Source organism: Oncorhynchus mykiss, chromosome 22, assembly GCF_013265735.2.
Source record: "Oncorhynchus mykiss isolate Arlee chromosome 22, USDA_OmykA_1.1, whole genome shotgun sequence".
NCBI lineage: Eukaryota > Metazoa > Chordata > Actinopteri > Salmoniformes > Salmonidae > Oncorhynchus > Oncorhynchus mykiss.
In genome coordinates this window covers 30368095-30429515 of record NC_048586.1, presented here as the reverse complement: position 1 = coordinate 30429515, position 61421 = coordinate 30368095, and the positions used below count along the sequence as shown (strand labels likewise).

The window sequence follows — 61421 nt, the reverse complement described above, 5'->3', positions numbered from 1 at the left end:
GTCCCTCTGTCCCGAGCAGCTGCTTCACCTCTGTCCCGAGCTGCCCCTCTGTCCCGAGCAGCCCCTCTGTCCAGTGGGGTCATTGAGAGGGGTGGCCATGGTGAGTAAGCCAGGGAGGCGGACAATAAGGCGGACTAAGACAATGGTGAAGTGGGGTCCGCGTCCTGTGCCAGAGCCGCCACCGCGGACAGACGCCCACCCAGACCCTCCCCTATAGGTCAAGGTTTTGCGGCCGGAGTCCGCACCTTTGGGGGGGGGTACTGTCACGTTCTGACCTCTATTTCTGTTGTTTTGTATTTATTTAGTATGGTCAGGGCGTGAGTTGGGTGGGCAGTCTATGTTTGTTTTTCTATGTTTTGGGGCATTTCTATGTTTTCGGCCTAGTATGGTTCTCAATCAGAGGCAGGTGTCATTAGTTGTCTCTGATTGAGAATCATACTTAGGTAGCCTGGGTTTCACTGTGTGTTTGTGGGTGATTGTTCCTGTCACTGTGTTTGTTGTCACAGGATAGGACTGTTTTGCGTTTTCACATTTCTTGTTTTTGTTAGTTTGTTCATGTGTAGTGATTTATTAAAACATGAATAACCACCACGCTGCGCTTTGGTCCGCTTCTCTTCCTCCTACAGACGAACGCCCTTACAGAGAGGGGTTTGACTTTTTTGCTTTGGCTATCTGCTTGTGCAGAATGAAAGCATTTACTGTAGAAATGTCCACAAAGTGGTACAAAAAAGGTCTTCTACCACATCCTGGTCTAGTGGAGGACCTGGTGGTAGCCTATCAGAGCAACAGATAGGTTGACACCCTCCATGCTGGAATTGTAGTCATTCACAGAAACAGGGGCATTCTTCCTCACCCATGCCCCGTTATTGAATGCCTTATGCTGTGTGGGGAGCTTGGTTACTTCCCTAGTGTCCTTCCATTTCACAAAAAGCAGCGTGTTAGTCCTGATCCAACGTGCGGTCCCCTTCTCCACTGTCTTTGCCATGTCGTTTACCTTGGTCTTGGGGAAACCTATTCTGTTAGGACAAATGGTGCCACAAGCCCCCATTTTCTTTTTCAAGAGGTCTATGAAAAGCATGGGACGAGTATAAAAATGGTCCACAAAGAGCTTGTACCCACTGCCAAGTAAGGTGAAGTCCATCAGCTGCATGACAGAGTCATAACTAAGGCCCTTCCCAGTGGGTGTGATCACCTTGCCTTCATAGATGAAAAGTTCCACGTGTAGGCATAGGCTGAATCGGCTAGCACAAAGAGCTTGTAGCCCCATTTGGTCTGCTTATTTTTCATATATTGCGTCAAGACAATTCAAGCCTTTAAGGCAACCATGCGCTCATCTATAGATTCATTTTGAGCAGGCTGGAAGTACGTTTTGCATGCCCACCATGACTTTTGCAATACAATCATACCCTGCAGTGCCCTTCTTCTGGTCATTCTCCTGATCCTTTTGTGGATCACTCATGTGAAGAGTATGGTTGATGGCCAATAATCGGTTTTCACTAATGATGGAGGTGGGGAACTGGCACCGATAGTGGGGACTTGCTCCAGTTGTCAACTAGTCTTGATACCTTTACCAGTCCCATGTAAATCACCAAGGAAATGTAGTTGAGCATGACAACCATGGTGACAGGTTTCTAGGACATCTTCCTTCCCCCCTGCTGCAACTGTGGGCATTCCGGTCTTTTGGGTTTAAACCTAAATTGTTCTGGCTCCTCATCATCCTCAAGGACCGTATGTCACCGGTCCTCAGTTTCTTCTCCCTCTTGTGCTGCTTCCACTGCCTCTCCTTTGTTGAGGCCTAGATCTCCTCCCTGCCCTGCACCTCCAGATGAACTTGCAGTGGGAAGTGGTGCCAGGGCCTGCAGTGGGGGGGTTGAAGAGGAGTGGGGTCTTTGTCGAGTGGTGGTTGTAGAACCATCAGACGGGTGATTGACATTGCAGTGGGGGGTGAAGACCTTGACTGGTGGCAGCACTTGCTGGGGAGGGGTCTCTCCCTAACGTCATCATCCAAATCCTCTGCATCCTCCACTCTGTGGTGAATAAAATAATGGGATATTGTTGTAAGTCACAGAATTACAGCTAACTAAATATACAAAATGACATTACTGTAAAGTAAAAACACCAAGCATAAACTTCACCTGTACAGTGACTCACATAGAAGGTGAAGGACACACAATGCAAACAGTAACACTTTGGAGACAAAGGCAGAGGTGAGAACCACAAATAAACAATGGCCATGAGAGAGTAGTGGCCTCTACAAAGTTACAATAATGGAACTTAGAACAGGAAACAGTGTAGTAATATGGAACATAGCCAATAACTACTTTGGAATTATATAACATTAAAATGACTTGTTACATAGGCTTATGTAAACTAAATCCAAAGAACAGAAAGCAGACAACTTATAAAAAACTAAATACATATAGTAAATTAGCTATATAATGTCATTAAAATAAGTGTGGATCGCCACTTTTATTAGAAAGCAATCTTCGTCGGCCGAGTCAAAATCCTCATTGTCCAAATCGCTCCCCTGATCCGAGTCCAACTCTAGGTTTTTATTCAAAACTCCTATGTCGGTATACTTATTCATAGCTGCCTTCTTTTAAGGGGCCTGTTCAATATTCTTAGTTTTTAACTTCTCCCATTTGAGAAGCCATCTTTCATGCTAAAGCAATTCAATTAAAGAGATTAAATCTGTTTACAACGTAAACAATGTATGTCAATGTAGTGTGCTCAGTGCGTCTCGTCTCTGAGACAGGTAGCAATAGTTCGCATTACGAATAAAGATGTTTGCTGTTTGGTGAAAATGTTGTGTAAAATAAACATTTTCATTCTCGGGGCTGGTGATCAAGGTCACAGGCAGACAAATAAGATATCCTCATGATCTGTGGAGTCCCGGCTTTCAGTGTGTATCAACGTATTTCGTGTTTATTTCGTTTGTTCTTCACAACGCTAACCTGAATGTAGTTAGCAACCATCTTGAAACGAGGTCATTGGTTCGGCCTGCCTTTATACAGTTGTATGCCCATATATGGTAGTAAGTCACACCAAAGATTTGAAAGCACCGATCAATAGCCAAGATACTCAGCTTTCCGCAGACACCCTGCTTTTGCAGATAGGGGTTACCGTTCTCATACCAGACTGAATTGAATAAAACAAATACAATCAAATAAGGTATTTTATATTTAAGAGGTTACAACCTTCCTTACATTTAAGAGGTTAAAACCTTCCTCCTAGACTACACCATAAAGCAAGACTTGGCCACAGACATCCTAAACCCGCTTATCAGAGACCAATCTTCCACAACTCCCACAGCTTCTTGCATCTTCCTCATTGCATACTTCCCTTCCCACCTCTCTCCCATATATCCCCATCATGACATTCAAGGCCACACCCACTCCCTGTTCCACCTCCTTAAATATGTAATATATCATCAGGGAGAACATAATCAGACTAACCACACTTCCCTGAGGAGTAACGTTGTCCACTTCAAACCCCATTGACAATTCTGACCCCATCCTCACCAGTATGACTAGATCAAACAGGATTTCCATGATCCAGTTATACAGACGACCCTTAGTGCCCAATGCACTCAACTTGATCTACAATCCTTCCCTCCACATGGTATAGTAAGCTTTCTCAATGTAGAAGAAAAATACCATACTCATTACCTCTTTTATTTTCAGGGCCTTGGCGATCTCTGTACTAACTGTCACCAGGGCATCCATGGCAGACCTCCCTCTCCTGAACCCACTCTGTGCTACGCTCATCAAGCCCCTGACTTCCAAGAGATACATCATCCTACTCACTATAATCTTTTCCATCAATTTATACATGTTCGATGTCAGCGCTATAGGCCTATAGCTGCCCACCCTAGCGGGATCTTTACCTGGTTTAACAAACGGCAACACAACTGCACGTTTCCACCCAGAAGGTATCAATTCAATTCAAGGGGGTTTATTGGCATGGGACACATATGTTACATTGCTAAAAAAAAAGTTAAATAAACAATAAAAAGTTAACAGTAAATATTACATTCACACTAGTTCCAAAAGAATAAAGACATTTCAAATATCATATTATGTCTATATACAGTGTTGTAACGATGTGCAAATAGTTTAAGTACAAAAGGGAAAATAAATAAACATAAATATGGGTTGTATTTACAATGGTGTTTGTTCTTCACTGGTTGCCCTTTTCTTGTGGCAACAGGTCACAAATCTTGCTGCTGTGATTGCACACTGTGGTATTTCACCCAATAGATATGGGAGTTTATCAAAATTGGATTTGTTTAGAATTCTTTGTGGATCTGTAATCTGAGGGAAATATGTGTTTCTATTATGGTCAAACATTTGGCAGGAGGTTAGGAAGTGCAGCTCAGTTTACACCTCATTTTGTGGGCAGTGTGCACATAGCCTGTCTTCTCTTGAGAGCCAGGTCTGCCTACAGCGACCTTTCTCAATAGCAAGGCTATGCTCACTGAGTCTGTACATAGTCAAAGGTTTCCTTAATTTTGGGTCAGTGACGGTGGTCAGGTATTCTGCCACTGTGTACGCTCTGTATAGGGCCAAGTAGCATTACAGTTTGCTCAGTTTTTTTGTTAATTCTTTCCAATGTGTCAAGTAATTCTCTTTTTGTTTTCTCATGATGTGGTTAAGTCTAATTGTGTTGCTGTCCTGGGGCTGTGTGTGTATCATCACCCTAGTCCTCCACATCCTTTTATACAACCCTAACACTGCTTCCATCACACTGTCCGGTGCATGCTTAAACATCACATAACACACTATCTTCTCCGGGAGCAGTACGCCCGCAGCGTTACAACGCCCTTGTCATCTCAAACATATAGAACGACCACTGAGTTATTGAACGTGGCAATAGATATGTGCGGAAGAAAAACTAGTATGGCGAAGCTGCTGGAAGTTGTCCTCCGGTAGTAATTGGCAAAACCTAAGAACCGCTGCACCTCCTTTACCGTGGTCGGGGTCGGCCAATTACGCACAGCCTTGACGCGGTCACACTCCATCACCACCCCCGAGGTGGAAATGCGATAACCCAGGAAAGAAACGGCTCGTTTGGAAAACTCACATTTCTCCGCCTTCACGTACAGGTCATGCTCCAGCAGTCGCCCAAGAACCTTGCGCACCAGAGACACATGCGCGGTGCGTGTGGCGGAGTAGATCAAGATATCTTCAATATACACCACCACACCCTGTCCGTGCAGGTCCCTGAGAATCTCATCGACGAAGGATTGAAAGATGGCTGGAGCATTCTTTAACCCGTACGGCATGACGAGGTACTCATAATGGCCAGATGTGGTACTAAACGCGGTTTTCCACTCATCTCCCTCCCGAATACGCACCAGATTATACGCGCTCCTGAGGTCCAGTTTCGTGAAGAACTGCGCCCTGTGACATGATTCCACCGCTGTAGCGATGAGAGGTAGTGGGTAACTAAGACCTCGATAATCAATGCACAGATGCAAACCACCCTCCTTTTTCTTCATAAAAAAGAAACTCGAGGAGACGGGTGACATGGAGGGCCGAATGTACCCCTGTCCCAGAGCTTCCGTGACATATGTCTCCATAGCCAACATCTCCTCCTGGGACAAAGGATACACGTGACTCCTGGGCAGTGCAGCATTTACCTGGAGGTTTATCACGCAATCCCCCTGTCGATGGGATGGTAATTGGGTCGCCTTCTTTTTACTGAAGGCGATAGCCAAATCGGCATACTCAGCTGGAATGCGCACGGTGGAAACCTGGTCTGGACTCTCCCCCGTCGTCGCACCGATGGAAACTCCTACACACCTGCCTGAACACTAATCAGACCACCCCTGGAGAGCTCCCTGTCTCCACGAAATCCTAGGATTGTGAATAGCCAGCCAGGGGATCCCCACCACCACTGGAAACGCAGGGGAATCGATAAGGAACAGACTAATCCGCTCCTTATGACCCCCCCTAATCATTACCAGAGGAACCCTGGCCTCCCTGACCAGCCCTGACCCTAATGGTCGACTATCTAAGGAGTGCACGGGGAAGGGGGGTCTACCTGTACTGAAGGAATCCTCAACCTCTGGGCGAGTCCGTGATCTATAAAGTTCCCAGCTGCACCCGAATCGACTAGCGCCTTATGCTGGAGAGAAGGAGAAAACTTAAGGAAGCAAATTAATAAAAACATGTGACCAACAGTAAGCTCTGGGTGAGTGTGGTGCTGACTCACCTGGGGTGACCGAGAAGTGTTCTGCCTGCCCTCTCGACTCCCAGATGGACTCCTCCAGCACCGACCGGAAGTGTGCCCTCTCCGGCCACAGCTGGTGCAGGAGGAGCCTCCTCCTCCGGTCTCCCTAGATGCAGCCCCCCCTAGCTCCATAGGTATGGGAGCGGGAGGGCCAGGAGGTGGAACAGACAGGACCCTTTCAGAACGTCCGCGAGCAGCCAGCAGATTGTCTAGACGGATTGACAGGTCTATGAGCTCGTCCAGGGTGAGTGTAGTGTCCTGACAAGCCAGCTCCCTGCGGACGTCCTCTCTCAGGCTACACCTGTAATGGTCTATCAGGGCCCTGTCGTTCCACCACGCTCCAGCAGCCAAGGTCCGGAACTCCAGCTCGAAGTCCTGCGCGCTCCTCGTCCCCTGCCTGAGATGGAACAATCTCTCACCCGCCGCTCGGTCTTCCGGAGGGGGATCGAACACGGACCGAAAACGGCAGGTGAACTCCGGGTAGTGACCCCTCGCCGAGTCAGGCCCGTTCCAGACGGCATTGGCCCACTCCAGGGCTCTACCCGTCAAGCAAGAGACGAGGACACTCATGCTCTCCTCGTCCGAGGGAGCCGGCCGAACGGTGGCCAGGTAAAGCTTGAGTTGGAGCAGGAATCCCTGGCACCCCGCCGCCGCTCCATCGTACTCCCCCAACTGCAATACGCAGGGCGCTGGTACCGGATACCGCTGGAGGAGATGGTAGTGTTGCAGGTGGGAGGGTTGGAGGGGAAGTAGGGAGACCACTCCTCTCCCAGCGGTCCATCCTCTCCATCATGGAGGTGTGAGGGAGAGGGGTGGTCGCTGCTCCTGCTGACTCAGTACTTTTGTTGGTGCGGGCTTCTGTAATGCTGGAAGAGTGATGGGTGTGGAGTAAGGTGCAGAGAGCAGAGGATTTGGGAAAAAAGCTTTAATGTCCAACAGAAAAATTTACAAAAAAAAAATGTTCAGCATATGCTCACCGGACAGCGGAAAAACCCAACAATCATCAATAACACCTCTTGACATAAACGGTAACAAGCCTGCACAAACACAGGCGGGCTAACCAAACTTAAATAACCCCAACCCCAAAACCCCAACAAGGAACAGGTGAAACCAATTAGACAAAACCAAACGAAAAGGGAAAAAAGGGATCGGTGGCAGCTAGTAGACCAGCAACGATGACCACCAAGCGCCACCCGGGAAGGGGAGCCAACTTCGGTGATATTCGTGACAATGGGCCTAATCATAGAATTACAAATAGAATCCCTATGAATTCAATAGGATCTCTGTAGGCCTAGTCAAGTAACTGTATTCAATCAATCAAATGTATTTATAAAGCCCTTTTTACATTAGCAGATTACCTTTTATTGTTGCATGAACACAAATAGTTATGTTTTCATCAGCTTGTCAAACAATCACTTCAGAGGGCTCCTTTAATAAGGTACCTGTGCACATTCATCCACTTGCAACATATTTCCAGCTTCCAAACCTTGGTGAATGGAAAGTGACATCTGTTACACAAGACACCAAAAAGTGTAATGACATTTGGCGATTGTCATTAGGGCAGAATTTATGCGTCCACTGCAGTTTGTGTGTCTCTGTGTAGGCCACTCATCTCTGCCACTCATCTCTGCCTTGTCAAAATGTCAGTGTTGAACCACATCGCATTTTTTAGTGTAGGCTGTACCACCCGTTTCCAAGTCCATTTGCTAATTTTTCATGCTTCTGACATGCGGTAATGATAGAAAGTGGTGTAATAGTTGAAAGTTTTCTTGACATTTTGTTTTAATTATTGTGAGAGGCTCATGTTTTACCGGACCATACCGCCTAACTTTGACCTGATTATTTGTAGTCAGTCAGTCACAATTTACTCATGATACATTACAGTTTTGATCCTCTTGAACACAGCCAATGACTGCATAAACTTGACATAAATCATGTGATCAAGGGTCATGAAGTTTTGACTGCAGTTGACTGCAAGTGTCATGTATTGTCACATTATGTCTTGTTCCTGTTCTTTCTCTTCACTCCGTCTCCCTCTGCTGGTCGTATTAGGTTACCTTCTCTCCCTCTCCTTCCCCCAGCTGCTCCTCATCTTCTCTAACTACCTCGTTCACCCTTTTCCCACTTGTTCCCTTTTTTCCCTCTGATTAGGTCTCCATTTCTCTCTCTGTTCCTGCTTCTGTCTTTGTCAGATTCTCGTTTGAGTTTCTCATGCCAGAACCAAACTATCGTCGTGTTTGCTTCAACCTTGTCCTGTCCTGTCGGAATCTGCCTGTTCATCTGAGGCTACGTGTGATCAGGTACCTCTGTCCTCTACAACCCAGCTAATCTCCTCTGCTGCTAGAAGGGGAACTCTTCTGTGATTTCAGAAGGACTTTATGTTTCATTTGTCGCCCTCTCTGCGGGTTGTTTGTTTTGACATTAAAGGACTCTGTTTTTGTTAAACCGCTTTTGGGTCCTCACTCACGTGCATAACAGCAAGTTTCTGCAGTTGCTCTTCACCAGCTTAATCCTGCATCCATTGCCTGCATTGTGGGAGCAGTATTGTCAACCAATCATTAAGGTGTTTTTGTTTGACCCACGCGAATGTGACCAAAGACATGACTGAAACAGCAACCAACTTTGCCGTGATTCATGCATACAATGGATAAATAAAAATTCATGTGATATTTTAGGCTCTTTCTCTCACTCTCTCAATTGATTATATAATGTACACAGGTACAGATTAATACATCATAGGCCCTGGGTCCGGAGAATAATGGCCTTTTAACTGCCAAAAGGAAACACTTGAGTAAATGAGGGATATAAATAATATGTTATGGGGTGGGTGCATTTTCCTGCCATGGTTTAGGTCCACTTGTAGAATCTTGGCCAAGGCGCATTGAAGCTGTTCTGGCAGCTTGTGGTGGCCAAACACCATTTTAAGACACTAAATTGGTGTTTCCTTTATTTTGACAGTTACCTGTATGCGCTTGTGATCCAATTTAATCCACAGTAATGTAGAAACAATGGATCCTCTGTGGCCAAATATTACTCTCTGGTGTATTTTGAACATTGAAAGCGGGCTCCTGTTGTTGGATAAAAAAAAATCTATAATAATGAATTTAAAAAACATACATCCTACCTCCTCTCCTCCTCCCCCCATCTGATGACTAGCAGAGAGGCAGTAGGCTGTCTACACTCATTGTGGGCTCCTGAATCCTCCTGTGGTTGGCAGTTGCAGTAAAAATATATAACATATATATTACATATATATACATAATATATTCTGTATATATTTTGTTTTATTTATACATTTTTTGCTTCCTCTTGGGCCTCCCACAGGCCTGGGCCCAGTGGCTTCAGCCCTGGTAAGCCTCTGCATTAATCTGGCCCTGAATGTAAACACACATATGATTTCAGTGTGTGGTATGGGGTTGGAGACATGTTTGTTTTGACATTATAAAGAAAAACTTTCATAAACAATGGCAATACTGCCATGTTGATCTGAACCTTGGTGTTGGAAAACCACTTTAGACTTTCGGTTGTCGCAGATGCGGCTCCCCAGACTTCACTCCTCTACTTTTGGCTACAGTTGGTCGCTTAGCCTTGGCACTCAAACAAGTACATTATCATCTTCTTCTTCATGTAATTCTCCACCAGACTAGACGCTTTGTTGCGTATTGCTGCCTTTCACAGTTCAGAAAGTGCATTGCAAATTTGTTCACAAAAATGGGAAAAGGGAAATTGGGGAAAATAAGAAATTGCACCACCACCTACACTGAGTGTACCAAACATTAGGAACACCTTCCTAATATTGAGTTGCCCCCCATCCTTTTGCCCTCGGAACAGCCTCAATTTGTAGGGGCATGGACTTTACAAGGTGTCGAAAGAGTTCCACAGTGATGCTGGCCCATGTTGACTCCAATACTTTCCACGGTTGTGTTAAGTTGGTTGGATGTCCTTTAGGTGGTGGACCATTCTTGATGCACACAGGAAAATAGTGAGTGTGAAAATACACTAAGTGTACAAAACATTAAGAACACCTGCTCTTTCCATGACAGACTGACCAGGTGAAAGCTATGATCCCTTATTGGTGTCACTTGTTAAAATCCACTTCAATCAGCGTAGATGAAGGGGAGGAGACAGGTAAAATAATGATTTTCAAGCCTTGAGACATGGATTGTGTATTAGTTTCATTCAGAGGGTGAATGGGCAAGACAAAATATTTAAGTGCCTTTGAACGGGGTATAATAGTAGGTGCCAGGCGCACTGGTTTGTGTTAAGAACTGCAATACTGCTGAGTTTTTCGTGCTCAACAGTTTCCCCTGTGTATCAAGAATGGTCCACCGCCAAAAGGGCATTAAGCCAACTTGACACAACTGTGTGAACCATTGGAGTCAAAACGGGCCAGCATCCCTGTGAAATGCTTTGAGGTATTCCTAATATTTGGTATACTCAGTGTATATACCCTTGCAAATATCCAGCAAACACTCTGCACCAAAACTCCAAAGGAGAGACAGGGTATCCTCAGTCTGTTGCAACATTATTGTGGAAATGATCATAAATAAGCGCTTGTTATTCAAAGGTTTTGTCAAGAAGAGCTTTTGTCAAAATTGACTTTTCGTAGTAGGTTTAGGAGAACTTACGCAGCAGGTTAGGATAATTAGCGTAGCAGGTTAATTAGGTTTAGGTTAGAAAAAGGTTTTGGTTAGCTAAAATGCAAAAACACATTTGATGTCAATTTGACAAAAGCTGTATCCCATCTAGGCATTATTATAGGGTAAGAATTAAAATAAGCAGCCTCAACATTTGCAGCCATGGGTGATAATATCTTTCTAGAAGCTGGTCCGTCATCCGTATTGTGGAATAATTCTACTGTTAAGGTAAGATTTGAATGGAGAAAGCTGATCCGAGAGCACTTTCTTTCGATCCTATCAGTATTTACACATGCCTCAACAACGCACTTAGCTCAGCGTGGTGTTTTGGGAAACATTACATCTTTTGGCCATTGTAGAAAAGATGCATTGTTAAAACACTCATAAACCTAAGTTCCATCGCTATCGGAAACTGAGCCCATGCCAATTTATTTGTATTAGCCAAATTCTTATAAACAAATGTGGATTTTTGAAGACTACCCACTTATTATTGCTTTTTGAAAGAGAGCTTCATATTTTTTGTGCAGTCATTAAGATTTGTTAAAAACGAACATGCCCTGAAACTCATTGCTGCCTTTGAAACATACAACCTATTATACCATGGCATTGTTGAATACTCATTTCTGACTGGCTTGAAGGGCATTCTAGAGCTGTGCATTATTTCACTATAATGCATGGTTTATTGTACAGTAGAATTCAATGGCTATAGAATTCTATGATGAAATCAAAAGAACACAAAAAAAATGTTGATTTTAAAGAAAAATATAGCTAACAGTAGCTGGTACGGTGGAGGATTTTGATATATCTTTTGATTTATTTTGCGAGGATGATGATCAACATTTAACCAAGAGACATTAAACTGTCAGTGACCAGGAAGTTGATGAGATAGAGGATTGAAGACATGAAAACAACACAACGAACAATACAACATGGGCAATCGGTGCTCTAAAAGACTGGCTGCAGAAGAATCAACAAAACGGCACTTTGCCTGCTCAAGATGAACAGCAATCAGATTCCCTGTGCATTTTGGCAAATGTCCAGTCACTCGAGAATAGATGGATGAGCTTGTTGAAAAGCTGCTATATTATATGCCTTGAAGAGGATGTGGCTGGATGACTGTCTACAGTATGTAGAACTCAGTGGTTTCTCCATGCAGCGGTACAATCTAACGAAAGCGGCCCCGGGCAATTCCAAGGGGGAGGAGTGTGCAACTTCATGAACAACAACTGGTGCGCTGCTTCCAATGTGATGGAAATCTCTAGCTTTTGCTCACCTGATATAGAACACCTAATGGAAAGCTGCACATCCTTTTATCTACCAAGAGTTATCATCTGTAATTATCACGGCTGTCTACATCCCTCCACAAACCAACACCACTTTAGCACTCAACAAACTGAATGGGGCCATAAACAAACAAAGGCAGCGTTTTACCAACACAATTGTTTGACGACAGTGCCCCACATCAAATAGTTTTCCACCGGCACAGGTTTCATAAATTCACAAATAGCGATTAAATATTCACTTACTTTTTGAAAATCTTCCTCTGATTTGTCATCCACAAGGTCCCAGCTATAACATGAAGTTTCGTTCTGTTAGATAAAATCCTTCTTTATATCCCAAAAAGTCAGTTTAGTTGGCGCCATCGATTTGAGTAATCCACTCGTTCAAGATGCAGAGTAAGGAATCCGGAAATCTACCGCTAAACTGTATTAAAACAAGTCAAAACACATTTCTATTGACTCCTCAGACTCCTTCTATTGACCCCTAAAATGTAATCAAGCGATAATATTTCATACGGAAAGAAGTATGTTCAAAAGGAAACCGATATTAGAAAGTGCGTCGATCTTCATCGCGCACCCAAACACGAATTTCCAACAGTTTGTCCCAGTACTAAAACTCATATTTCTTAGTCGTTTTGGAAAAAACAAGCCTGAAATCTTTAACATAAACTTCTGACACCCTGTGGAAACCATAGGAATTGCATCCTGGGAGCTAGATTTCATTATTTCCCTATACTTTCCATTGTAAGAGCATGGGCTTTCTCAAACAAAAGTTCTGGTTGGTTTTTCTTTGGATTTTCTCCTACCATATATGTTGTGTTATAGTCTCCTCCATTATTTTAACATTTCTACAAACTTCAAAACGTTTTATTTCAAGTGGTACCAATTCTATGCATGTCTTGGCTTCAGGGCCTGAGCAACAGGCAGTTTACTTTGGGCATGTCAGTCAGGAATTGAGAAAAAACGACCCTAGCCTTCTGAAGTTAAACAATTTAAAGGCAATGCTACCAAATACTAATTGAGTGTATATAAACTTCTGACCCACTGGGAATGTGACAAAAGAAATAAAAGCTTAAATAAATCATTCTCTCTACTATTATTCTGATATTTCATATTCTTAAAATAAAGTGGTGAGCCTAACTGACCTAAGAGGGAGTTTTTTACAAGGATTAAATGTCAGGAATTGTGAAAAACTGAGTTTAAATGTATTTGGCTAAGGTGTATGTAAACTTCAGACTTCAACTGTATGTTTTGGAATATTTTTTATTGTGTACAGGCTTCCTTCTTTTCACTCAATCAATTAGGTTAGTATTGTGGAGAAACGACAATGTTGTTTATCGATCCTCAGTTTTCTCCTATCACAGCCATTTACTCTATGACTGTTTTAGTCACCACTGGCCTCATTTTTTATTTTATTTGTATTATTATTATTTTGTTTACCTTTATTTAACTAGGCAAGTCAGTTAAGAACAAATTCTTATTTTCAATGACGGCCTAGGAACAGTGGGTTAACTGCCTGTTCAGGGGCAGAACGACAGATTTGTACCTTGTCAGCTCTGGGATTTGAACTGGTGAAATCCCTGAGCAGTTTCACAGTTAGGAAGGACACCTTTATCTTTGGTGACTGGGTGTATTAGGTGTATTTATACACCTTTCAAAGTGTAATTAATAACTTCACCATGCTCAAAGGGATATTCAATGTCTGCTTTTTAAATGTTTACCCATCCACCAAAAGGTGCCCTTCTTTGCGAGGCATTGGTCTTTGTGATTGAATCTGTGTTTGAAATTCATTGCTCGACTGAGGGACCTTACAGATAATTAATTATATGTGTGGGGAGATGAGGTAGTCCTTTAAAAATCATGTTTGAGTCAATGCAACTAATTTTGGGAATTTTTACTCCTGAACTCCTGAATTTAGGCTTACCATAACAAAGGGGTTGAACATTTATTGTCTCACTGGGTGAGGCAGTGGTCTAAGGCACTGCATCTCAGCGCTAGAGGTGTCACTGCAGTCCCTGGTTCAAATCCAACCTGCATCATACCTGGCTGTGTTTGGGAGTCCCAATTGGCCCAGTGTTGGCTCTCATTATAAATAAGAATTGGTTCTTAAACTTGCCTAGTTTTAAAAAAAAAACACACATTTCAGCTGTGCTTTTTTAAATCAATTTGTAAAACATTCTGAAAACCTGATTCCACTTTGACATTATGCAGTATTGTGTGTAGGCCAGTGACAACAAAACTCGATTTAATCTATTTTAAATTCACGCTGTAGCACAACAAAATGTGGAAAAAGTCAAGGGGTGTGAATTCTTTCTGAAGGCACTATATGTTTTGTTTTTAGGAGGTCTGTGTTGCACCACCTGCTGCTGGCTTTTTACCCCACCCCTTCCATTGCCTCCAACCAATGTTGCAGTCAAGAAAAAACCTTACTTTCATTCAAAGCCAAAGGGGGGTGGAATACTCAGTAGGGTCTCTGCTCTACTAACCAAATATTTTGTTTTTGACGGGAACTGTATCGCACGACCTGCGGCATGTCTTTTTACTCTGCCCCCTGCTCCAATGCAATAGAGAGCAATAGTTATGCCATCTTTTTGTAGGCACTAACTGGTTCGTTGGACAAAGCCTATACGGGGAAAGTAATGGATTTTTTTGTAGGGTTTTTGGATAAACGCAGAAAATAAGGTCTGTAGTAAACAAGGGCATAGGAGATCTTATACGTTTTGTTATATGAGAAAATCTCATCAGCTAACATCACTTTTTGTGAAATTTGAAGAATTTATGTCATTTAAAAAAACACGTAAAGGCTTTATTTTTCATAAAGTTCACTTTAACTGACTGATATTATCTCATAGAACAAACCGTATAAGATCTCCTCAACCTAAATTAACCTCAGAGTTTATACTCAGCATTTATTCCAAAACTCTATTATTTTTCCATTAATTTTCCTACTAGGAATGGCTGAATGAACCAGAGGTAACAAATTTATGTTGGGTCCTTGCTATCAGAGCTCCTTGGAACCCGACCCCATTTAAGTTGAAATGTAAAATGGTTACATAAGTGTTAAGGTTCGGGTATGGGTTAAGTCTTGGGTTAGCGTTTAGGGTAGGAACGTCCCAAGCCCAAGGATATGTGATAGCACTAACCCTAAAAAAAAAAACCTTACTACTTGTCTCAAGCTAAAGTGTAAAGGTCAAGTTTATATTTCTATGGCCCCTGTTTTCTATGCCTCTGATATAAAAACATAAAGAAGATTAAGTAGTAGATTTGTATGTTAAATGCAGAGGGCTTGTCACCTCTGAGTTGTCATGGAGATAATTTCCGCTCGCAATTTGCCGCCCAGCAGGGCATTCTGGGATTACGGGGTCCCCCAAACTGTCATGGCGTCCTAGGAAGATGGCGACTGCCATACAACAGGCTTTCCTGGAGTATCTAATTATTTAAATTCAAGGCATTGGAGACATAGCTAGGTAAGAAAACGGTGTAAATGTGTGTTATACAACAACTATCGGTTGTCTATAGATATTTTTTTCAGATGAATCAAGACAAATAATCTATAGACGGCTAGCAATCTGGCTAACGTTTGTCGAGTGAGGCCGGGTGCTGATTACGGCGTGTCTTTGTTAGCTAACCTGAAGTGGCTAGCCAGATTGCATTTTAATTTTCACACAATTATTAAAAGTAGTTAAGCTAAAGCTAGCTAACTTGTTGTTGGACCCTCGTTGATAACTAGATAAAGCATTAGCGAGCTACGCTAGCCCATATGAAGTTAACTTGATAGCACTAGCGAGCTGACGTTACTTAACTACTTTGGTTGCTATGTAGTTAGCTAAGCTAAATCGTAGCCAGTGATCTGCCTGGTTAACTATCAAGTGTTATTGCCAGTTGAGATGGGCGATTACAAAACGGTTGCCTGGCTCTGTAAGTGGGTCATTGGTTATGTAATGCTGCAGCAGAGAGTGTGTTTTTATTTTTGTTGTGTACCTATACTTAATGTAACCCTGTGGACACTCATAGCATTTTTTTAAACGGTAACGTTAGTATTTCATGTAATTAATCTGTATTGTCTTGACATTCGGGAAACGAACTGTTGAGTGCCCTGGAGTAACTGCTTTGTTTTTCCCAATAGTGACAGAGGGCCAAGAGAACGGTGGACTGACTGCCAGGGGCCAGCGATTTTTAGGCCATCAATCACCCCCACAGAGCTGATAAAATGGAGTGTGCAGTTGACACACAGCCAGGTTTGTGATCATGTTTTGCAGAAATATCCCTGTAATGTGAGGGATAGTTATTCTCACGTAGATGGTTATACCTAAATTTGGGAAATTCATGGACTGAGACATTTTCAGCTGACCTTTACTTGGCGATACTTAATTAATTATCATTTGGAAGGTACCAGTGAATTATAAAATGATGTTTGTGGTTGCTGGTGGAACTCTGAAAAACAAGGAAATATTCAGAAAGATATTAAGAAGATATCCTCTTTCTGTGGAGTCAATATTTTCCTGAGTATTCTTGACAATTAGCATACTTCCAAATTAAGAATTAAGGAAGAATGTGCAAGTAAAGGTTTGTTGGAGGTTTCTTTACCATCCTTTCAATAGACCATCGGCTCAACCGCAAACATAAACTAGCTATGATGCTGGAAGTTCATGCTGGATTGGCTAGATCATGATATGCCAATGACACACACACCAGAGATTGCCATGCCTCTGCCTGGCCACCCTTTCATTAGGAATTGCTTTCACACGTTGTCCATGTGAACTCCCCATATTCAGAATCTAGCATAACAAAGAAATGTGATTGGTTAATCTGTGACTAAAGAATGTGGTTGGCTAATCTTTAAATGAGGAATGTAATTGATTAATCTGTGCAGGCGGGGACGAGGCTGCAGAGCAAGAACACACTCTGGAGGAAACATCTGCAAAGGAAGGAAGTGAGACGCCGCAGAAGAAGAACAAGAAGCACAAAAAACACAAGAGCAAGAAGAAGAAGAAGAAACGTGGCAAGGGAGAGCGAGAGACGAGCTCAGAGTCGGCCCCAGAGTCCGACGTAGAAAAGCCGCCAATCAGAACCAGAGCAGGGTGAGGCTCCTCCCATTAGAACCAGAACTTGGTTTGACTCATCCCATGAGAACCATAACTCTGCTAGATTATGCCCATTACAACCAGACCAGTGCTGCGTTCAGTTTGCGTGAACATTTGCTACTTTGCGGAAAGGCTTGTACTGAACGACACATTTCCCCAAAAACTTGTATGTTCTTGAACAGGCTCTGTGATACGTTTGCTCCATTTGGTGGGTGTGCCGGGGTGTGGCTTGGAGCAATGATTTATGTATTTGAAGGGAAAGGTGAATTTTGAAGCTACAGCCCAGCCCATCCCTGTTTTTTAACTGACTTCAGTACAGCATCGTTTCTGTTCAATTAAACATTCTATTACGTTTTTATGTACTGAATGCAGCCAAGTGCTAGGCAGAACAGGGTGTTGCCTGGTCACCTCTAGATGGTTTCCACACTGGAATATAGGAGGTAAAGCAGCAGAAATGTAAATCCAACAGGCTCTTGTTTGTTTGGCTCTAAACCATTGGGACATTTGTGATTATGGTATTCATTATATTTGCGACTATAATCAATATATTTTCTGTTTTTAGTTTGAGGAGTGCTGGCCCAGTGGCCTCCGATACAGGAGTAGACACGAAAGAGGAGGCAACAAAGGACTTGATCACAGGTAAGGAGTTTGGGCCAGGTGTCGGAAACAAACCGATGCGAAGTGATTTTTTAAAAAACTGATTCTTGTGTACCTGTCCACACAGCTATACCTGAGGTAGAAGGTGACGCTAAAGCCAGAAAACACAAAAGGCATGCTGGGAAAAAGAAGAGAAAAAGGAGGAGAAAAGGGGAAGAAAAGCAGGAGAAGAACTCTTCTTCACACTCCCTATCAGAGAGCGAATCTATGTCAGGAACAGATTCTGAGTCTGAGGGGAAGCCAGCTGGCATGGTAGTGCAGGCTGTTCCCATGCAGTCTAAGGCCAGGCAAGAGGAGCGAGTTCCCTCCCTATGCATCACTTTGGCCCAAAAAGAGGAATCTCTGAAAGTGATGTGTCAACCCTCAGATAATGAGTCTGTGGATGCAGGAGGAAAGACAGAAGAGAAGGTTTCCCCTGCTAACAGGGAGAACCAAACCATCTCTGTCACAAAGCTGGAAGATCCACGGAGCGACGGGAGCTTCAGCCACACCCAGGAGCTTCCTGACATCATCCCCAAGCAGGATGGCCAGAAGGAGGAAACCAACCCAGAGCAGAGGTCAAAGGTGAAGAACCAGGCTCCCTCCAGGTCAAGGTCAGGGTCGCTGACAGACACTAAGATGGCTAGATCGAGTCTTAGTCGTTCGCCAAGCCCTAAGCGGTCCAGATCAAGTCGCAGTCGTTCACGAAGCCCCGCGGGATTGTCTAGTCAGCCTGTGTCTGTCAGGGGCAGGTCTCGATCTGGCTCAAAAAGCATGACTCCCAAGAGGAAGCAGTCCATGTCCCCCAAAAGGACAAGACGCAAGTCCCCATCTCTGTCCCCCAGGACAAGACGCAAGTCCCCATCTCTGTCCCCCAGGAGAGGACGCAAGTCCCCATCTCTGTCCCCTAGGAGAGGACGCAAGTCCCCATCTCTGTCCCCTAGGAGAGGACGCAAGTCCCCATCTCTGTCCCCCAGGAGAGGACGCAAGTCCCCATCTCTGTCCCCCAGGAGAGGACGCATGTCTCCCAAGAGGGGACGCAAGTCCCCTTCTCTGTCCCCCAAGAGACGACGTATGTCTCCTCTGTCCCCCAGGAGAGGACGCAAGTCATCTCCTCTGTCACCCTGGAGAGGACGCAAGTCTCCTTCTCTGTCCCCTAGACGGGGGCGCAAGTTGTCTCCTCTGTCCCCTAGACGGGGGCGCAAGTTGTCTCCTCTGTCCCCTAGACGGGGGCGCAAGTTGTCTCCTCTGTCCCCTAGACGAGGGCGCAAGTTGTCTCCTCTGTCTCCTAGACGAGGGCGCAAGTTGTCTCCTCTGTCCCCTAGACGAGGGCGCAAGTTGTCTCCTCTGTCCCCTAGACGAGGGCGCAAGATGTCTCCTCTGTCCCCTAGACGAGGGCGCAAGATGTCTCCTCTGTCCCCTAGACGAGGGCGCAAGTTGTCTCCTCTGTCCCCTAGACGAGGGCGCAAGTTGTCCCCTTCTCTGTCCCCTAGGAGAGGGCGCAAGTTGTCCCCTTCTCTGTCCCCTAGGAGAGGGCGCAAGTTGTCCCCTTCTCTGTCCCCTAGGAGAGGGCGCAAGTCCTCTCCTTTGTCCCCTAGAAGAGGACGCAAGTCTCTGTCTAAATCCCCTAGGAGAGGACGCAAACTGTCTCCATCTCCCAGACGAGGGCGGCGGTCTGAGTCCAGGTCACATGGCTGTGTCAGAAGGTCGAGGACCAGAACCCCCCCCCCTCGTCGAGGTAGACGTCTGTGGTCCCGCTCGCCTGTGAGGCAGACTCGCCGTTCACGCTCCAGATCTAGACGGCTCCATCGCTCCCGGTCAATGAGGAGAGGACGGCATTCCCAGAGCAGCTCCCCGTCTCGCAGAAAGAGGTCCCCCCCAAGGACACGACGGTCCCGGTCTCCGGTCAGGAGAGGTAGGCGGACTCGTTCCCGCTCCGTCGTGATCCTGAAGAGGAACAGGAAAGGTTCACGGTCCAAATCCCCACGGGGCAAGGACAACAAGTCCCGCTCCCGGAGCCGCAGGATATCCAGGTCACCAGTTAAGAAAATATGTTCTAGATCACCGAAGCGGAGCAGGACAAAGTCCAGATCCCCAGGACGCAGTAAACCATCAACATCACGATCACTATCGCCACGTAACCAGTCCAAGTCTCATACTCCTAAATCCAAATCCCAGAAAATAAACAAGCGTTCAATGTCAAAATCACCCACCAGCGACAAATCCAAGTCTGTCTCAAGCGACAGGCAATCTGAGAGCGTATCCCCAGAACGCTCAAGATCCAGGTCTACTGCCAAGGACCTAAAGTCTCCAAAAATGGCTGAGAAGCATACTGCAGACACGACTGTGAATAATGAAGCGTCTACTAAGCCTGTTGGGGAAGCTGTAGCTGCAGCAGAGCCCTGGAAGCCCCTCGCTTTGGCTGCTGCCTCCAGATCTACCACACAGGGCAAGCCAATGGCTGGGCATGCTGAAGAGAGCACCTCTGAGATTCCATCTGAAGACCATGACTCTGCAGAAGAAGAGCCAAAGGTGGCAAGAAGCCCAACAAGCTCCTCTGACGAAGAACCGGATGAGCATGCTACGTCCAGGTCTGTTTCACCAGAGACTGTTCCTGCTGATCGCCGCTCCAGGTCCTCACCTTCTAAATCTCCCATTAAGAAGACATTTTCAAAACAACGGCAGTCCTCAACTTCAGCGTCTCCTAGTAGGAAGTCCCGATCACCTGCTGGTAGGAAGATGTCCACCTCTCCCTCATGGAGGTGCTCCCGGTCCAAGTCCATCTCTCCCTCTCAGTCCAAGTCTGCCTCCAGAAGGAGACGTTCCAAGTCCCCAGCCAGGAAAAGGAAGTCTGTCTCTCCGCCTACCAGACGGAAGAAGAGGTCTAAGTCCAGAAGTCCGGCCCGGCGCAGGAGATCACGGTCTAAGTCACCGGTACGGCGCAGGAAGTCACGTTCCAAGTCCAGAGTCAGGACCAAGCGCTCTAAATCCCGCTCCCCAGCCAGAAGGAAGAGGTCCAAGTCTGCAGACAGGAGCAAACGCTCCAAGTCTCGTTCTCCAGGCCGGAGGAGAAGGTCCCGCTCCGGGTCGCGGCGGCGTCGGCCCGTCATGCGGAATCGCTCGTTTGACCGACGCGACCGATGGAAACGGGAACCAAGCCACTCGCCAATCCTCATCCTCCGCAAGCGCCGTTCCACATCTCGAGGCCGCCGCAGTGCCAGCAAGACCCCTCCTCGTCTCACTGAGCTGGGTAAGACTACACCTATATATAATCAGGGTTGGGCGGATTAATTGAAACATGTAATCGGTTAGTGATTAGTTGCATGAAAAATAAAGTAATCGGTAAGGTAATCCTTTGATTACTCAAAATAGTAACAATCGATTTACATTGATTACTTTTGGTTTACTTTAACTTCTAACACTTAGGGCCCTATAAAATTGTTTTTATTTTTTTGCCTGATTTTTTTTGTATTTTTTTGCCCGATTTTGTTTCAGGATTTTCCAAAATTCAGTATTCTTCCTTTTGTTTTTCTCAGATTTGTTTTGTAAAAAAAATATAATTATCGAAATTGTATGTTCTAAGTTCACAACAATGCTTAAACCACATCAGGAGATTAGATTTTTATTTATTTATTAATATATTTTAAAAACGTTATGGTTATTCTTTTAAAGTGTTTTCCTTACCAGTCAAGTTAACAGATCACCGACCATTTTGAATCCCACCGTACCTTCTCCGCTATGCAATCTGGTTCCGAGCTGGTCATGGGTGTACCTCAGCCACGCTCAAGGTCCAAATAGATATCATAACCGCCATCGATGAAAGACCGTCTGTGCTGGCGTCTTCATCGACCTGGCCAAGGCTTTCGACTCTGTCAATCACTACATTCTTATCGGCAGAGTCAATATCCCTGGTTTCTCAAATGACCGCCTCGCCTGTTTCAACTACCTCTCAGACCGGTCAGTGTGTCAAATCGGAGGGCCTGTTGTTCCGACCTCTGGCAGTCTCTATGGGGGTGCTACAGGGTTCTATTCTCAGGCTGACTTTTTTCTCTGTATATATCAATGTCGCTCTTGCTGCTGGTGATCCTCTAATCCACCTCTACGCAGACGACAACATTCTGTATATATCTGGCTCTTCAATGCCACACAGCACTCCTTCCGTGGCCTCCAACTGCATTTAAATGCTAGTAAAACGAAATGCATGCTCTTCAACCGACGGCTTCCCGCAGCTGCCCGTCTAGCGTCACTACTCTGGACGGTTCCGACTTAGAGTATGTGGACATCTACAAATACCTAGGTGTCTGGTTAGACTGTGAACTTTCCTTCCAGGCTCACATTAAGCATCTCCAATTCAAAATTAGGTTGAGAATCGGCTTCATATTTCTTAACAAAGCCTCCTTCACTCATGCTGCCAAACATACCTTTGTAAAACTGACTATCCTAGCGACGTCATTTACAAAATAGCCTCCAACACTCTACTCAGCAAATTGGGTGCAGTCTCACAGTGCCATCCGTTTTGTCACCAAAGCCCAATATACTACCCACCAATGTGACCCGTATGCTCTCTTTGGCTGGCCCTCGCTACATATTCGTTGCCAAACCCACTGGCTCCAGGTCATCTATAAGTCTTTGCTAGGTAAAACCCTGCCTTATCTCAGCTCACTGGTCACCATAGCAACCCCTACCTGTAGCACGTGCTCCAGCAGGTATATTTCACTGGTCATCCTCAAAGCCAACACTGTACCTGTACACAACCCATCTGTAAATAGCCCACCCAACTACCACATTCCCATATTGTTATTTATCTTGCTCTTTTGCACCCCAGTATCTCTACTTGCACATCATCATCTGCACATCTGTCACGCCAGTGTTAATGCTAAATTGTAATTATTTTGCCTCTATGGCCTATTTATTGCCATACCGCCCTAATCTTCTACATTTGCACACACTGTATACAGATTTTTCTATTGTGTTATTGACTACGTTTGTTTATGTGTAACTCGTGTGTTTGCTTTATATTGGCCAGGTCACAGTTGTATATGAGAACTTGTTCTCAACTGGCCTACCTGGTTAAATAAAGGTGAAATAAAATAATATGCAGTGCCTTAAGAAATGTACACTCCTTGACTGTTTCCACATTTTGTTGTTACAGCCTAAATTTAAAATGGATTCAATTTAGATTCTTAGTCACTGCCCTACACACAAATGCCACCTAATGTCAAAGTGGAATTACCACATGCTTTTAGAATTTTTTACTTAAAAAAATAATACAAGCTGAAATGTCTTGAGTCAATAAGTATTCAACCTAAATACGTTCAGGAGGAAAAATGTTGTTCTCTAGTTGCATGGACTCCGTCTGTGTGCAATAGTGTGTAACATGATTTTTGATTGACTACCTCATTTTTATCCCACTCATACAATTATCTGTAAGGTCCCTGAGTTGAGCAGTAAATTTCAAACAAAGATTCAACCACAAAGACCACAGAGGTTTTCCAATGCTTTGCAAAGATGTTCATATGGGTTAAATGGACTGTTTACAACCCAGGTGTGCAAAACTCTTAGACTTTCCCAGAAAGACTCACAGCTTTAATCTATGCCAAAGGTGATTCTAAAATGTATTGACACAGGCGGTTACTTACCTAATAAAGAAATATTAGTGTTTTATTTTTCATTCATTTTAGTTTATTTTTTACAAATGTTCTGTGTATTTTGTGTAGATTGTTGACAAATTGACAATTAAATCCATTTTAATCGTACTTTGTAACACAACAAAATGTGGAGAAAGTTGAGTTGTATATCCTTTCTGAAGGCACTATATAACAGTACATTTGATGTATAGGTTTATGCACCCACCTTGAATGTGCTAGAGCAAAAACCAAAACGTGCCCCCAGGGGGGGGTTTGGGAAACGGGTCCAGATGAGTGTGATTGACCAGTGGGCCAGTTGTAAATGTTTTGGAAGCCTTATCTATTAATTCAATCACAAAAGAAGCTGTCCAACCTTGATGGTCGATCAGTAGAATCTCTGAGAGCATGTGAGAAGTCTTGATGGTGTGCTAAATGACAGCGGCGAGTTTTAATCAAATTTTCCTCTTGATATTAGAACATAATCCCAAAAGTAATCAGCCGTATACGCTTTTCAAAATTAATCAGTTGCTCAATTACTTCATTTTATCAGATTACGTAATCCCAGTTACATGTAATTCATTACTACCCAACCCTGGGCATATTATCCAATGTACTGTTATTGTTTAGTACCCTCAGTTTAATGGTGGCTGTTCTAGAAACCTTTAGAACAGATTAGGTAGTCTGAAATTCCGCTGTTGACAGATGTCTGTTCCCTCCTCTCTCTTTCCTCTCCCCTTTCTCTATTCACAGACAAAGACCAGCTCCTGGAGATAGCGAAGGCCAATGCAGCAGCCATGTGTGCTAAAGCAGGTGTGCCCATCCCAGAGAGTCTGAGACCCAAGGCCATCCTCCAGCTGCCCCTGCCCAACCCAGCCCCAACTCCCCTGAATCTGCCTCTTCCCCTGCCGTTGCCTCTCAACATGCCCGGCATGGGCATGCCCAATATGCCCAACATGAACATGCACATGCCCAACATGCACATGCCCAACATGCACATGCCCAACATGCACATGCCCAACATGCACATGCCCAACATGCCCAACATGAACATGCCCAACATGAACATGCCCAACATGAACATGCCCAACATGAATATGAGTATGCCCAATATGAATATGCCTAATATGGGCAATATGTCCAATATGGCCATGAGTGCTGCCATGGCCAGTATGACCGCTGCCACCATGACTGCAGCCCTCACCAACATGGCCCAGATGTCAAACATGCCCCAGATGGCCCCCCTCCCCACTATCACCAACAAGCCCCAGATGGCCCCCCTCCCCACCATCACCAACAAGCCCCCTCCTAGCCAGGTTCCCCAAACAACCCTTCCCCCCCTTAACCTGGACCACATAGAGGAGGTGAAGAGGAAGGTGACTCAGCAGGCCAACATATACAGCATCAAGGAGCTCACTGAGGTAAGACTTATAAGAGGCTTCACTTGCAATGTATGTTTTAACAAAGATCTACTTAATGCATTGTCTATGTAGACTCCCCATATGGATTACAGCAAGCATTAAACTTTAGTTCAGACTCCTAGTCTTTGGTTTATGTAGTTGGGTATTTGAGGTTAGAAACAGAAGACTAGACTGTTTTTGGGGGGGGGGTTCTTTTGTACTACTGACTGTTCACATCACAATGATTTGTTTTTGTTTTTAAAATCAATCTGTGTGTATATGTGTTTAGAAATGTAAGATGATAGCGGCGAGTAAAGAGGAGATGGCCATAGCGAAGCCACACGTGTCTGATGACGAAGATGAGGACAGGAAGCCACGCGGCAAGAGCTTCCTCAGTGTAAGAACTCCCATCCTTCATCCTAACATTCATCCAACATTCACACATATTAGATGCATAATGAGCAGAGTGATGACATTTTAACTTAGACTTTTCTCTTTATTCCGCAGTAACTTTTATTTGGGGCGGATCACATGAGGCGAAAGGCTCCCCATGGAAACATCACCGGGCGGACAGAAGTGCGGGTTGTGGTTACAGAGAAGGAACAGTGTCCGATACTGCCAGCCCCTTTTCCCTGGACAATCATTCCCTCCCCCAGCACCTCCCATCATGCTCTAGTTGTCTGGGTTTCCACATGCTTCCAAAGCCACGGTTGGATTCCAAAGCTACAAAGTAAAAATTGGCTACAAAAATTAGCTTTTTGGTCTTCATTTAGGATTAGGCATAAAGTTAGGAGTATGTTTCAAATCAAATTTGAAGAAGAAATTGTACAAATGCGTGGGGTTTAGCCATAATTATGACTTCGTGGCTATGGAAGCTAGTGACGACCCATTGGACAGATTGGAGTGTACAGTGTGGTTACTCCTAGCTTCTACACATTGGTCAGACAGCTGTCTGGACAATGACTGAAGATAAATGAAAGAAGGAACACACTTTCAAATTTTGTCGACTCTTTCTAATGTTAAACTTTTTGTGTTTAGTTTTTGTGTTCAGTGATTAAATTACCAGCTCACGGTTCCTTTAGTGACATTTTAACCTGTGAGTGAACTGCTAGGACTGCCCTCGGTGCGCGCACCCACAGATGTCAGTAATATGATGGTCAGTTGTTTCTGTAGTGATGGGCAGACTGACCAGGTGTCTCCATTGAGAAGACAAACTGATCAGGGCTTTGGAGGATCCACTCTTAATGTTTTGTCACTTCTAGTATTTCTCTATGGTGTTTTTCTGTTAAATACCTGATGTAATCTTTAGCTATTTTAATGACTTAAAATACATTTTAGGATTTCCTTGGTCAGTAGGGTATTATTTGGCTGGCTTTGTACATAATGTATTGATGATTATTAAAGGAAACCAGAAAATTACCTTTCTTGTGTTCTTTATGTAGGAGCTATTAAGGTCAGAAGTACTGATGTATATTATTTCATTCTAATCGGAGATTGGTTCAGACCTGGGACACCAGGTGAGACTTCTCTCTGACCTCTTACAGATAAATGGCTAACTATGAGCCATGTGACTAAGTTTTTAAGCCCCCTCCAATTCATTCCACATGGACAGAACCCTATTGACCTCAGCCAGAGTTCTACTGGGTCCTGAGGCACTGGAGCTCCGGCCTGGCACTTTGCTGGGTCCTAAAGATCCCACTGTTGATTATTACTTACACTTATTTGGGCTTTTCAGACTGCACGTTCAGAGCTGTGCCTGCTATGATCATGTTGTTTGGACCATGGTGGCCCAAAGGCTCATTGAAGCTCTTTAGCATCGGAAATCAATGATGGGAGATCGATGGTGGAATGTTTTTGACAGCCGGACCATAGTGCTAGGAAAAGGGGTCATGCAATCGTTAGTCTGTCTGGTGAATTCTGGTGGAGAGATCAGAGCTGAACTGGTTTCAGTTGAAAAGTTGGAGGGGAGAAAATGCCAGACTTTTCTGAGGAAGGGCTGGACCACTACCTACTGAATCAAGTGAGGATCATATGCTGCTACGTAGTGTGTGGGTGTTGTGGTTATCCTGTGTGTTGATTATCGTGTATGTGTGTAATTGTGGTTCTGTGTGTGAGGTGGACCTGCGGCACCGTACAGTCAGCAGGCGTGTTGAGGAGGTTCTGACGGTGCTCAGAGATCTGACCACTGAGGTCAGCAAGAAAGACGGACGCTTCCAGTCCATCGCCCACGCTGGAGTCAACAACGAGAACATCAAGGCAACACAACGACTTTAATATCTTACATAGATGGGCATTCAGTATATCTGTCAATCTACAGAATTATGGGATCCCATCTCAGTGTGTGTGTGTGTGTGTACAGGACCAGCCTGCCATGGTGTCTAAATGGGCAGCCCTCCTGAGAGGCAGATGTTCCTTCAACCCAGCCATCCAGGTAAGGCCCACTATGCTCTGTGTATTAATATTCTGTGTGTGTCTGTGAGGGATCTAATGATTGTGTGTGTGTGTAGGTCCTGACTTCCAGCCTAGTTTTGGTCAGTGTTCCGGTGAGGGGGTTGATTGGATATCATCAGCATGTGGCTCGTCAGTGGAGGTACTATTCTCTGACTGGCTCCATTCTCCCCACTCCTGTCCGCGAGCCAGAGAAACTCCACCAATGGCTGGAGCTGGAGAGCTTCACAAGCCCCGCCCAGGACTGGCAGGTGGGATATCATAGAGCAGTGAATATAGTTAGCCAGTTAAATGTCCTAAATATTCTTAAATAACACTATTTGGTGTGTATGTCTTTTACAGCAGTGGTCATTAGTCGATTTTCAAACATTTCTGTCGCCAACGACACAAACTTGCACTCCTATTTATATACAACTATTTATTGCGCAATTGGCAGTAGGTGCACTTTATTCAGAAGCCCTGCGTACTGGGTAGGCAGAGTGTTCCCATTTTGAACCGTTTAATTTGTCAAACTCCGCCTACCTTAATCACCAGGAGAGCTGTGGCTAAGTCAAGTACTCCTACTGCGCCGGCCAATCGAATAGCTTGAATCACAGTGCTGACCGCTTCCCCCTACCCCACAGCAAAGTTTGATACCGGCCTATGTGAGATTTGGTAACTTTTAGAAACCATGACCAGAGAGACTGTCGAAGAATACAGAAAAGAGCTGCTGTTTGAGTGAGTTCATGTTTTAAGTTTTTATTCAGCACTGTCAACATTGTTTTTATTCAACACTTACAAAACATAAAATCTGCTTCCCTCGACATCCACTCACACTGCAGCTGCAATGAATGAGGAGCCAAGTGTATCGATAGGCCTGCATTTTTATTATTAGCAGCTCATCATGTCTATTTTAATATTGAGGATTTTTTTTTCTTTTTCTGGTCATATAAACAACATTAATTTGTACATAAGCAGTGTGACTCGAGTTTCCCCATCAGGTGACTGTGTTCCCCTCTCTCTGTTCAGTCTCACTGGAGGAAAGGAGAGAGCAGGGACCTTAAGAGGCAGACCCTGCTCTCTCCCTCCCTCTGCTGAGACTGACCATCAGACGCAGGTATCATCAGTCCAATCAAATAAAGAAGCTAATTATTAACATTTATGCTCAGTAGTTCCTCCCAAGTTCTACACCAACTGATCTATTTTGTTATCAAAGGTTGCATTTCGAAACATAATATGGTCTGAGAAGAAAGCAATTGTCAGGCCAAGCATATAGCCAACATGCTGTGCTGTATTAGGCCTACTGCGCAAACCTCATTCTTACAAAACTGTTTTTATTAGGGTAATGTTGTATAGGCTTGTTTAAAGTCATGTTTTTGACTGCGAACGTGATCTTCACTCCAAAGGTTGGTGACCACTGTTTTACAGGATGCCAAAGTGTGTGTTGAGGGAGACATTGTACCGGCCAAGGTGGTCAGTCTCTTCAGAGAACAACTAGAGACCGCCATACTGACCTGCAGCTTCAGTGGTGAGTGTGTGGCAGGGCAGGACAGGCCGTGGATTTGACTGATCAGATCTCCCACACACTGGAAAAGCTTTCTGTCACATTGAATACCTCTACAAGCAACATACACACACCCACACACTGGCCACAGTGTTGATAGGTGTTGGGCCAGAGTAAAATCTATAAACTGACCGGGCCAAAGGCTTCCCTCGTAGCAAAGGTGCAAACACGCACACATTCTAACCTGATCGTGTGTGTGTGTGTGTGTGTGTGCGCGTGTGTGTGCGCGTGTGTGTGTGTGTGTGTGTGTGTGTGTGTGTGTGTGTGTGTGTGTGAGAGAGTGTGAGCGAACGCAGGTAAGGTCAGCATCTTGGAGTCTGTGGGTTCGGTAGTGCGTGTTGCCATAGAGACGGTGGAGGGTGTGATGGAGGCAGAACTTGTTCCCACTGTGGAGCTGATCAACTATTGGCCGAAGAAGGCCCGCTGGCCCCGCCTTCTGCAGCGCTGGCCAACCACAGAGAGAGCTCGCTGCATCAAGGTCTCAGCTGGGAAACATGCTTTCTAACCCTTCTAACCTTCTACACCCTAACTTACTTTCTCTCTATCTCTCCCTCTCTCCAGTCGTTTGGGTTTAACCTCATGGCAACGTCTAATTACCACTGGCTGTTGTCGTTCTCACGGGCGGAGCAGGCATTGCTAGTGGCCGTTGATGAGGACGGTGGTTGCCGTAGGAAGTGTTACCGTGTTGTCAGACAGCTGAAGGAGGACACCTGGTGTCCCGGCACCAAGCCTGTCATCACAGCCTTCCACCTGCAGGTACCCAATCACAACGCAATGTCCCTGCCCAATGACTGCCCCCTTATCATACATCCTCAGTTAACCAATCAACTCTCACCCTTTCAGATGTTCAAGGTTATATTATATATTTCTGGTGTACATAGTCATCTCTCTCTGCGTTTATCCTTCTCGCTCTCTCTGCAGACTCTGTTGTTCTGGTGCTGTGAGAAGTTTCCATGTGGGCGTGACTGGCGCTGTGTAAAGGAGTGTGTGCTGCGTGTAGCCAGGAAGCTGTTGAAGTGTGTGAGCCAGCGCTACCTGAGACACTACTTTGTCCGCTCCTACAACCTGCTGAAATACAGTAACACCACAGAGTTAGACCACACAGCCCAGAAGATCAATGACTTTATAGCCAACCCCAGCCTATATGTCCACTAAACACTGATTATTAACACCAATTCTAGCATGATGTTTTTATTGCTACTATTCTTGTCTATCCTAATGTTGCAAACACAAAATGAATACAAGGTTGTGTTCAGTAGGGCACAGCCTACCAAAACATTTGTAGCAGTAGCTTTTTACTTAGTCAAATTCCTGTACATGCAAATGTCTTTGGTGAATAAAGATGATTCTGATTCACAGCATAGCAAAACATTTTACATCAGGTAATGAACATCCTTATTGAACAAGTCAAAAGTTTTTTATTCTGTACCTAAATAAAGTAGTTTTCTTATATTGCATGCATTGTTGCTTCTGTTGAAATTGTGGTTTCCAAAAAAACACCGTTAGAACTGTCTCTACGTTTATGATCCAGCAGAGGGCAGCATAGCTCCACTACCTGTGTGTGTTTGTGTGTCCTGCAGATGAGACGAGGGTTACTAAAAAGACCACAGGAGAGAGCTAGTCCTCACATTGCTTCACAGGTATGGTTGCAAAGGGAGGGTTTATTACTGTGAACTTTTTACATTTACCAGTAAACTACCAGAATTTTGGTCACTTATGTTTTTTTTTGGCGGGGGGGGGGGGGGGGGGGGGGCTTTATCACGTGACATCTAGTGGCCTTTTTTGGTTACTTCAGATTATCACAGGTGTCTAATTATTGCTGGCCCTCTGTGTGGCCTTATCACATGTAAAATATATATATTTTTAAGAACTTTTGGACAATATGGGCACAGATATGAAAAATGAATACTATATGAATACTTTTTAAATAACTTACCAAAGTTGCCATAGATTAACTGTTAATTAACAAAATTACTAAATTCTGGTAATTTACCGGTAGCGTTGCAGCCCTACTCCCAGAAGACACCTGATGCAGGCTTTATATTGGAAGACATGCAGTATCTGACTGAATGGCAAGGGCGGCATGGTCCTCCTAGGCACCCGTTTTATGGATGTTATTAACTTGCCCTCATGCACTGAACTGTATTGGGCTGATGTATACATACCCAGTTTGTTTTGTTTTCCTGAGAGAATGGATACAACATCTGAAGGAAAATAAACGTCTGTAGCCGCCAGTTGATGTGATGAATGACTGCTGAGTAGAGGTCTTCATTGGTCCAATAACTGAATAACCGGGACTCGAGCGGGTCCTGTTTGATTGTCATCGGTTTTCGGGTCTATGTAACTACAGCTGATAGACCCGAATGGACCCCGCCACGGCTCTGAATAGCCTACAGCATATTTATTTTACGCTCATAAGGAATTTATTGACCTTTAGAAAGCTTAGCCAACACATTTTGTGTTTTATTAGGATCCCCATTAGCTATTGCAAAAGCAGCAGCTACTCTTCTTGGGGTCCACATGAAACATTACATAGTACAGAACATTAATAGACATGAACGGCTCAGTTTTTAAAAAAGGCAAACTTAGCCTACATATCAATACATACACACAAACTAACTAGGTCAAATACAGGGGAGGCGTTGTGTCGTTGCTTTATCTGTTTTTTTGAAACCTGTGGAAACAAATGCTGTTCATTTGAGCAATATGAGATGGAACAGTGTTCCATGCAATAATAGCCCTATGTAATACTGTACGCTTTCTTGAAGTTGTTCTGGATTTGGGGACTGTGAAAAGACCCCTGATGGCATGTCTGGTGGGGTAAGTGTGTGTGTGAGAGCTGTGTGTATGTTGACTATGCAAACAATTTGGAGTTTTCAACACAATATTTCATAAAAAGAAGTGATGCAGTCAGTCTCTCCAACTCTTAGCAGAGAGAGATCGGCATGCATAGAATTTATATCAGCCCTCTGATGACAAAGAGTAAGACATGCCGCTCTGTTCTGGGCCAGCTGCAGCTTAACTAGGTCTTTCCTTACAGCACTGGACCACACGACTGGACAATAATCAACAGAAGATAAAACTAGAGCCTGCAGGACTTGAATTTTGGAGTGTGGTGTCAAAAAAGCAGAGCATCTCTTTATTACGGACAGACCTCTCCCCATGTTCACCATGACAGTTTACAATCTAAGGTAACGCCAAGTAATTTAGTCTCCTCAACTTGTTCAACAGCCACACCATTCATTACCAGACTCAGCTGAGGTATTTGTATTTATTATGGATCCCCATTAGCTTCCTGGGGTATGACAAAATGAAGGCAGTTATACGATTTTAAAAACATAACAATACATTCATTACAGAATTCTCAACACACTGTGTGCTCTCAGGCCCATACTCTACTACCACAAAATCCATGTGTACAGTTAAAGTTTACATACACCTTAACCAAATACATTTAAACTCAGTTGCTCAATTCCTGACATTTAATCCGAGTAAGGATTCCCTGTTTTAGGTAAGTTAGGATCACCACTTTATTTTAAGATGGTGAAATGCCAGAATAATAGTAGAGATAATGATTTATTTCAGCTTTTATTTATTTTATCACATTCCCAGTGGGTCAGACGTTTACATACACTCAATTATTATTTGGTAGCATTGCCTTTAAATTGTTTAACTTGGGTCAATGTTTCAGGTAGCCTACCACAAGCTTCCCACAATAAGTTGGGTGAATGTTGGCCCATTCCTCCTGACAGAGCTGGTGTAACTGAATCAGGTTTGTAGGCCTCCTTGTTCGCACACACTTTTTCAGTTCTGCCCTCAAATTTTTTATAGGATTGAGCCTTGTGATGGCCACTCCAATACCTTGACTTTGTTGTTCTTAAGCCAATTTGCCACAACTTTGGAAGTGTGCTTGGGGTCATTGTCCATTTGGAAGACCATTTGTGACCAAGCTTTAACTTCCTGACTGATGTCTTGAGATGTTGCTACAATATATCCACATAATGTTTCTCTGATGCTTATCTATTTTGTGAAGTGCACCAGTCCCTTCTGCAGTAAAGCACCCCCACAACATGATGCTGCCATCCCCGTGCTTCACGGTTGGGATGGTGTTCTTCAGCTTGCAAGCTGCCCCCTTTTTCCTCCAAACATTACGATGGTCACTATGGCCAAACAGTTCTATTTTAGTTTTTATCAGACCAGAGGACATTTCTCCAAAAAGTACGATCTTTGTCCCCATGTGCAGTTGCAAACCATACTCTGGCTTTTTTATGGTGGTTTTGAAGCAGTGGCTTCTTCCTTGCTGAGCGGCCTTTCAGGTTATGTCGATATAGGACTCAGTTTACTGTGGATATGGATACTTTTGTACCTGTTTCCTCCAGCGTCCTCACAAGGTCCTTTTCAGTTGTTCTGGGATGGATTTGCACTTTTCGCACCAAAGTACGTTCATCTCTAGGAGACAGAATGCGTCTCCTTCCTGAGCGGTATGACGGCTGCATGGTCCCATGGTGTTTATTCTTGCGTACTATTGTTTTTACAGATGAACATGGTACCTTCGGGCATTTGGAAAGGATGAACCAGACTTGTGGAGGTCTACAATTGTTTTTCTGAGGTCTTGGCTTATTTCTTTTGATTTTCCCATGATGTCAAGCAAAGAGGCACTGAGTTTGAAGGTAGGCCTTGAAATACATCCACAGGTACACCTCCAATTGACTCAAATGATGTCAATTAGCCTATCAGAAGCTTCTAAAGCCATCAAATTATTTTCTGGAATTTTACAAGCTGTTTAAAGGCACAGTCAACTTAGTGTATGTAAACTTCTGACACACTGGAATTGTGATACAGTGAATTCTCAGTGAAATAATCTGTAAACAATTGTTGGAAAAATGACTTGATGTCATGCACAAAGTAGGTGTCCTAACTGACTTGACAAATCTATAGTTGTTCACAAGAGATTTGTAGAGTGGTTGAAAAACAAGTTTTAATGACTCCAACCTCAGTGTATGTAAACTTCCGACTTCAACTGTACATGGCTATGTTATCATGTGTGTGTATGCATGTGTCTGTGCCTATGTTCGTGTTGCTTCACAGTCCCCACTGTTCCATAAGGTCTATTTTTAGTATTCATGGCTCTATGTAGTACTGTACGCCTCCCATAGTCTATTCTGGATTTGGGGACTGTGAAGAAACCTCTGGTGGCATGTCTTGTGGGGTATGTATGGGTGTTTGAGCTGCAAACAAGAAGTGATGAAGTCAATCTCTCCTCTACTTTGAGCCAGCAGAGATTGACATGCGTATTATTGTTTGCTCTCTGTGTACATCCAAGGGCCAGCCATGCAGTCCTGTTCTGAGCCAATTGCAATTTTCCTAAGTCCCTCTTTGTGGCATCTGACCACATGACTGAACAGTAGTCCAAGTGCAACAAAACTAGAGCCTGTAGGACCTGCCTTATTGATAGTGCTGTTAAGAAGGTAGAGCAGCGCTTTATTATGGACATACTTCTCCCTATTTTAGCTACTGTTGTATCAATATGTTTTCACCATGACAGTTTACAATCCAGGGTTACTCCAAGCAGTTTAGGCACCTCAACTTGCTCAATTTCCATATTATTTATTACAATATTTAGTTGAGGTTTAGGGTGTAATGAATAATTTGTCCCAAATACAAAGCTTTTAGTGTTTGAAATATTTAGGACTAACTTATTCCTTGCCACCCATTCTGAATCTAACTGCAGCTCTTTGTTAAGTGTTGCAGTCATTTCAGTTGCTGTAGTAGCTGACATGTATAGTGTTGAGTCATCCACATACATAGACACACCGGCTTTATTCAAAGCCAGTGGCGTGCCGTTAGTAAAGATTGAAAAAAGTAAAGGGCCTAGACAGCTGCCCTGAGGAATACCTGATTCTACCTGGATTATGTTGGAACGGCTTCCATTAAAGAACACCCTCTGTGTTCTGTTAGACAGAACTCTTTATCCACAATATAGCAGGGGGTGTAACAAAACAGCCGCCACAATCTTTTTATCATACATTTCTCTCAGCCAATCATCAGTCATTTGAGTAAGTTCTGTGCATGTTGCATGTCCTTCACTATAAGCATGCTGAAATGTCAACTTGTTTATTGTAAAATAGCATTGTATCTGATCAAACCCATTTTTTTCCAAAACTTTACTAAGGGTTGGTAACAAGCTGATTGGTCGGCTATTTGAGCCAGTAAAGAGGGCTTTACTATTCTTAGGTAGCGGAATGACTTTTGCTTCCCTCCAGGCCTGAGGTCACACACATTCTAGTAGGCTTAAATTTCAGATATGGCAAACAGAAGTGGCGCTATTATCCTCAGTAATTTTCCATCCAAGTTGTCAGACCCCGTTGGCTTGTCATTGTTGATAGACAACAATAATTTTTTCACCTCTTCCACACTCACTTTACGGAATTCAAAATTACTATTCTTGTCTTTCATTATTTGGTCAGATATACTTGGATGTGTAGTGTCAGTGTTTGTTGCTGGCACGTTTGTTGCTGGCACGTCATTAAAGCACTTGGCAATATCAGTCGGTTTTGTAATGAATGATTCAATGAATGATGTAGCTGAGTTTGCCTTTTTCCCCAGAATTTCATTGAAGGTGCTCCAATGCTTTTTACTATGAATATTTATGTCATATCTTTGTTTCATAGTGTAGTTTCTTCATGTTTTTCTTCAGTTTAATCACATGATTTCTCAATTTGCAGTACGTTTGCCAGTCGGTTGTGCAGCCAGACTTATTTGCCATTCCTTTTGCCTCATACCTCTCAACCATACACTTTTTCAATTCCTCATCAGTCCACAGGGATTGAATAGTTTTTAAAGTCATTTTCTTAAAGGGTGCATGCTTATTAGTAACTGGGATAAGCAATTTCATAAATGTGTCAAGTTCAACATCTGTTCGCTCCTCATGACACACCAACACATTTTATTTACATCAACAACATAGGAATCACTACAAAACTTATTGTATGACCTCTTATACATTATCAAGCATTACACACATGTTATCCAGATACTGACTGTTAGCACTTGGTGGTCTATAGCAGCTTCCCACAAGAATAGGCTTTAGGTGATGCAGATTAACCTGTAGCCATATTACTTCAATAGTATTTAACATTTTTACAGGAATGTGGTTCTGAATATAAACAGCAACACCTCCACCACTGGCATTTCTATATTTTCTGTAAATGTTAAAACCTTGTATTGCTACCACTGTATCATCAAAGGTATTGTCTAAGTGAGTTTCATACATATTCAGAATATGAATGTCTTCTGTTACAAGCAAGTTATTAATTTCATGAACCTTGTTTCTTAAGCTACATATGTTAACGTGGGCTATTTTGAGCACTTTTCTTGGATGCTTGCTTGTTTTCATTGCTTTACTGGGAAGCTTAGCAGAAGTAGATATTATCATGTTATTTTAGTGCAGGGTGAGCTGCACACAGGGAACATCCTACTAGGACACACCGCCTCAGTGCTAACAGCATAAATCTGGTTCGTAGACACATAATTGCTGCATAGAATAGATGTAGGATCAGCAGAGGCATTTAGGGCAGTTAGAGGGTGACTTAAATTGTGTCTACCACTGCCCCTGGTATAATGTACATTTGCTAAAGCATTATGATGACTCAGCGACACAATGGTAGGGATTAACTGAGCTGGGGTCATTGATAAATCAGGTCTAGAACTTAGGGAATGATTTGTACCAAATACAGTGCTCTTAGTTTTAGAGATGTTCAGAACCAGTTTCTTACTGGCCACCCATTCCAAAATAGACTGCAACTTGATTAGCTGTGGTTTCTGGTGCGAATATGGTTGAATCATCACAATACATGGACACACATGCTTTGTTTAATGCCAGTGGCAGGTCATTGGTAAAAATAGTAAAGAGTAGAGGGCCTAGAGAGCTGCCCTGCGGTACACCATACTTACATTTGACATTACAGAAACTTCCATTAAAGAAAACCCTTTGAGTTCTATTAGATAGATAGCTCTGAATCCACAATATAGCAGAGGTTGAAAAGCCATAACACATACGTTTTTTCAACAACACGTTATGGTCAATAATATCAAAGGCTGCAGTGACATCTAACAGTACAGCTCCCACAATCTTATTATAAATTTATTTCAACCAATCATCAGTTATTTGTGTCAATGCAGTGCATGTTGAGTGCCCTTCTCTATAAGCATGCTGAAAGTCTGTTAATTTGTTTACAGAGAAATAGCATTGTATTTGGTCAAACACAATTTTTTCCAACTGTTTCCAATGAGCTTGTAGCAAGCTAATATGTCTGCTGTTTGAAACAGTAAAGGCCTCTTTACCACTCTTGGGTAGCGGAATTACTTTAGCTTCCCTCCAGGCCTGAGGACAAAGACTTTCCTCTAGGCTCAGATTAAAGATATGCCAGATAGGAGTAGGTATAGTCAGCTACCATCCTCAGTAGCTTTCTAAGTTATCAATGCCAGGAGGTTTGTCATTATTGATCGATAACAAAAATAATCCACCTCTCTCACACTAACTTTATAAAATTCAAACTTGCAATGCTTTTTTCATTTGTTTTTTGTATGCATGAATATGATGGCTCACTGTTCATTGTTGGCATTTCCTGCCTTATTTTGCAAATTAAGTAATCAATAAAATTGGCAACATCAAATGGTTGTGTGATGAATAAGCCATCTGATTCGATGAAATATGGAGTTGAATTTGTCTTTCTGCCCATCATTTCATTTAAAGTACTCCAAAGTCTTTATCAGTGATCTTGGCTTTATACAGTTTCTACTAATTTTTGTTGAGTTTAGACACATAATTTCTACATTTGCAGTAAGTCAGCTGCGTAGCCAGACTTAGTCACTCCTTTTGTCCCATCTCTTTCAACCATACAGTTTTTCAACTCCTCGTCAATCCATGGAGCCTTAACAGTCCGTTTAACAGGTGCATGTTTATCAATAATTGGAAGAAGCAATTTCATAAATAAATCAAGTGCAGCATCTGGATGCTCCTTATTAATCACATCAGACCAACAAATACTTTTAACATCATCCGAATATGAGTCACAGCAAAATCTTTTGTATGATCTGTTATACACTATTTCAGGCCCAGCTTTTGGAACTTTGGATTTCCAGGATATAGCCACTATATTTTGATCACTGCATCCAATGGTTATGTGTAACGTTCGTCGTTGCATGAAGAAGGAGTGGACCAAAGCGCAGTGTGGTACATGTTCATGGTATTTATTTAAACTGAACACTGAAACAAAAGAACAAAGTGGAACAGTTCTGTCTGGTGCAGACACAAAACAACTACCCAAAGAAAACAGTTGGGAAAAAGCTGCGTAAGTATGATTCTCAATCAGAGACAACGATAGACAGCTGCCTCTGATTGAGAACCACACCCGGCCAAACACAAAGAAATAGAAAACATAGAACTAAAGAAATTAGAATGCCTACCCTAGTCACACCCTGGCCTAACCAAACTAGAGAATAAAACCCTCTCTATGGCCAGGGTGTGACAGTACCACCCCCCCCCCCCCCCTCCCCCCCACAGGTGCGGACTCCGGCCACAAAACCTGACTAAAGGGGAGGGTCCGGTTGGGCCTCCTTTACAGCGGCGGCTCTGGTGCGGGACGTAGACCCCCCCTCCGCCTCTGGCTCCCCCCACTTTGGTGGCGCCTCTGGTGTGGGGACTGGGGACCCTAGTAGCGGGCCCCGGACTGGGGACCCTAGTAGCGGGCCCCGGACTGGTCACCCTCGTTGCTGGAGGCCCCGGACTGGTCACCCTCGTTGCTGGAGGCCCCGGACTGGTCACCCTCGTTGCTGGAGGCCCCGGACTGGTCACCCTCGTTGCTGGAGGCCCCGGACTGGTCACCCTCGTTGCTGGAGGCCCCGGACTGGTCACCCTCGTTGCTGGAGGCCCCGGACTGGTCACCCTCGTTGCTGGAGGCCCCGGACTGGTCACCCTCGTTGCTCGAGGCCCCGGACTGGTCACCCTCGTTGCTGGAGGCCCCGGACTGGTCACCCTCGTTGCTGGAGGCCCCGGACTGGTCACCCTCGTTGCTGGAGGCCCCGGACTGGTCACCCTCGTTGCTGGAGGCCCCGGACTGGTCACCCTCGTTGCTGGAGGCTCCGGACTGGGCACCCTCGTTGCTGGAGGCTTCTTGCCATGGATCATCACTGGAGGCTTCTTGCCATGGATCATCACTGGAGGCTTCTTGCCATGGATCATCACTGGAGGGAGGAGACGTGTGGGCAGTCTGGTACGTGGAGCTGCCACAGGGCTCACCAGGCTGGGAAGACATACAGGAGGCCTTATCCTTGGCCGAGGCACCGGATACACTGGGCCGTGGAGGTGCACTGTAGGTCTCGAGCTAAGAACCTGCACAACCCGTCCTGGCTGGATGGTGACTTTGGCCCAGCACGTGAGGGGCGCAGGCACCGGACGCACTGGGCTGTGCAGACAGACTGGAGACCGAGTGCGCAGAGCCGGCGTAGGATATCCTGGGCCGTAGAGACGTACGGCGTAGGAGAGCAGGACTGGCATAATCCTTTCTGGCTGGATGCTCACCCTAGCCCGGCAGATGTGGGGAGCTGGGATGTAGCGCACCATAACACGGTGCCCGCATAACACGGTGCCTGACCAGTACGACGAGTATTCCCCGTAAGCACGAGTTGGCCCATTACACGCTGCTCCTCCTTACCACGCTGCTTCGTCCGTTGGTGGTGGGTAGTTCTGTAACGTTCGTCGTTGCATGTAGAAGGAGTGGACCAAAGCGCAGCGTGGTACGTGTTCATGGTATTTATTTAAACTGAACACCGAAACAAAAGAACAACGTGGAACAAAACAGTTCTGTCTGGTGCAGACACAACAGAAAACAACTACCCACAAAACACAGGTGGGAAAAAGCTGCCTAAGTATGATTCTCAATCAGAGACAACGATAGACAGCTGCCTCTGATTGAGAACCACACCCGGCCAAACACAAAGATGGATCATCAGTATGGATACAGCTTTAGAACAAAGTTCTACAGCATTAGTAAAAATGTGAGCGATACATGTGGATGATCTTGTTCCTGTAGTGTTTGTAAACACCCTGGTAAATTTATTAATAACCTGAACCAGATTACAGGCTCTGGTTACAGTGAGAAGCTTCCTTTTGAAGCAGACAGCTTGATGAAAACCAGTCAATATTCAGGTGCCCAAGAAAGTCTCTGTTTACATCACATACAATATCAAGCATTTCACACATATTATTTAAATACTGACTGTCAGCACTTGGTGGCCTATAGCAACACCCCAAAAGAAAATACTTTAGATGTGCCAAGTTAACCTACAAGCAAAACACTTCAATAACACTTGACATAAGATCTTCTCTAAGCATTACATGGATATGGGTCTGAATATATACAGCAACACGTCACTCATAAGTATTTCTATCTTTTCTATGAATCTTATATCCTTGTATTGCTACTGCTGTATCATCAAATGAATTATTGGAGTCTCAGAAATTGCTAATATATGAATGTGATTTGATGTTTGCTCATTTTTGATTTCATGAACCTTATATCGAAGGCTAGATATATTAATATGGGGTATTTTCAGCCCTTTCCTGTGTAGCTTATCAGAGATAGACATAATATGGAAAAGATCAAACAAAGCAAGATACAAAAAATATATTCAGGAGTCCATTAATCAATTGGTGTGTGTGTGTGCTGTGGGGTTGAAGCTACGAACCCATAGGCTTGGCTCTCTCATCCCTTCCAGGCTTCTGTCATAGTGGATGTAAGCAATGTATCCGTGCGCTCTGGCAGCTTTCATGGCTGGGATGAGTTCTTTTGTCTTCTAGCGTACAGCTTCAGGGTAGTCCTCGTTGATAAAGATATTGTAACAATGTGCGCTGAAGCAAGTCGAGAAGCAAGTTCAGGGAGTGAGTCTTTTAATAAAATAAATGGAACATAATACAAAACAAGAAACACGAACATCACACAGACATGAAACAGAAACAATGACGCCTGGGGAAGGAACCAAAGGGAGTGACATACAGTGCCTTGCGAAAGTATTCGGCCCCCTTGAACTTTGCGACCTTTTGCCACATTTCAGGCTTCAAACATAAAGATATAAAACTGTATTTTTTTGTGAAGAATCAACAACAAGTGGGACACAATCATGAAGTGGAACGACATTTATTGGATATTTCAAACTTTTTTAACAAATCAAGAACTGAAAAATTGGGCGTGCAAAATTATTCAGCCCCTTTACTTTCAGTGCAGCAAACTCTCTCCAGAAGTTCAGTGAGGATCTCTGAATCCAATGATCCAACATTGACCTAAATGACTAATGATGATAAATACAATCCACCTGTGTGTAATCAAGTCTCCGTATAAATGCACCTGCACTGTGATAGTCTCAGAGGTCCGTTAAAAGCGCAGAGAGCATCATGAAGAACAAGGAACACACCAGGCAAGTCCGAGATACTGTTGTGAAGAAGTTTAAAGCTGGATTTGGATACAAAAAGATTTCCCAAGCTTTAAACATCCCAAGGAGCACTGTGCAAGCGATAATATTGAAATGGAAGGAGTATCAGACCACTGCAAATCTACCAAGACCTGGCCGTCCCTCTAAACTTTCAGCTCATACAAGGAGAAGACTGATCAGAGATGCAGCCAAGAGGCCCATGATCACTCTGGATGAACTGCAGAGATCTACAGCTGAGGTGGGAGACTCTGTCCATAGGACAACAATCAGTCGTATATTGCACAAATCTGGCCTTTATGGAAGAGTAGCAAGAAGAAAGCCATTTCTTAAAGATATCCATAAAAAGTGTCGTTTAAAGTTTGCCACAAGCCACCTGGGAGACACACCAAACATGTGGAAGAAGGTGCTCTGGTCAGATGAAACCAAAATTGAACTTTTTGGCAACAATGCAAAACGTTATGTTTGGCGTAAAAGCAACACAGCTGAACACACCATCCCCACTGTCAAACATGGTGGTGGCAGCATCATGGTTTGGGCCTGCTTTTCTTCAGCAGGGACAGGGAAGATGGTTAAAATTGATGGGAAGATGGATGGAGCCAAATACAGGACCATTCTGGAAGAAAACCTGATGGAGTCTGCAAAAGACCTGAGACTGGGACAGAGATTTGTCTTCCAACAAGACAATGATCCAAAACATAAAGCAAAATCTACAATGGAATGGTTCAAAAATAAACATATCCAGGTGTTAGAATGGCCAAGTCAAAGTCCAGACCTGAATCCAATCGAGAATCAGTGGAAAGAACTGAAAACTGCTGTTCACAAATGCTCTCCATCCAACCTCACTGAGCTCGAGCTGTTTTGCAAGGAGGAATGGGAAAAAATGTCAGTCTCTCGATGTGCAAAACTGATAGAGACATACCCCAAGCGACTTACAGCTGTAATCGCAGCAAAAGGTGGCGCTACAAAGTATTAACTTAAGGGGGCTGAATAATTTTGCACGCCCAATTTTTCAGTTTTTGATTTGTTAAAAAAGTTTGAAATATCCAATAAATGTCGTTCCACTTCATGATTGTGTCCCACTTGTTGTTGATTCTTCACAAAAAAATACAGTTTTATATCTTTATGTTTGAAGCCTGAAATGTGGCAAAAGGTCGCAAAGTTCAAGGGGGCCGAATACTTTCGCAAGGCACTGTATATAGGGAAGGTAATCAGGGAAGTGATGGAGTCCAGGTGAGGGACGAAGCGCAGGTGTGCGTAACGATGGTGACAGGGGTGCACCATAACGAGCAGCCTGGTGACCTAGAGGCCGGAGCGGGAGCACACCTGACAGTACCCCTCCCCGAAGCGTGGCTCCAGACACAGGACGCCGGGCAAAATGAAGATCCCGGGGATCAGGAGCGGAATCTGTCAGTCCGGCTGAGAAGTGGGAGCATGGCGACCTAGAGTGTACATATGTGACACTCCCCCCTCCCTGGCGGGTTCAGCTCCAGCCGCAGGACACCAACCAAAGGGACGATCCAGGGGATCAGGAGCAGACCGGTCACCCCGGCTGATGCACAGGAACCTGTCGCCAGCTGGGGCGCAGCAACCTGACAGACCGTCTGAGGCATGCGAGCCTGTAGCGGCTCCCGGACCGACGTCATTCCCACAAAAAAAAACAATCCCTGATGCTTCCCTTAGGTGAGGCCTCATTCTGTAACAATGTGCGCTGAGAGTCGTGAAGCAAGTTCAGGGAGTGAGTGTTTTAATAAAATAAACGGAACATAATACCAAACAAGAAACACTAACAGCACACAGACATGAAACAGAAACAATGACGCCTGGGGAAGGAACCAAAGGGAGTGACATATATAGGGAAGGTAATCAGGGAAGTGATGGAGTCCAGGTGAATCTGACGAAGAGCAGGTGCGTGTAACGATGGTGACAGGTGTGCACGATAATGAGCAGCCTGGTGACCTAGAGGCCGGAGAGGGAGCACACGTGACAGATATAAGTTCCTCTCAAGTTCTTGGCTCTTTCCACAACAGCTACCGTGTCCTTGAACCTCAGGAACTTGACCACTATCGGCCTGGACCTGTCACCTGGGCCGGTGGTGGGTTTTACAGTCCTGTGGGCGTGTTCCATCTCAATCTTCCTGTGGTCCATCTTCAATTTCTCAGAGATAATTTCCCTCACTTTATCTTTAGACTCTGTCCAGGTCTCATGTGGAGATTCTGCAATTCCGTCCACAACCATGTTGTTCCACCTTGATTGTCCCTCGAGTCTGATTTATCCGTCATTGTTATCATGGATTCACACACAGAACTGATGTCCTCTCTCAATGACTTACAGATTGCTGTCATCTTGTCGTTCTCCTGTTTCAACTCGAGCTGACCCTGGGAAAACTGCAAACTGTTCATCAGGTCAAGGACCTCTCTGGTCAGGTTGCCCATTCTTTTATTAGTTAAATCCACCAGTATTTGGACAAAACACTTGAAGCTATTTTCTTCTCGTTGTAACAACTGCTTGTATAACTATTTTTGTTTGTTTAAAATATCCTTCACCTGTGATAGAGAGACACTGTCACGTTGTATAAATGATTGGAGACAGGCACAGGAATACGTAATAGGGGGTTTTAACCTGTCTGGGAACGGGGTTCCGTTAACAGCCAGTGAAATTGCAGGGCGCCAAATACAAATCAACAGAAACTTCTCAAACATACAAGTATTAGGCACCATTTTAAAGATAATATTCTCGTTAATCCAGCCATAGTGTCAGATTTCAAAAATACTTTACAGCGAAAGCTCCACAATCGATTATGTTAGGTCACCACCAAGTCACAGAAAAACCCAGCCATTTTTCCAGCCAAAGAGAGGAGTCACAAAAAGCACAAATAGAGATAAAATTAATCACTAACCTTTGATGATCTTCATCAGATGACACTCATAGGACTTCATGTTACACAATACATGTATGTTTTTTTTTCGATAAAGTGTATATTTATATCCAAAAATCTCATTTTACATTGGCGTGTTATGTTCAGTAGTTCCAAAACATGCTGTGATTTTGCAGAGAGCCACATCAATTTACAGAAATACTCATTATAAATGTTGATGAAAATACAACTGTTATGCATGGAACTTTAGATAAACCTCTCCTTAATGCAACCGCTGTGTCAGATTACAAAACAACTCTAAGGAAAAAGCATACCATGCAATAATCTGAGTATGGAACTCAGAGCCCAAATCAGCCAAAAGAAATATCCGCCATGTTGCGCAGTCAACATTAGTCAGAAATAGCATTATAAATATTCACTTACCTTTGATGATCTTCATCAGAATGCACTCCCAGGAATCCCAGTTCCACAATAAATGTTTGATTTGTTCGAGAAAGTTCATAATTTATGTCCATATACCTCCTTTTGTTAGGGCGTTTGGTAAACAAATCGAAACGTGCGTGCAACTTCCAGCGGAAAGGTCGGACGAAAATTCCAAAAGGTTATATTACTGGTCGTAGAAACATATCAAACGATGTATAGAATCAATCTTTAGGATGTTTTTATCATAAATGTTCAATAATGTTCCAACCGGAGAATTCCATTGTCTATAGAAAAGCAATTTAACGGAAGCTACCTCTCATGTGAATGCTCGTGACTGCTGGCATACCTCTGACTCATTCCCCTCTCATTCAGCCCCCCTTCATAGTAGAAGCAAACAACATTCTAAAGACGGTTGACATCTAGTGGAAGCCTTAGGAAGTGCAACATAACCAATATCCCACTGTATCTTCAATAGGGGATGAGTTGAAAAACTACAAACCTCAGATTTCCCACATCCTGTTTGGATTTTTTCTCAGGGTTTTGCCTGCCATATGAGTTCTGTTATACTCACAGACATCATTCAAATAGTTTTAGAAACTTCAGAGTGTTTTCTATCCAATACTTCTAATAACATTCATTAGCATCTGGGACTGAGTAGGAGGCAGTTTACTCGCACGCTTTTCATCCAAAAGTGAAAATGCTGCCCCCTAGCCCAAACAGGTTTTAATAGTCCTCCCAAAAATACAACATGTCATGAAAAGGCACGGGACAATGCCCCCCCAAAAAACACGTATATAAAAACACAGGGATGTAACCCAAACAAAAGAGCGAGGGATGAAAAAACACGGGATAAAACCCGTAATAACAATACAGGTGAACAAGTGCACAACACCAGCAGCGGGACGACAATGGCCTTGAGGACGACCACAAGGACGTGGTACGGGTCGGTCAGGGCCAGTTGCAGCTGTCGAAGTTGTGTTGTCGTCAGATGGACCAGTTGCAGCTGCCGAAGTTATGTCGACTTCGGACAGGCCAGTTGCAGCGGCGTCGGACGTGCCAGTTGCAGCTGCCGAAGTTGCGTCGGACGGGCCAGTTTCAGAGAGCCTATATAGCCATAGACCTCCGGACATGATGCACGGAATGAGCAGCAGTACCGGAGGAATCCGTGACAGACACCACTGTCCTCAATGGTACTCCCGCTGGCTTTGGTCTTTGTTATGGTAGCTAGCAACGTAGGTTACGCTGTTACTACTCGCAGTTCCAGACAGGGCAGGTCACAATGAAGATTGAAAACAACAAACAGCAGGGATCTAGGACCTATTCGTTAACCAGAAGAGCAACTTGGCTGACACACATTGTTTGGTCACTCAGGTCCAATCGGTCTGGATGTTGTCGTGTCTGGGTCTGATTGTTCTCTGGTCCGTTCGGGTCTGGGTCCCCCCTTTTCTTAAATGATCAGGTCCATTCTGGTCTGGTTCTGTTTGTCCTCGGTTCCAGGTCCAACTTTATGGACCCGAAAACACCTTCACGGGCCATTTCACATATCCACTTTGGGGTGGCAAAGGCAGAATCGTCTTTGTTGCGTGGCATCATTGGTACAGTTAGGGTTAAACTGAGCTGACATTGAGGGCTAAGGATTTGAGGTAATTGGGTGAGTCATGTGTCACACAGTCCAGCTGGAATGGCCCCAGGAAAGAACACAGACATAGGTGGAGACAGAACACACTAATGTGATGTTATCTTGTGACTCAGTCATTTGATTGTTTTTTTAAGGTTGTTTGTCATGAAGCTGTTTGTGTGATTTAAAAAACAACATTCATACAGTATGTATTTTACCATGGTGGTGCTATCGAGAAAATGTGTGGTTTTGGCGAAGGCTGCTTTATCCTTTTTGTATCAAATAGAAGAAAGCTATTATGAAGTTATCACATCCCATTTATGTTCCATCTTGCCTGAGACACAGTTCTCCCAACTTGGATCCAGAAGCTAAGATGAGCTGTGCTGTGATTACTGATAGCCTGTCCCGTAAGTGTGTGTTTGTGTGTGTGTCCAAGCTGATGAGGGTGCAGGAATCTATTGGCTGCAGGCTCAATTCAACACTTTCCATTAGCATCTTTTGAGAGGGAGAGACAGAGAAAGAAAGACAGAGAGGGGAAGGGAGAGGGAGATGTGAACATCGTGTTTTTGTTATTCATTAACAATAACCACGTCTAGTACCGTATTCAGTTGTGGGGTTCGGACAATAAATACATAGGCTATTCCCCGGAGCTCACGGCGGAATATACCCCAGGCACGTCGCTGGCGCACGAGGCTCTGCAGCCCAGTGACACACGGTCCCGGGATTTCTCTCACCGCTCTCCTGTTCTCTCTCTCCTTCTTGTCTTTTCTTCGCGGTGAAAGATGAAATGCTCTGCCAGCTGACATTTTTTTTTTTTTACCGCAGCAGCCACATGAACAGACCAATGGAGCTATGACGTGTGTATCGGTGAGTCTCATTTATCACCCTGTTCTTCTGTGTGTGTGTGTTTGGTGTCCTGTAGGCTGTAACACTCATTACTATTCATCGGATGTTGCGCTTCACAGTGAAAATGTTGTGACTAAAACCCGCTATAAAATGTATTTCACTATAGGCTGTAGATAGATAATATAGCTGGATAGCAGATGGATAAGGTTGCTTTCTTTAGATATGTCCGGAGTCAAAGCGTCATGATCTAAGCTGCACAACCTGTGTCATGGCCACTGTAGCACCTGGGGGGTGTCACTGCAGCGAATGGAGAGGAATGGGCTCTGATTAAAATATACAGCCATATGCAGCTGATATAGGCCCAGACATAGGACGTTGCAGCTGCAGTAGGCCTACCAGTCACAGCTAAGAGATACATTTAGATGTTATTTGTTGTATACAAATATTTACCCCCCCCCCCCCCCCCTCCCAAAAAAAAAATATATATATTCCATTCAAATGACATGTTTTGTCATGAATGGAAAGACCAATACAATATCAATACAATAAGAAAAATTACTTGTCCTAAACATTGGAGTGGGGGGGTTTAGAAACCAATCATTTAGAAACCAATAATTACAATGAGGAAATAGCTAAGGAGTAACATTGGGGTATTTTGTATCTGTTTTTCCCACCTTAATTTATGACAGGTTGTTGTCACATACTATGCTGCCAGCTTTAAGATTGTTGGCATGTTGATTTTGAATATAGGCAGAAAAGATTATTCCTCTGAAACAATAACGTAATTACACCATGCTATTGCCATGTTATTACCAGTTTATTCTGTGCTGTAGCCTGTAGTCCAATGTAAAATGCTACCAAGATTACTCTCATTTACTTTGTAGTTGGGGCATGAGAGGAGAGCATATCTCTCAGTTTCTATCATTCTGCACCCTGAAAGGTTGTACAACTTGTTCTCTCTGGCCAATGATGTTTTTTTAATTAGGTCTTCATATCTATACTTTAAAGTCTGCCTTTATTTGCACTATGGGCTTTGTCAAAACGTGCATGCATTTTTTTTCAACTGGCAGTAGAAGAGGGAATTTGCCCAGTTCAGCCCACATGCTAAGAGGAGTCTCAATGTACAGTTGAAGTCGGAAGTTTACATACACTTAGGTTGGAGTCGTTAAAACTCATTTTTCAACCACTCCACAAATGTCTTGTTAACAAACTATAGTTTTGTCAAGTCAGTTAGGACACCTACTTTGTGCATGACACAAGTCATTTTTCCAACAATTGTTTACAGACAAATTATTTCACTTATAATTCACTGTATCACAATTACAGTGGGTCAAAAGTTTACATACACTACGTTGACTATGCCTTTAAACAGCTTGGGAAATTCCAGAAAATGATGTGATGGCTTTAGAAGCTTCTGATAGGCTAATTGACATAATTCGAGTCAATTAGAGGTATACCTGTGGATGTATTTCAAGGCCTACCTTCAAACTCAGTGCCTCTTTGCTTGACATCATGGGAAAATCAAAAGAAATAAGCCAAGACCGCAGGAAAATAATTGTAGACCTCCACAAATCTGGTCCATCCTTGGGAGAATTTTCCAAATGCCTGAAGGTACCATGTTCATCTGTACAAACAATAATATGCAAGAATAAACACCATGGGACCACGCAGCTGTCATACCGCTCAGGAAGGAGATGTGTTCTGTCTCCTAGAGATGAATGTACTTTGGTGAGAAAAGTGCAAATCAATCCCAGAACAACAGCAAAGGAACGTGTGAAGACGCTGGACGAAACGGTACAAAGGTATCTATATCCACAGTAAAAGTCCTATATCGACATAACCTGAAAGGCCGCTCAGCAAGGAAGAAGCCACTGATTCAAAACCTCCATAAAAAAGCCAGACTACAGTTTGCAGCTGCACATGGGGACAAAGATCGTACTTTTTGGAGAAATGTCCTCTGGTCTGATGAAACAAAAATAGAACTGTTTGGCCATAGTGACCATCTTTATGTTTGGAGGAAAAAAGAGGAAGCTTGCAAGCCGAAGAACACCATCCCAACCGTGAAGCACGGAGGATGGCAGCATCCTGTTGTGGGGGTGTTTTGCTGCTGAAGGGACTGGTGCACTTCACAAAATAGATGGCATCGTGAGGATGGAAAATTCTGTGGCTATATCGAAGCAACATCTCAAGACCTCAGTCAGGGAGTTAAAGATTGGTCGCAAATGGGTCTTCCAAATGGACAATGACCCCAAGCATACTTCCAAAGTTATGGCAAAATGGCTTAAGAACAACAAAGTCAAGGTATTGGAGTGGCCATCACAAAGCCCTAACCTCTATCCTATAGAAAATTTGTGGGCAGAAATTAGCAAGGAGGCCTACAAACCTGACTCAGTTACACCAGCTCTGTCAGGAGGATTGGGCGAAAATTCACCCAACTTATTGTGGGAAGCTTGTGGAAGGCTACCCAAACGTTTGACCCAAGTTAAACAATTTAAAGGCAATGCTACCAAATAGTAATTGAGTGTATGTAAACTTCTGACCAACTGGTAATGTGAGGAAAGAAATAAAAGCTGAAATAAATCATTCTCTCTACTATTACTTTGACATTTCACATTCTTAAAATAAAGTGGTGATCCTAACTGACCTAAGACAGGGAATTTTTACTAGGATTAAATGTCAAGAATTGTGAAAAACTGAGTATAATGTATTTTGCTAAGGTGTATGTAAACTTCCAACTTCAACTTTATATATTCAGTGGGGCAAAAAAGTATTTGGTCAGCCACCAATTGTGCAAGTTCTCCCTTTTAAATAAATTCATAAAAAATCGTACAATGTGATTTTCTGGATTTTTTTTCTCATTTTGTCTGTCATAGTTGAAGTGTACCTATGATGGAAATTACAGGCCTCTCTCATCTTTTTAAGTGGGAGAACTTGCACAATTGGTGGCTGACTAAATACTTTTTTGCCCCACTGTAATTCAAGGTTTGTCTTTCCATCTTTGTCTGTCTCTATCTCTCTCCCTCCAGGCAGAGCAGTGTGACTGTGCGAAGAGAACTGGGAGGTGAGTGGCTGACCCAGGGAGGAGAAAGACATATTCTGAGACCATCGCTGTTTGAGTGTGTGCTAGACTCACAGTCGGAGTCCTGATCTAAACCAAACACCAACGCTCCCACCGTCCCTCCCACATGTCTCCCCCGACTCCCCCCATCCCTCTCCTCTTTCTCCCCTCCTCTCTACTGTGTGTCCTCTCCATGCTCCTGTCCCTGTCCAAACTGAGGGGCATCCTCCCCCCTCTCCTCTCCCTTATCCTGTCCCTCCCCCCTGCTGCTAGCCAGTCAGTCATCACCACGTCCCAGGGCAGACTGAGGGGTCAGTTGACCCCCATGCCCTCTGACCTGCTGGGCCCTGTGGTCCAGTACCTTGGGGTCCCCTACGCCCGCCCCCCCACCGGGGAGAGACGCTTCCAGCCCCCTGAGCCCTCCCTGTCCTGGCCGGGGGTGAGAAACGCCACCCAGTTCTCCCCCGTCTGCCCCCAGCCTGTAGAGGAACACAGCTTGCTGACAGAGATGTTACCTCTCTGGTACTCTGCCAACCTGGACATAGCCAGCGCATACCTGGCACAGCAGAGTGAAGACTGTCTCTACCTCAATATATACGTCCCTACTGAGGAAGGTATGTAGTATGTACAAACACACACACACCAATGCACTGCATCTACCTGAAATTATATTATGCATGCACCCACATGTTTCTTTGCTATCTGCAAGAGCTGTTTAGCGCTCTGAAAATATGGCTTGTGTGTGTGTTTCCAGACATCCATGATGAGGGCGGTCTGCGGCCGGTGATGGTGTATGTCCACGGAGGTTCCTACTCAGAGGGGAGCGGCAGCATGATGGACGGCAGTGTCCTGGCTAGCTATGGAAATGTCATCGTCATCACAATCAACTACAGACTGGGAGTACTGGGTTAGTCACTTTCATCATCATCATCATCATTGTCGTCATCATCACCATCATCACGTCGTTGTCATCATCATCATCATCGTTAAATTCTGCCTAATCACCTTTCTGTTACTCTCTCACTGGTTGAAATGTCACATTTCTGTTTTAACACTGGAAAGCTAGCAGCCTGTACACAGCCAGATTCATCTCTTGTGTGTGTGTGTGTGTGTGTGTGTGTGTACGCCTGGTTAGAGGGGAGCCATCAGCTCTGTGTTTATGGCTCACAGTAGGTGGAGTTCAATTAAGTTTCTGAGAGAAGGATGAGAGAGGAGAAGTAGGGGTGAGAGAGTAGAGGAGAGAGAGAAGAGAGGCAGGGTGAGAGGCAAGAAGGTGAAGGGAATGGGAGAGAGGGTGAGGGAAGGGGGAGAGAGGAGTGGAGAGGAAAGTATAAACTGAAAGAGGTAGTGAGGGAGTGGAGGAGGAGGAAAAGAGGGGCGGAGGAAAAGAGGGGAGGGGGGAGGAAAAGAGCGGGAGGAGGAGGAAAAGAGTGGCGGGGAGGAAAAGAGTGGCGGAGGAGGAAAAGAGGGGCGGGGGAGGAAAAGAGTGGCGGAGGAGGAAAAGAGGGGAGGGGAGGAGGAGGAAAAGAGGGGCGGAGGAAAAGAGGGGGAGGGGGGAGGAGGAAAAGCGGGGGAGGAGGAGGAAAAGAGGAGCGGAGGAGGAAAAGAGGGGAGGGGAGGAGGAGGAAAAGAGGGGTGGAGGAAAAGAGGGGGAGGGGAGGAGGAGGAAAAGAGGGGAGTGGAGGAGGAGGAAAAGAAGGGGAGGAGGAGGAGGAAAAGAGGAGCGGAGGAGGAAAAGAGGGGAGGGGAGGAGGAGGAAAAGAGGGGTGGAGGAAAAGAGGGGGAGGGGAGGAGGAGGAAAAGAGGGGAGTGGATGAAAATAAAACCAAACATAACTCAAACGGAAAGCATTTGCATTTCTGCGCAGAGGGGCGGAGGAAAAGAGGGGGAGGGGAGGAGAAGGAAAAGAGGGGAGTGGAGGAGGAGGAAAAGAGGGGAGGGAAGGATGAGGAAAAGAGGGGAGGAGGAGGGAAAGAGGGGAGGGGAGGATGAGGAAAAGAGGGGAGGAGGAGGAAAAGAGGGGAGTGGAGGAGGAGGAAAAGAGGGGAGTGGACGAGGAGGAAAAGAGGGGAGGAGGAGGAAAAGAGGGGCGGAGGATGAAAAGAGGGGAGGGGAGGATGAGGAAAAGAGGGGAGGAGGAGGAAAAGAGGGGAGTGGAGGAGGAGGAAAAGAGGGGAGTGGACGAGGAGGAAAAGAGGGGAGTGGACGAGGAGGAAAAGAGGGGAGGAGGAGGAAAAGAGGGGCGGAGGAGGAAAAGAGGGGAGGGGAGGAGGAGGAAAAGAGGGGCGGAGGAAAAGAGGGGAGTGGAGGATGAGGAAAAGAGGGGAGGGGAGGAGGAAAAGGGGATGGGAGGAGGAGGAAAAGAGGGGAGTGGAGGAGGAGGAAAGAGGGGGAGGGGAGGAGGAGGAAAAGAGGAGGAGGATGAAAAGATGGGAGTGGAGGAGGAGGAAAAGGGGGAGGGGAGGAGGAGGAAAGGGGAAGAGGAAGGTGGGGAGAGGAGGGTTGAAGTGATTTTACATGATCATTTAAGGTCACATGTATTTTGTGGCACAGCCCTCAGTGACACCCACACTCTCCAGCTCATCATGCATATGTCTGTTAGTGACACACTCATGTCCCTAGTGTGGTGTGTGAATTAGTGACACACTCATTTTGCGTCTGTGCATGTGTTCAGTGACACGCAGATGTTCTGGTGTCCCAGGTCTACCCCAGGTCTGACTGAGGGTGGTGAGCCACGGTCACATGACATCATTAGTCACTGAGTCCTCAGGGTTTGGCTACACTGCAAAACATGTCTGTCAATCTCACCAAGTTTTTTCTTGTGTTAAGACAATGAATATTGTCTACAGTAAGGCTTCACAACTGCAGCCACATACTGGGTTAGCATTAGGCTTAGGTTGTAACAGCATACTGTAATACTTGTTATTATTGATTTATTAAAATCATTAATGAGAGATTTATAAGTATCTGCCGCAGTAGCCAATTCCTAGTGAGCCGACTACATGTAGTCCCCGAATTGTAAGGAATAAAACCTTGTCTTTCCCTTTAGTTCCTAGCCCATATTTACATCCTGCTGTTCATATCATTGATGAAAATTATTTTTAAATATGATATTCCTGTTTGATGTGTTATTTTTAAATATAATTTTACTTTTGGTATTTACTAGACTTTCCTTTTATATTTTTGTGTATTTTTATGTGTTATTTCTTCAGGTTTCCTCAGTACGGGTGACCAGGCAGCTAAAGGCAACTATGGTCTGTTGGACCAGATCCAGGCTCTGCGCTGGGTGAAGGAGAACATTGCTGCATTCAGCGGAGACCCAGACAGAGTCACTGTGTTTGGCTCTGGGGCTGGAGCCTCCTGTGTCAGCCTGCTTACTCTGTCCCACTACTCTGAGGGTAAGTAACCTCTTACCCCTGAACCAAACCTCTGAACCCTTACCCTTGACCTCTTAACTTCTGTCAGCCTGGTCACACTTCTCAAAGAGTCACCTCCAATTCCTGACCTATAACCTCTGAACTCTAACCTCTGTCAGCATGCTGTGTATCAGATCTGTTCCAGAAGGCGATCATCCAGAGTGGGACAGCCCTGTCCAGCTGGGCGGTCAACTACCAGCCAGGGAAGTATGCAAATCTGCTGGGGGACAAGGTGGGCTGCAGCCTGGAGGACTCATCAGAGCTAATCGTCTGTCTGCAGGGGAAGACCTACCAGGAGCTGCTGGAACAGAACATCACCCCAGCTAAATACCACACCGCCTTCGGACCTGTCATCGACGGTGATGTCATCCCTGATGACCCCCAGATACTCATGGAGCAGGTGAGAAAATATAAAACACTCTATGGTTTATATACACTGTGTATACCAAACATTAACCTCTAGCGTCGAGCAATCCCGTATCCGGGAGCGTAATCATAGCCTCAAGCTCATTACCATAACGCAACGTTAACTATTCATGAAAATCGCAAATGAAATGAAAGAAATATATTCACTCACAAGCTTAGCCTTTTGTTAACAACACTGTCATCTCAGATTTTCAAAATATGCTTTTCAACCATAGCTACACAAGCATTTGTGTAAGAGTATTGATAGCCTAGCATAGCATTAAGCCTAGCATTCAGCAGGCAACATTTTCACAAAAACAAGAAAAGCATTCAAATAAAATCATTTACCTTTGAAGAACTTTGGATGTTTTCAATGAGGAGACTCTCAGTTAGATAGCAAATGTTCATTTTTTCCAAAAATATTATTTGTGTAGGAGAAATCGCTCCGTTTTGTTCATCACGTTTGGCTAAGAAAAAAACCAGAAAATTCAGTCACTACAACGCCGAACTTTTTTCCAAATTAACTCCATAATATCGACAAACATGGCAAACGTTGTTTAGAATCAATCCTCAAGGTGTTTTTCACATATCTATTCGATGATAAATCATTCGTGGCAGTTGGGTTTCTCCTCAGTAGCAAACGGAAAAGTACTGCAGCTGGAGATTACACAATAATTGCGACGGAGGACACCAAGCAACCACCTGGTAAATGTAGTGTCTTATGGTCAATCTTCCAATGATATGCCTACAAATACGTCACAATGCTGCAGACACCTTGGGGAAACGACAGAAAGTCTAAGCTCATTCGTTGCCCATTCACAGCCATATAAGGAGTCATTGGAACACAGCGCCTTCAAAATCTGGGGCACTTCCTGTTTGAAATTTCATCTTGGTTTCGCCTGTAGCATCAGTTCTGTGGCACTCACAGACAATATCTTTGCAGTTTTGGAAACGTCAGAGTGTTTTCTTTCCAAAGCTGTCAATTAAATGCATAGTCGAGCATCTTTTCGTGACAAAATATCTTGTTTAAAACGGGAACGTTTTTCATCCAAAAATTAAAATAGCGCCCCCTATATCCAAGAAGTTAAGAACACCTTCCTAATACTGAGTTGCATCTTGATACACACAGGAAACTGTTGAGCAGTTGCAGTTCTTGACACAAACCGGTGCGCCTGGCACCTACTACCATACCCTTTTCAAAGGCATCTTTTGTCTTGCCCATTCCCCCTTTGAATGGCACTCATACACATATTCACTGATTGAAGTGGATTTAAGTGAGATCAATAAGGGATCATAGCTGTCACCTGGATTCACCTGGTCAGTCTATGTCTTGTAAAGAGAAGTTGTTTGTAATGTTTTGTATATTACTCCGTGTAGATTATACATGTATTACAAGTTATATGGTTTATTCGTTTTGGCAAGATTTCATTTTGGGTTCTGAGATGAGGGTTAAGGATGCATTTTATACATATAGTGGGGAGAACAAGTATTTGATACACTGCTGATTTTGCAGGTTTTCCTACTTACAAAGCATGTAGAGGTCTGTCATTTTTTATCATAGGTACACTTCAACTGTGAGAGACGGAATCTAAAACAAAAATCCAGAAAATCACATTATATGATTTTTAAGTAATTAATATGCATTTTGATTTAAGGACATAACTCTACCATTCCAATTTACAATATCATTTAAGAACAAAATACCCTTTTCAAATATCTTTCCCATAAATACAGGTATTTTATGAACCAGCACATTCGAGTTCAGCCATAATATTTGTTCTATCTTTTCAGGGGGATGAAATTGAAATTGTAGCCAGCTCTGCAATGATTGTTTGAAAAAGAGAGATACTTTGAAAAAAGTATTATTTTCAATTAATAGAAAATGAGACATGGCAATCTGCACAAAGGCAAAAAGGCATTTTTTTTAGCAATGGATGAGCTTTTCTTATTAATCTACTTGAGAACCATTTAGGGTTCAAATAAAACTTTTGAATGAATTAACTTTTGAGTGAAGCTTTTAGAGAGAGGTTTAGTGCTTTTGTCACGATCGTTGTTGTATGAATCGGACCAAAATGCAGCGTGGTATGGTTCCATTATCTTTTATTAGAAGTGAAACACACAGAAAACAGTAAAGCGCAAAAACGAAACGTGAAGCTAATGTAGTGCTCACAGGCAACTAACTATACATAGACCAGATCCCACAAAGCACAATGGGGAAATGGCTGCCTAAATATGATCCCCAATCAGAGACAAAGCTAAACAGCTGCCTCTGATTGGGAACCATACCATGCCAACATAGATATATAATAACCTAGATAACCCACCCTAGTCACACCCTGACCTAACCAACATAGAGAATAAAAAGCTCTCTATGGTCAGGGCGTGACAGCTTTTATATTTTATCATCTCAACCCACCCAATTCATATTCATTATATAGATAGGCACGTTATATTTTATCTGGTTTAGCATCCCAGATAAAGCAAAATAGTTTTCGCTCATATGATTTGAAAAACAAATCTTCAGGAGTAGGCAGCGCCTATAAGTAAGTGAGTAAACTGAGATATGACTATGGAGTTAATCAGGGCAATTTTTCCATAAATAGACATACCTCTCCATGGTTGCAGGAGCTTGTCTATTTTTTTACAAGTTTTCTATTGAAATTCATTGTGGAGAGCTTATTTATATATTTTGTGATATGAATACTGAGTATGTCTACTTCACCATCAGGCCATTTTATAGGTAAACTGCAGGGTAATGTAAAAGTTATATTTTTTAAGGATCCAATACGTAATATTGCACACTTGTCATAATTAGGTTTTAGTCCAGAGAGTACAGAAAAGTTATCTTCAATGAGACATTGCAGGGATCTAGCTTGCAGACTTAATATAAAACTTGAGTCATCAGCATACATGAACACCTTTGTTTTCAAGCCTTGGATTTCGAATCCTCTAATGTTGTTATTAGATCTGCTTTTAATAGCTAGCATTTCGATGGCCACAACGAATAGATATGGTGACAGCGGACATCCTTGTTTAACTCCTCTTGACAATTCAAAACTCTCTGAGAAGTAGCCGTTAAAAATAAAATCCAGTCCTACTTTATCAAATGCCTTTTCAAAATCCGCTATAAATACCATTCCTGGCTTCTTATATGTTTCATGATGTTCTATTATTTCTAGTAGTTGTTGTATATTATCGTCAATGTATCGTCCATGTAAAAAACCTGTCTGATCAGGATGAACAATACCTGTTAAAACCGTTTTTAATTCTGAGTGCTATGCATTTTGCTAGTAGTTTTGCATTACAACATTGAAGTGTTAGGGGCCTCCAGTTTTTTAGATTAGACTGGAAAAGACCCATATCTGCCATCTGGGTCTTGTTTTAATAATAGAGAAATCAGACCTTCCTGCTGAGTACCTGACAGACTACCATTTCTATAGGAGTAGTTAAAACAATCTAACAATGGAGCTTTTAGTATATAAAAAAATACTTGATACACCTCTACCGGTATGCCATCAAGCCCTGGGGTTTTTCCAGACTGAAAGGATTTAATAGCCTCAAAAAGTTATTTCTCTGTAATTTGGTCTTCTCACTAATCTTTCTGTACATTTGTTAATTTTCAATTTTTTATATTATTTGGGAAGAATTCCTTACCATAATCTTCATTCAGTGGGAAAGGATGAGACGGAAAAGAGAACATCTGCCTAAAATAAATAGCTTCCTCTTGTAAAATATCATTAGGAGAATCATAGATGACTCTGTCTTTATTTTGTATCTCTGTAGTATCGTTTTTATTGCAATCTACCTGTACTATTAGTTCATGGATTTCCCTTGTAAGTCTTGTCTCTTTAGCCAGAAACTGCTTTTTTATTATTGATGAATATTGAATTGAATGACCCCTGAAGGTACATTTAAAGGTATCCCAAACAATAAGGGGATTTGCTGAACCTATATTATATAATATATAAATTATTTTGTCTTAGTTAAAAATAAGTTGTTCTCCAGTAAACTTTGATGAAATTTCCAATATCCCCGTCCACGTTGAGAATCTATAAGAGTTATGTGAATGCCAATTAGATGATGATCCGATTGCATTCTGTCTCCTATTAAAACTATTTTAACCTTTGATGCAAGAGAGAAAGAGACAAGAAAGTAGTCCAGACGACTAGCTTGATTAAGTCTCCTCCACGTATATCTCACTAGGTCTGGTTTTTTTAGTCTCCAAATATCCACTATTTCTAATGTTTCCATAATATTTGCGATTTCCTTAAAGGCCCTGTGATGATAGTTTGTAGAGTGATTACCTTTACGGTCCATTGAGGTACTTAACACTGTGTTATAGTCTCCTACCATAAAGATTAGATCATTTGTTGTCTGTAAGTTCAATAAATTGGTATAAATGTTTTCGAAGAAGTGTGAATCATCCTGGTTTGGATCATATAGATTAAGCCAAATCTCTTTTTCATCCACTTGTGAATCATTCCTGACTATTTGCACATTCAGATCGAAATTTTTGTTAATTAATATCATCACACCTTTTGAGTTCCTTTGTTCATGACAGAAAATTATTTCACCACCCCATTCCTTTTTCCATGCAACTTCATCTAAGGATGTAGAGTGAGTTTCCTGTAAACAGTATATGTTATATTCCTTTTCTTTTAGCCATGTAATCTGCTAAACTGTTACAATTATAACTGACTATACTTATTTCACCCCTTACCATGACTAGATACTATTCTCAGTCTAAATTGACCATAATTAGTGCTTGTAAAGTTACTTCCATCAGAGGTATGAAGGTCAAAACTAGAGCTTTCAAATGTCTGATATTTAGAATTCAAGAAATAGGTTCTAGCAATATTTGTTTTATTCCCTTGCCTGTTTGCCTGTGAGCCAATGCCACAGATGTTAGAAAATTGTGACAAGATATTATGTGTGTAGCAAATCTGAATCTGATGTGTATGATATTGGATGTGATATAGGGAGAGTGTGTACGATGTCTGTATAAGTGTAAGACTATAATGTGTGATGTCCAACTAAATAATAACTCTCTCAATTTGCATGGTTGAGTGTCTATGTGTGTAACATGTAGTGCGTAGAACCTTAATATTCATGATGATAATTGTAATCCATATCGTATCACCATCATAGTTGCATCATAATTATCTTTAACATAATTGAAAAACACATCCTAGCATTTCCATAGCAATTGACGTTTCACGTGATGAAAAAGACCTTGCATTACTCTAGAGACGGCTTCACTACAGTACAAATGTGTTCCGTACAATATGTTATTATTCTCCAATGCCCCTATTCTGATATCTTCCCCTTGCTTGTTGTAAACAAATACATAAAAAATGTAAAGCGTTGGACTAGTAACCGAAAGGTTGCAAGTTCAAATCCCCGAGCTGACAAGGTACAAATCTGTCATTCTGAACAGGCAGTTAACCCACTGTTCCTAGGCTGTCATTGAAAATAAGAATTTGTTCTTAACTGACCTTCTTTTTTTGTAACCTGAAGTCCCTATAGAATTTAGTACAGCCACTGTGTTATGGAGCTGTCTCAGAATAGCTGTACATCTATAAAGAGTTTGTCCACAATGATAAAGGCACGCTTACCCTTCTCCCTTTGTTGTCTTTGTAACGGATACAGTCTCTTACGACGTTCGTTTATCTCCCTTGGAAATTGGTCACTGAGACCGAATTTGGTCCCTTTAAGCTTCCTTCCCCTGCTTTTGAGCAGCTCCTTTTGTAGGTAGTGTTCAAATGATCAGTTGGGGACCCTTGGTCTTGTCGCTCTGAGCTCCAAGTCTGTGTACTCGGTGGAAAGCCACCTTGTTTACAGTCTCTGTAGGAAGTTTCAAGTCGGATTGCATGAATGTTCTGATCGCGCCTGGATTATTGCATGCTACTACTTTGTATGTCTACTAGTGACTCCTTCATCACCCTGTTTTTCCTGAGTATACAATCTATGTCGGAATCCTGGATTTTTACCTTGGCTGTGAGTGTCTTTTTTTTCTCTTTGGAGCGTGAGAATTTCACTCTGGCTGAAGTCCAAACTCCCCCTCAGACCTGCTACCTCCTCACACAACTTTTCCAGTGTTGCATGGATTCCAGCCAGAGCACTAGCCTCTACCTCAATGGTAAATCGTCCGTGTCTGTAGATTAATCTGTTTTTCTTTTTTTTGTCTGGTTAAAGTTATTTTGTGAGGTGGTCGGATCTTACCATGATGGAGTATGTTGTTCCTCCATAGCGTAAAGCTGTTGGTACTCGTTGATTTCCCTCAGGTTCTCCTTAGTATCCAGATTGGCTCTTTACTGCAACCAGTTGTTTTACGAAAAGATAACAATGAGTCTTTCCCACGACAACGACAGGTGTCTGTAGTACAGCCAGCTAGCATTCGCGGAATCCACGCAAACTTGCAGTCCCAGCCGTAAAGGCTAACCGCATCGTGGAATCCTTAGCAACAAAACTTTAGTTCGGATTAAAATCGATTTAATGAAAATATTTGAATATAAACAACAAACCAAGTGTAGACAGTACAATGTTCTGTTGCGCATAATATTGTTATTGACAACCCTGTTCTTCACACACAGGGGGAGTTCCTCAACTATGACATCATGCTGGGTGTGAACCAGGGGGAGGGGCTTAAGTTCGTTGACGGGATGGTCAATGGGGAGGATGGCGTCTCCGGCGACGATTTTGACTTTGCCGTGTCAGACTTCGTGGACAGTCTCTACGGCTACCCGGAGGGGAAGGTAGGCTGCAGGAAAATGTCTATCCACATCCAGTGCTTCTATGCAGTTGCTGGAGGGCAAAGAATATGTTCAGCAAAAAGTAAAAATAGACTCTGCATACTGCAATCCATCTATGCTCCCATGTGCTTTATTGACAAGGTATTGTTTATCCTTGCGGTAGGACACGTTGAGAGAGAGCATCAAGTTCATGTACACAGACTGGGCCGACCGGGAGAACCCTGAAACCCGGCGGAAGACGCTAGTCGCTCTGTTCACTGATCACCAGTGGGTGGCGCCGGCGGTGGCCACAGCAGACCTCCACGCCCAGTATGGATCGCCAACATACTTCTACTCCTTCTACCACCACTGTCAGAGTGACGTGTCGCCCGCCTGGGCTGACTCCGCCCATGGAGATGAGGTGCCGTATGTGTTCGGTCTGCCGCTGATCGGACCCACGGACCTCTTCAACTGTAACTTCTCTAAAAACGACGTGATGCTCAGCGCCGTGGTCATGACATACTGGACCAACTTCGCCAAGACAGGGTGAGATAAATGTCTTGTATAACTCTTTCTCTAAGAAACATCTCTTACTTTCCTCTAATGAATGGTAAAGTAACTATGATTAACCTTTAAGATAACTTTTCCTGACTGTGTTTTTCTTCTCTGTCTCA

General features: G+C 43.7%; 3 protein-coding genes across 7 annotated transcripts in view; all 3 read left to right on the top strand.

Annotated features, from left to right (window-relative positions):
- The first annotated feature begins 15446 nt into the window (after positions 1-15446).
- si:dkey-67c22.2 (uncharacterized protein LOC792544 homolog) lies at positions 15447-26314 on the top strand. 2 transcript variants are annotated; one of them, XM_036959094.1, is made up of 8 exons: positions 15447-15618; positions 16278-16389; positions 17025-17232; positions 17798-17874; positions 17960-21121; positions 24249-24916; positions 25185-25292; positions 25403-26314. In XM_036959094.1, exons 2-8 carry the CDS (start codon positions 16362-16364, stop codon positions 25403-25405), a joined length of 4254 nt encoding a protein of 1417 aa, XP_036814989.1. In that variant the 5' UTR covers positions 15447-15618; positions 16278-16361; the 3' UTR covers positions 25406-26314. The 2 variants fall into 2 exon arrangements, with proteins under 2 accessions (XP_036814989.1, XP_036814990.1); XM_036959095.1 differs by lacking the exon at positions 15447-15618 and adding an exon at positions 15692-16069.
- A 266-nt stretch (positions 26315-26580) lies between these two features.
- On the top strand, positions 26581-30341 carry mab21l3 (mab-21-like 3). Of its 4 annotated transcripts, XM_036959096.1 has the most exons (8): positions 26581-26915; positions 27011-27151; positions 27255-27326; positions 27403-27594; positions 28751-28850; positions 29183-29364; positions 29448-29642; positions 29808-30341. In XM_036959096.1, the coding sequence occupies exons 1-8, from the start codon at positions 26868-26870 to the stop codon at positions 30039-30041; spliced, it is 1164 nt and encodes a 387-aa protein (XP_036814991.1). In that variant the 5' UTR covers positions 26581-26867; the 3' UTR covers positions 30042-30341. The 4 variants fall into 4 exon arrangements, 2 of the variants coding, with proteins under 2 accessions (XP_036814991.1, XP_021435151.1); XM_021579476.2 differs by having other exon boundaries at positions 26581-27151; XR_005038818.1 differs by lacking the exons at positions 26581-26915; positions 27011-27151; positions 27255-27326 and having other exon boundaries at positions 27452-28060; positions 29166-29642; positions 29808-30078.
- Positions 30342-46658: 16317 nt separating this feature from the next.
- The window catches only part of LOC110501725 (neuroligin-4, X-linked-like), an 18253-nt gene continuing 3490 nt past the window's right edge, over positions 46659-61421 (top strand). Inside the window, exons 1-7 of the mRNA XM_021579473.2 lie at positions 46659-47158; positions 50164-50809; positions 50950-51102; positions 53408-53593; positions 53746-54011; positions 60610-60771; positions 60932-61293. Of these exons, the coding sequence (XP_021435148.2) occupies positions 50323-50809; positions 50950-51102; positions 53408-53593; positions 53746-54011; positions 60610-60771; positions 60932-61293 (1616 nt within the window). The 5' untranslated portion in view covers positions 46659-47158; positions 50164-50322. The remainder of the gene's footprint in view (positions 47159-50163; positions 50810-50949; positions 51103-53407; positions 53594-53745; positions 54012-60609; positions 60772-60931; positions 61294-61421) is intronic.

Coding starts and splice junctions, on each gene's coding strand:
- si:dkey-67c22.2 (XM_036959094.1), top strand. CDS start 16,362: ATGGAGTGTGCAGTTGACACACAGCCAG. Junction 17,233..17,797: donor CCAATCAGAACCAGAGCAGG/GTGAGGCTCCTC, acceptor TTCTGTTTTTAG/TTTGAGGAGTGCTGGCCCAG. Junction 17,875..17,959: donor AACAAAGGACTTGATCACAG/GTAAGGAGTTTG, acceptor CTGTCCACACAG/CTATACCTGAGGTAGAAGGT.
- mab21l3 (XM_021579476.2), top strand. CDS start 26,927: ATGCTGCTACGTAGTGTGTGGGTGTTGTGGTTATCCTGTGTGTTGATT. Junction 29,365..29,447: donor AGAGAGCTCGCTGCATCAAG/GTCTCAGCTGGG, acceptor CCCTCTCTCCAG/TCGTTTGGGTTTAACCTCAT. Junction 29,643..29,807: donor TCACAGCCTTCCACCTGCAG/GTACCCAATCAC, acceptor CTCTCTCTGCAG/ACTCTGTTGTTCTGGTGCTG.